The sequence below is a fragment of the Ambystoma mexicanum genome, chromosome 8 (genome assembly GCF_040938575.1).
Source record: "Ambystoma mexicanum isolate Mex_15411 chromosome 8, UKY_AmexF1_1, whole genome shotgun sequence".
Classification (NCBI taxonomy): Eukaryota; Metazoa; Chordata; class Amphibia; order Caudata; family Ambystomatidae; genus Ambystoma; species Ambystoma mexicanum.
The window spans coordinates 233,697,362-233,769,450 of record NC_090929.1 but is presented as its reverse complement, the minus strand read 5'-3'; positions in this window follow the sequence as shown (position 1 = coordinate 233,769,450).

The window sequence follows — 72,089 nt, the reverse complement described above, 5'->3', positions numbered from 1 at the left end:
GTTTACAAAACAAAATCCTTTTTCAAGATGGCCACCATAGAAAGGGTTGGCGGTTGTTCCATACATGTCCCCTCTTCGCTTTCCATGGCAGCCTGCAAAAAGCAAAAGTACGTGCTGTGACGCAGAACCTGTAAATAAACATACAGCGATTACAAAACAAAATCCTTTTTCAAGATGGCCACCATAGAAAGGGAAGGCAGTTGTTCCGTACATGTCCCCTCTTCGCTTTCCATGATAGCCTGCAAAAAGCAAAAGTATGTGCCGTGACACAGAACCTGTAAATAAACATACAGCGATGTACAACGTGGTACCTTACATTTTGAAATGATACACCGGATTTTAAAAGACAACGTTAACATTTTAGAATTTGTAAAGTAGTTTTATTTAACAAACAACTGTCAAAGAACATCGGACTAATCCCATTTTCAATTAAATTGTAACAATGGTTCTAAGGGCGTCATTGAAAATGTTCATGGCGAGGCACACGTAGTTGTTTTCCCATACACAAAGTATGCGTTTCTGTTAAAGCACCTGCTTTGTTTGCACGTGATTTCCAAGACGGAGCCTTGACCTTTGCCCTACAGCACCATAAATGATGTTATATTAATTCTAATGGCTAGTTCAGCATATGGACAAAGGGGGCCTGGCCGGTCATCCCACAACACTGTAATGCACAGGCAGCCGGACACGAGCAGTTGCATCTGGCGTCCAAAGAAGCCGTCACTCGGCATCTGCAAACCATGGCACGCACTGTACGGCAAGATGTAGCTTTCAAAAAAGACTCAAAGATTGTGCAAAGTAGTACACACATCGAAGTGGTCAAACATGACATTTTAAGGAAATATTAGCATTGACCATGGGTAAATATAGTGACAGCATACACATGCCAAGAATCAGCACTCGCCGTAAGGTTTAAAAAAAAAGGCAAATACGCAGTGATATGGTAATTCAGTTATGAAGCCAAAATGAATGGACAAGCAAGAAAAAATTACATCTCTTCATTTTAAACACGACCAAAAGAACGTGCAAAGTGATACACAAAGCTATGTGGGCAAGCATAACATTTCAAAGAAGAAATATTAATGGTCAACAAGGGAGACTCTAGTCATAGCCTGCAAACATGGAGAATCTGCGCTCTCCGTTATTGGCGGAAAATGACAACTGCGCAGAAAGATAATACTTCAGTTATATTGTCACAATTAGTGTTTCGGTAATATAAAATTAAAACGCGGTTCGGTGTAGAGTCGTCAAAATTATTGTCACAATTAGTGTTTCAGTAATATAAAATTAAAACGCGGTTCGGTGTAGAGTCGTCAAAATTAAACTTACATGATGTTTACTGCCTCCATTGTTTTTGGGCAAGTCAGACAGCAATGTGTTCGGACCAAAGAATCTTCGTGAACTGATATTTCATGTTCCTTGCAAACGTTTTTAAAACATAACCTTATCAAATGGTATTTTTTCCAAACTTTCATTCCTTGCATTGCGTTTGTAGTTTCCCTTTCGCTCAATGTCAAAAAACAATTGCCCCTTATGGATTTACTTGGATGCGTGGGCCTACTGAGCTTGCAACCAAAAAAGCAAAGGTACCTGCATTTACTTATTGGCAGAGTTGTGAGGAGAGTTGGAGTCTGCAGGAGTCTCTACAGTCTTTCTACTCTGCCTACTACCAGTGTGGGAGGACTTAAAAACCCACATCCTGAGCGAAGCGGTGAGCGGAGTTGTGAGGAGATTTGGAGTCTGCAGGAGTCTCTACAGTCTTTCTACTCTGCCTACTACCAGTGTGGGAGGACTTAAAAACCCACATCCTGAGCAAAGCGGTGAGCGGAGTTGTGAGGAGAGTTGAAGTCTGAAGGAATCTCTACAGTCTTTCTACTCAGCCTACTACCAGTGTGGGAGGACTTAAAAACCCACATCCTGAGCGAAGCGGTGAGCGGAGTTGTGAGGAGAGTTGGAGTCTGCAGGAGTCCGCTGGATCCGCGAGAATCTAGCGAGGTATGTAGCCTAATGGGAAATCCTTAAAGCATCAAAAGCTCCCAGAAAAGAAAAACGCAAGAGCGGAGCAAGAGCAGCGCGATGACACAGTCACAGCCATTGCCACAGATGTGGACACGGACTCAGAGGCGGAGAGGGACGCAGAGTTGAGTCCTCGCCGACTCAGAAGTACCAAACACACCGAAAACACAATAACAAACTTTAACACAAATTCGACCGCAAAGACAAAGTCGCGAAACGTGAAAGACTGCTTTACCCACAGCCAACCATTCAGGCCATGGGAGGCTTCTAAGATCTCGCCCCAAGGAGAGCAAAAGGCGGATGAGGATAAAATTCAGGACGACATCCGAGAAATTCAAGAACAACAACAAAGAAATCGGAACTTAGCCCCTCAAAATAGAAAAGAAATCAACAAAGCAAGCAGCGGGGCCCCTGCTCACTCACCCTCCCTGTTGCGAGACGCGTCTGACTCTGTGGGCGGCGCACCACTGACCGCCGGCATGGCGAGCGGGTCCCCAGCGGGGGCAGCCGGAGGACGGCTCCTGCTGGGCCCTGAGGGGTGCGGCGCACCGGTCTCGAACGCTGGGGAGGGCGCGGGTTCTGGTGCTGCAGCGTTGGCTGACACCGTGGCGTTCGCACCGCCTGAGACGCCAGCCCTCCTGGCCCCCCAGGAAAGCACGATGGCGCGGATGCCGTCGGCTGCAGACACGCTGCCTGAGGGGGTGGAGTCGGCCCTGTGTGTGAGCAGCGCTGGAGCTGGCGCTCCAGGTACGGCGTCGCAGGGCGCGGGGGGCGGAGGCCGGCCTCTGAATGGGGACAGGCCGGAGATGCAGGCCTGAACAAACAAACAGAGAGAGAGAAGACATGCATCACGGCCACAGTACACAGGGAGCCCAGTCTGGCAGATAAGATTCCCATCCAAACCACTGAGAAGGAAAGCAGAATTCCTAGACAAAAACCTGAAAACCTGATGAAATACAACAACAAAGGATCTCTTAGACCGATAAACTAAGAAAGTGATGACGATATGGAAGCAAATGAGAGCGAATCTACTAACACAGAATCCAACCCAACGAAGAAAAAAATTCAGAGTCGGGTTCAGACTTAGAAGACAAACAACTGCTGGCTACCGCCAAAATAAAAAATGCGGATAAACTAAACACAAAAAGAAAGGCTCAAGCGGGCACGACAAAGCTGAAATCACACAAAAGAAGAAATCAAGAAAAGGAAAAATTAAATCAAGGGAAAGGGGCGGTAAGCAGGCAGAAAAAACTGCGGAAAAAAGTGAGGTGCAACTGAAATGGCTTCCCACACCCCTGATGTCGGGCACCCTAAAAGCTTTTTCTGTAAACATCAGAAAAGGAAATTAGACACAGAAACAGAACTGTCAGACGCAGAAATTTTGGAAGCTGTCCAGGAAATCTCGCCGGTCAGTAAATTGCGTAAAACCAACGCAGTACGATGGCATGCTGCAATCCCACTGACAAAGGATCCCGGCTCACCTCAAATCGCACCAAGCACAGGGAAAAATACAGAAAATAACCAAGCACCTAAAGACACCACCACATCAGATGCCATGGCAGGGAACCAACTCCGTGGGGAGAAACAAGGCGAAGAGAGTAATGCGGTAAAAGCTGCTTCACAACAAATTGTAAAGGACCTGTCGGGAGAGAGAAATAAGACCCCACAAGACGAGGAAAGAAGCCGACAGGACCAGTCATCAAATATAGGAAGGCCGCCAGGTACACAGGTGGACGGCACAAAAGCACTACAGATAAATGATCACTGGCTGGACTGGACCAAAAATCACATCAGCAGGAATCAAGATTCTCTGACCCCAACTAGATCAGGGGCCCAAGACCCAAATGCCCATCTAAGGCACAGGAACAGAAGATCCACGTCAGCAAACAGGTCAGACCAGGACCAATCGGGAAAGCATGTAAGGGAGAACACATTGAGGGAGGGGCCCCGAAACGCCGACAGACAAGCGACACTGACATCATCCCCGAAACCCAGATGGACCAGTGAAACATCTTCATCAACCTTGACAGAATTTCCTAGCAAAAAATCGGATATATAAACGGTCATGTCAGCCATGATGATCGCCCGAGCTCCTTTTTGCAAACTGTACGAGGCGATAAAAGAAGGAGTACAAGATAACACCGTAATACTGGCTAATTTAACAACAAAAATGACCTATATTGAAGGATACATTACCACCCTAGAAGAGAGAAATAACAACCAACAACAATGCTGGGAGAAAAAAGTAGAAGACCTCAAAATAGATCTTAAAAAATTAGTAGACTCGCTCCAAGCTGAGAAGAAAAGGCAAACAGTAACAGACCAAACACAACGGAATCAAAACAACATCAGAGAAGGGCTGAAAGAACTGGACGCTTGGCAAGAGTCAAAAGAACAGGCAAAAGAGAAAAACAGGGTCTCTTCAAGAACCACCGATGCGGCAGCACTGAATTTGGGAGAACCAAGTCTCCTAGCCGCAAGCGACCCAAGGGTCGTCAAAACATCAGTCAAAGACTTGAAGATCATGCCGCCTCGTTCACCCACAGGAGCGAAAGAAGGACCACACAAAGAACCCGATCCAAAAAAAGGAATCCGTAGAAACTGTGGGATCACTGAAACAGAGGCCCCACAACCAAGGCTCCCCAACTGCAACCGAAGAGTTTTTGGAGGACTCAGATTTGATGAATCTCTCGCAACATTGGGAAGAAAACCCTGGGGACATAGACCAGGAGGTATTTATCATCGAAAAGGACGAAGAAATAAAAACTGCAGTCAAGGAACAATCAGCAAGCAGAAAAGAAGTAAAGGAAGCAGACGGAAACAAGGAACGGCCAGGCCTGAAGGATCGTCATGAGCCAAACGCAAAGGAAAATGAAAACAAGAAGCGACTCTGCAGCAAAAGAGACAGCAAAGAGGACAGGGCCAGAAAAAGAAGGCTAGCAACTCCAGAGCCAAGAAGAGAGGACAAAAACGCAAGCAGACAGCAAAGCAAAAATGTAAGAACAGATGATGCAGAACGCACATTCAAAATCGAACAAACTAAAGCAATCAAAGACTACATAGTCTTGAATAGGAGAACTATCCTTCAAATAATAAGCAAAACAACAACGTTAAAAAGCATCAAGTCGGAAGACATCACACTAGTGGAGCCGTACCATAGAGGGAATACAGCAAAGGCATACCTCCATGTCAAGGCGGTGGGAATTCAATACATTAACCATATCGCAGTGAGAGAATTGGAAAAAAGTGGCTTTACATTAACAGAAATAAAAACCATATGTTACAGCGAAGATACAACGAGGAAAGTACAAGACAGGGAGGAACGAACACAGCGATACACATCTAGAACGGAAGAGCGATATAAAGCAAACCGACTGGGCAAAGAATGGCATGAAAAAAGGCGCTTCAGTCCTAACAGATATACCCGCCAGGAGGACCTGGAGCACCGGTATAACCATTGCAACTATACCTCCGAAAACAGGCCCCCCGGTGAAAAGAGAGAAAAAAGAGAGAAAGAAAGATACGAGAGTAATCAGCAAAATTATAACTCACGGTTGAACAGAGAGGACCCTCAAAGGGCAACAATCCTTAGCCCAAGAAGAATAACGCGTAAGAAGTCACCAGAGGTAAATCAAATGAGAAACTTGGAAAAAATAAAGGCAGCTGCAACACCACAAGGTCCTTGGTCTTGGTTAAAAGCAACACTAAACCCGAAATCTCAGAGATAGCAGCGAAATTTGTCTACGGCATAATCGCAGACAGGAACAGTCAACACACAGAGAGAGGCAAGCGTCGAAAGAATAACCCTAGGTTCATGGAACACGCGAGGTCACGCTCACCTGACAGTGGCGAGCGACGTGGACCTAACCAGCATGGATATCGTGTGTCTCTAAGAGACATGGCTTTTAGAGAAACCGTCACTAGATGGATTTGAAGTGGAAATATCACCGGCCACAAAAGGCTTGTTGGGTCGTCCATCGTCGGGCCTGTTGACCGCAATAGAAATGGGCTCCGGTTTGTCTTCGCCAAAGAAAATAATGGAATTGCTGGTGACAACCACAACGTGGAGCAAACAAATGACACCGAGGGAACAGGAAGACACTATTCACCTAGCAATAATAAATACATATTGGAACCCCCAACGGACAAACATAAAGCATATTGTAGAAAGATGGGTGAGACAATAGACTGGATCTACGCGGAGTTCGAAAAGATTGAGATTATCGTGTGTGGCGACTTGAACGCTGATTGTGCAGAACCACAGTGGACCACAAAAGACAAGGCCCTACAAGGTAACACAGTGAAACAGGGAAAGGCCTGGAGGGCGGTCACCAAATTGCGAAATTTACATAACATCGAAACACTATTCCCTTACCAAGTGAACATCCCGACCTGGGAAAACCTGTCCTCCAAAGCCACTTTGGATTACATCTACGCCTCCCAGGGTCTTTTGACGAGTATCCTGGAATTCAAAGTACAAAGAACTACGCACAGTGATCATAACCTTGTGATGTGCGCATGGAATGGGAAGCAGCCGGCCAACCCAACATATCAGTTTCAAGTGGAGGTGAATATCCAGCAAACCCGATTGCGCCTGACGGAAACAGATATTATAAAGATATCCAGAAACTATGGGTGGCCGACTGAAGTAGACGCAACTAATGGCGGCGCAGAGCGTCCAAACTATCTACCGATGTTGCTTCCATTTGGAAGAGTAGTCGCTGGTAAACAAAGACAGGCGACACATCCTAAACATACCTATGACAAACTGGTAGTCGAAAAGAGGAAAATTGCTCACAAAGCGAAGAGAACTGCGAAGAAAACAAACACCAAAGAAGCATGGGAGCAGTGGCAAAAGGAAGCAGAAAAGTACTAACATTGGTTAAAACATCACAAACTCCAACTCTACCAACAAGATGCCAAGAAAATGTTGAGAGCCCTCAACACAAAAAAGTCAAGCAATTTCTGGGCACTAATTAAAACTACGAACTCGAACACGGCCACAGAAATCGCAAACTCAGTGTCAGAGGAGAAATGGGTGTCATATTTAACGGCCCAATTCAACCTACCGCAAGAGAGAGCACTGGAGAGTGACGAAGATGCCACAGCAGAGTGGGTAAACGTGTCGAACGTGGTGGAAATCGAAAACGCCATCCTCAAACTAAAAACCTCAAGAGCTCCCGGTCCGGATGGATTGACCAACGCAGATCTAACATGATCCCTGAAACATGGCTGAAGGCTATAATCGTCCCCATTTACAAAAAAGGTGGCAGAGAAAATCCAGAAAGCTATAGACCCATAACCTTGCTAGATATCGTGGGGAAGATTTTTGCATCACAGTTATTGAACCACTTTAGAACCTGGGCCAAAACGGCTCGATGCAACGATGCCTTTCAAACAGGGTTTCAGAAAAATGGGAGCACCTCTATAAACATCCTATTGATCAACATACTAAAGGCCAAAGTGAGAGAAGGCGCCCCAAAAGTGTATCTTACATTTGTAGACCTGTCGAAAGCCTTCGATAAAATAGATTGGGCAAAACTCTGGGATAAGTTAAATCATTGGAATTGCCCCTTGGCAATCTTGAACCCGATCAAAGCAGTCCATGCCGACACGAAAATCAGGGTGAAACTGAACAAACAAGGTGCCCTGTCAAAGGAGATCCAGGTGAAGAGTGGCGTTAAGCAAGGCTGCCCCTTAGCTCCGGCTTTGTTTATCACGTTTTTGGGGGACTATCAATCGGAGGAGGAACAAATCAGAGCCTTCCCCCCCAGGATAGGTAAAGCACAAATATCACGACTACTCTATGCAGATGACGCCATCATCATCGACCAAACGCAAATTGGACTCCAGCGCAAATTAACAAACTTGGAAAAATATATGGAAACGAACCATTTGGAAATCAATATAGCAAAAACAAAAATGCTAGTTTTCGACAAATCAACATAAAAGTCGGCGCGACCACCAAAATGCTACCTGAACAAAACAAAAATTGAGGTGGTGAATGAGTTTAAATATTTGGGGGTGATCATTGATGGTTCAGCAAGAGACAAAGCAATGCAAGAACACCTATGGAGCAAGGTGAGAATGTTAACAGCACAGACGACAGCGGTGGACAGAAAATTTGGAAAATTCTCTATGCTACCGGCCATCAACTTTTATAAAGGGAAGGTGGTCCCATCGATCATTTACGGCATGGAAGCTTCATTAAACATCCCCAGAAGCGTGTGGCAGAAGCTGGAAGGCCACGTCTGGAAGTCTGTTTTGGGTCTACCGAAGTCAACTTCCATGCCCGCGATCAGGCGGGAACTAGGCCTTGTCTCGCTAGCCTCGCTGGTAGAACAAAGCAAAATGAGATTATGGAGAAAAATCTTGATGTCGGACACCCCACCAATTTACAACATTATCGCAGAAGAACTAAAGAGTGGCTCATGTAAGGCTTTCAAGATGTGGGCTACAAGACTCCAACTCATCTTGACAGAAATAGCAGGTACAGAAGAAGATCTGATATCCAATCCGGACCGGGTGAAACGGAAAATGGAATGGAGGGACTGGATTTCGACAATAGAAAAAGCCAGTACTAACAAACTACTGGCCCACCTCCCGCCAACATTTAACAAAGTCAAAAAACCGCAAAACTATTGCCTGAAATTCCCAAACAAAGGCATGCGATGTATGATCTTGAAGGCTAGACTCAATCTACTAATGACGCACAAAATCTTAGCCATCCGCAGTCCGGCAATGGACAACAGCTGTCACTTATGCAAGAACATGGACAAAGTGGAAACCTTGAAACATCTGACGCTCCAATGCCCGATGACCAAACAAAGCAGAGCCACATACCTTCAACCTTGACTCCAAGGGGTAACAACAGTAGAGGAAGAGGTTTTGTGGAACAGGCTAATCACAGGAGAGACAACACGTTGGTCCTTGACATTGGTGAAACTAATAGAAGCAGCCTTTAGATTGATAAACCAGCTAGGTTCAGCGAGAGAGTCACTGAAATCAGGAGACTAAAGCTCAAAGGCAAAGAGGGAGGCATCTGCATTGCTTAAAAACCAAACAAGAAAAGAGACTGTGAGGAAAGGAATCCGGACTCAGAAGCACTCGTTTTTTGCTTCGGGATTCTCCAAATTGGGAAAACCCTTGTAAAATTAAAAATGTCTTTTTAATTAAAAATTCAAGTAAACAAAAAAAAAAGCAAATCAAGTGACCTTCACTCAGAAGGCAAATACATTCACACTTTGCAACAACATATGAGAATCCAATCATGTGAAACGCTACTCCCATATACCTCCAGAACCGCTGTTTCCATCAGACAGTCCAGGTGGCGGCCTCAGATTTCAAAACGTTGGATGCCAGTATGACTACAATATTAATCCAAATACATTGTACCATAGATGCAGTAAATGGTCGCCGTACATTGTGCACCAACTTCCACTTTACCGTATGAATTTGGTGACAAGAAAACACAACTTTTTGAGTTTCCGCTGCCACATTCCATCCCAGCCTAATTAAAGCTCACCTTCGTAAACAATATTTCATAAGTGTAACAAGTGCATTGGTGTCTTCTTTTGCATGTGTTACCGGCGATGTCCGCGTACACCAAAACATGAACAAAAGATGGCGGTGGCAGAAAAAATCTGACGCACTTCACGCTGTTCCACAACCAATCAGTGAAAGCGCCACATGTCCACGGACATGACGCTACGGCCTACGGATTAGCCAATCAATTTCTTGTCCGCGGAGCAAACAGGGAAGTGTGACCGCGGAGCGGACATAGATATCACACATTTTTTGAGACCTACCTTTTGGTCATTTTAAAGAAAACAACTAGACGGATTGTCACCAAATTTACAAAAGCACGCTTTCTGGACCAAGTCCCTGCCCCTGCCCCAAAATTGGTGAACATCCATCCAGCAGTTTGGCCTGTAGGCATGTGCAAAGTTTTTCCCCCATTCAGTCTATGGGAAAAAAAGACGTTTTGGGACCCCCCCCTATAACCTTTTCCCCCCTGGACCAAACATCACCAAACTTTGGTGTGGATTCGTCCAGGGGAAGCATATAAGCCGCCCAAAAAATGCTCTTCCTATGGAAACAGCAACTTAATCATAACTACCGTGGCTGTGTAATATCACTTTAGAGTGATATCGTAATCATATTTTTGTAGTGTACTTAGAAACAAAACAATGATATGTGATGCCACTTCCTGTTTTGTCAAGGGGTGAAAGGTTGTGTTCCATTGCTTCCCATGTTGTCACTTCGGGGTGGGGTCAAATGACATCACTTCCAGTGATGTCATCAGATGTCACGGGTCATGTGATGTCACTTCCGCTACCCCTGGCATTTTGGTGAAATGACATCCTTCCATACAGGTCTGCAGGGGACGGAAGTCCTAATTCTTAGGACACCACTGTTGTGCTAATTGGTCTAGGTCCCCAGTAATCCAGGCATCACGTTTTTTATTCGCTGGAACAGAGATCATTCTGCTCTGTTTGTTGATGTATGGTTGTGTTGATTCCAGCAGTTCTGTTGAGGAGTCCAGGTCCAGATTATTCCAGTTTACTTTCTCTGTAGAGTGCAGTATTGCATTTCTGGGCAGTATGCGGGTCAGAGGTTTGACAGAGAATGTTATCAGGTGGTATTCACTCCATATCATTGGTACCGCTCGGGCACTGGTAGAGTGTCTGTCTCTGCAGAAGATTGTGTCTAAGGAGTGACCGTTCACTATTTGCTTGAAGTCGAGTGTTTCCAGGAGGTCACAGAGTGAGTTTGCTGTGGCTTAGTTCTCTCTTTCAAACCAGATGTTGAAATCTCCCAGGTCGATTAGGTTCTCATGATAAGTGGAGATGTTGGCAATGGAGTCAGTGAGCCTTGTTGCAAAGTTTGGGTTGTAAGATGGCATTCTGTAGACAAGAAGGGACACTATGTTGGCTTGGTCATTGAGTTTGATCTTGATGCAGAGAGATTTGCAGTTTACTATGTACTTTGAGGGGAGTGGTGTGGCACATATGTGGTCTTTGTTTGCCATAGCGCCTCTTAGTTTTTCTCTGTTGGCATGCATTAGTTTGAAGTTGGCTGTTATGGCTTCATAGGCAATTGTCTTGTAGTTGTCTGATAGCCATCCTTCAGGGATAAAACGGTGTCTTTTCCGCCCTCTCTTAGGAGGTTATATATTTCTGTTTTGTGTTTCACAATGGATCTTATATTGATTAAGCTGAAGTGCCGTGGGACTGCTTTCGCTTATGAGTTGTTGTCTACCCTTTCAGGAGTCTCAGCAAGGTTGGTGTTTGTTGGAATTATGTTTCTTGGGAATGTATGTTCGGTGAGGTTGTTTGCTGAGATTGTTGTTGGTTGCTCTGTCTGATCGTTGTGGAGTGTGATTAGGCTGTGATTAGGCTGGTGGCAGGGTTTGTTTTGTTCGGGTTAGTGGTGGTTGATTGATTGATTGTACATGGGAGCTTTTTCCAGTCTTTGGTTATGTAGGGTGTGTGAATGGTTTGGATTCAAGTTTGCTCCTGATTCTTATTGAGATCTAGCCGAGGATGTTTTCTGAATTGTAGTGTTTTGTTTTTTGGTATGTATGGTCTGGCATCCTGTTGGAATCCAGGTTTGTTTGGGTTCTTTCTTGTGGGTTGTTTGTCGGTTGATTTTTCTTCATCGAGTTGGAGTTGTAAGTGGATAGGTAGCATGAGATGTATTCCGTGTTTGCTATTTTGTTGGTCTGTGTCCTTGGTCCATTTAATAGTGTTCTCACAGGGTTTCTGGGTGTTGTGAATCCTGGTGGGTAGTTTCAGTTCTGTTAGGGTGCATTTTCCTTCCTGTTTCTGTTTTCCTTTCTTGTTTCTTTGTCTTTCTTGTATCAAGGCATGTTGGTGGTATGTGTTTTTTGATTTTGGGTTGTGTTTGTGATGTATGTATGCATTCCAGGGGGGCATGCCCTCCTGGGTTTTTAGTAGTTTGGAGTAAGAGATGGGACCTTCTACTGCAGCATCGGCCTTGCTGTGGTTGTTGATGATGGCTTCAGCTTCGAGTATCCATTGAGAGGTCTTTTAGTGTATTTCAGGGGTGGGTGCCCTCTTGAGTCGGTTGTTTCCTGATCTTCCGTTATGTTTCCATGCCTTACTGGTTTCCTTTTGATTTAGTTTGGTTCTATGTGCAGTGCTGTATAGATTTCTGCTTCAAAGGATTTTGTGCTACTATTAGGTTCTCAATAGTGGAGGTCTCTCTGTGGTCACCCAATACTGCTTTATCATGGCAAGAGACTCACTGTGGTGGTTTGGTTTTGTGCAAGTATTTGGCACACAGAGTTGAAGAATGCTCTGCGGTGGTTCAATACTATGGTTGTAGGGTTGTAAGGTGTAGGCAGAGTTCTATTATGGCTGCCCAGTGAGGAGGCATACTTTGCGGCATAATTGAACATAGCAAAAGACACGCAGGGTGTAACGCTCATCTGATTCCCGTAGAGGCGCCGGTCTTGACTGGGCGTATACCGTATCTTCAAAGGTGATGTGTAACACACGGCTGGCTCTTTGGGCTGGACCTCTGTGCACTGTATGTCTGGCTCGAAGGGTAAGATGTCTGCAGATAGAAAATGTGGGATTAATGAACTGGGTTATTGAATGTCTCTCTCTTCTTCCCTTTCTCTTCTCCTGTAGAACCCCAAAGGTTAACGCTCTCACCTTAGGTAAGTGAACGCCGTGCTCTCCATCTGCCTCGAGGCAGGGTGCTGTAACCAGTTTCTTCACTGGATAAGGGGAGCAGGCCTCTTGACTTCAGAGGACTGCTGTCCGTCGTTTACTGCACGAACGGTAAGTTTCGAGTAATTCTAATGTCTTTAAAGTCTTTAGTAATGATGTCTCTTGTTTTGCAGGGTTCCGGCGATGGCGGATGGCGGGCTGAAGTGAGTTGAAGATGGAGCCCGTGTGATGAATAGAAGCGCCTGGAAGCACGTAAGTAAGCGCTTGTTGCCTGCTTCACGATGCGCTCTAACTGTCTTTTTATTTTGCAGGTACAAGTTTGGGGCGGCTGCAGGGTGCCGAAATACCCACTGGGTTAGATGTGGAAAGGAGTAATGGCACGTGAGTATTAAAGTTCCCCAATGTCTTTAAAAGCACCTTGTTTTGTCTTTCAGATGCCGGAATGCAGTGTGAAGACCTCCGGAGCGCACGAAGAGTAGGTAAGCCTTTGTCTTTCAGATGCCGGAATGCAGCGCGAGGCGTTGGTGACAGCCGATGGACCAGGTAAGTGAAGAGCTGTCACTGAAGACCGTAATGCTAACCTGTTCTTTCTTGTCTTTATAGGTGTTGCTGAAGACTGGATTCAGAATGGTAAGCCTTTTTCCTTAGGCCCAGGATCAGATGCAGAAGACACGATGAGCGTTCTGCTGCTGAGGATGCAGAATAACGCAAAGCAAGATTCATCCATCGGGTGTGGCTTAAATAGCCTCCTGTAGTGCTTAGGTGTCTCCTTCCACAGCCACGCCTAAGAAAAGAGTTCCTGCTTTCCAGAAGAGTTCCAGTGTTCTGAATCTAGGGAGTGGCTCCTGCCCCACCCAACAGGAAAAGTAGTTCCAAACAGAAGAGGATCAGAGACTCAACTGGCAGGCAAGTAAGCAGCAGGGTCTGCTGCAGGTAAGTCCACCCAAGCATTATGAGCCCGGCGCTTCCAGCGCTGGGACTGGGCATATTTATGAGCCTGGTGCCACTGGCGCCAGGACTGGGTCCAAAAGGTCCCAATTGGGACTGGTTGGCACTCGGAACCTGGGTTATGGATCTGCTTCCAAGGGAGTTGGGAAAACCCTGACCTTTTGGAAGCAGAGATCATGACACAGGGTCTGGTCCGATTTCGTGGTTGTTGTAGGCAGGTAGTGAGCTGTGGAAGGAACGCAGTGTTATCAAGACTCTGAGTGTAATCTTACCTGTGAGGCAAGGGAGCCTTACCCATGTGTCACTACAGATGACTTCTGTGCTTTGTGGCAAAGGGTCATCGAAGTAACACATCTCTAAGTGCAGCAGGATTAGACAGTGGAAGGGTTCAACCCTGGCTAGAGCTCTGAGAACAGGGAGAATTAGACAGTGGCATCGATCAACACCATAGCAAGATTGAAATCGTGGTAGGAATCGGCTGTAGCTAAGTCTCTGAACGCAGCACGATTTAAACTTTTCACAATATGTAACTTATGAATGTCAGGAATCGACCACAACTAAAACCTCTGTACGCAGCAAGATCTAAAGGGGTCACAATGTGTAACTTCTGAATGTAACAGGGTTTGCACAGTTGCAGGAATCAACCATAAATTAAGGCTCTGAGCACTGCAAGATTTAAGCAATCACTGTCTATAGCTTCTGAATGTGGCAAGATTTATGTGACAGAAATCAACAGTAATTAATACCTCAGAGCATGGCAAGATTTAAGCAATGACAATGTGTAACTTCTGAATGCAAAAAGGTTCAAACAGTGGCAGGAATCTGCCGTACCTTAATCTTCTGAGCACAGTTAGATTTATTCAATCGTACTGTGTAACTTCTGAATGTGGCAAAATGTAAGTTGCAGAAATCAACAATAACTAATATCTATGATCGTGGTAATATTTAGGCAGTCACAATGTGTAACATCTGGGTGCAACAAGGTTCAAACAGTGGCATGAATCTACTGTAACTTAAACCTCTGACCTCAGTGAGAATTAAATAATCACAGTGTGTAATTTCTGAACGTGACAAGATTTAAGTGGCAGAAATCAACAGTAACTAAAACTCTGAGCGCAGCAAGATTTAAGCAATCATTGGGCCTCATTACGAGTCCGGCGTTAACCGAGGCGGTAAAACCGCCTGGTTAACGCCGGACTCGTATTACCATTCCGCCTCCGTGATTCCCGGAATTACCGGGGCATCACAACCCCGGCTTTCCGGGAATCACGGAGGCGGAATGGTGTAAATCCCCATTCCCATTGAGTCCTATGGGACTCAATGGGAATCGGGATCATGGAAACACCGGCAGCATCTTGTAATGCTGCCGGTGTTTCCTCGTCCGCCTGCAGGCGGGCGGTGTTAAACCCGCCAGGTCAGACCTGGCGGGAACATCGCCTCCCGCCTGCAGGGGTCGGGATCAGGCGGTCCGGAAACAACGGTGGCGGCGGGTTTACCGCCACCGTTATTTCCGGACCGCAAGGGTCGTCATGAGGCCCATTGTCTATAATTTGTGAATGTGACAAGATTTAAGTGGAAGAAATCAACAGTAGCTGATTACTCTGAGCGCGGCAAGATTTAAGCAATCACAATGTGTAACTTCTGAATGCAAAAGGTTCAAAACAGTAGTGGGAGTCCAACGTACCTTAAGCCTCAGAGTGCAGTAAGATTTAATCAGTCAAACTGTGTAACCTCCTAATTTAGCAAGATTTAAGTAGCAGAAATGAACAGTAACTAAAACTGTGAGCGCAGCACGATTCAAGCAATCACTGTCTATAGTTGCTGAATGTGGCAAGATTAAAGTGGCAGAAATCAACTGTAACTAATAACTCTGAGCATGACAACATTTAAGCAATCACAATGTGTAACAAATGCAACAGGTTCAATACATTGTTGGTATCCACTGAGTGCAACAAGATGTACACAATAACACTGTACAACTTCTGAATGTGGCAAGATTTAAGTGGCAGAAATCAACAGTAACTAAAACCTCTGAGCATGGCAACATTTAAGCACTCACAATGGGTAAACTCTGTGTGTAACAAGGCTGAAACAATGTGTAACTTCTGGGTGCAACGAGGGTCAGACAGTGGCAGGAATCAACCATGACTTAAGCCCCTGAGCACAGAGAGATTTAAGCAGTCACAATGTGCAACTAATGAATTTGACAAGGTTGAAATGGTGGCAGGAAACTCTCATACCTTAAACATCTGAGCACAGCAAGGTTTAAGAAATCACAGTGTGCGACTTCTGAATGGGGTAAGATTTAAGTGACAGAAATCAACAGCATCTATAACCTCTGAGTATGGCAACATTTGAAGCAATTACAATGAATAGTTTCTAAGTGTGGCAAGGATCAAACTGTAGCAGGAACCTACAGCTACATAAGCCTCTGAGTGCAGCAAGATTTAGAGCAGTAGTCAACAGTAACTTAAACCACTGAGCTCTGCAAGGTTTAGAGAAGTTACAATGTGTACTTTCTGAGTGTAACAAGGATCAAACAGTAGCAGGAATCAACAGCAACTAAAACCTTTGAGTGTGCAAGAATTTAAAGCAGTCACAAGGAGTGGTTTCTGTGTCTTTTAGGATTCAGATAGTGGGAGGAATCAACTTCGACTTTGGACCTCTGAGCACAGTAAGTTTTAAAGCAGCCACTGTGTTTGACTACTGAACTAGTAGGGTTCAAACAGTGGCAAGAATCAGCAACCACTGGGTATTTGAGTGGAGCAAGTTGGCTACTCTTAAGATTTTGCACAATTTAACACATTTCCTACCCTGAAATTCAGTAAGATTCAGCACATTGCCTATCCTTAAATTCAGCAAGATTCAGCACATTTCCCACCATTAAATTCAGCAGAATTAAACACATTGCCTACTCTTTAGATTCAGCAACATTCAACACATTGCCTACCTCTAAATACTGCAGAATTCAACACATTGCCTACTATTAAGATTCGGCAAAAATCAACACATTGCCTGCCCTTAAATAAATTCAGAAATATTCAGCAGATTGCTTACCCTTAAATACAGCAGGATTCAACACCTCACCGTCCCTTAAATTTAGCCAGATTCATCAAACTGCCCACCCTTAAAATTCAGCAAGATTTAACACATTGCTGCGTCAAGTGCTGCATCAGGTGCATTTGGCGGCATTTCACAGGATTCAACTCTGTTCTGATCTCCCTCCCAGAGAGACCTTCTCCTACATTATTTGTATTCCTCTGCTCCCACCTAGAATAGTTTGCTCTGCCTTCTTATTTCCCTCCGCTTGTACAAACTTATTTCTGATGGATTCTCACTCATATGTGAAGTTAGTTACTCGGGCAAAGACATTTCAGACACAAACTACACATTTTCTGATTTTGGCACCAAAGAGAGCTATCCTGTACTCTACTGTGAACGTTATATCAAACGTTTCATACTCTTTGCGAAACACTGCTAATAGGTCTGGTAAGGTGCATACAAAACCATAATTATTTAACTTTATATCACAGTGGATACACTTTTGTTTTAAAACTGCAAAATGTTTTATTCCTCTTCTAGGAAATCCCCTGTTTATGCAATAAAATGTTGGTGATATTGTTTACATTAACTTTATTGAGGATGACACAACAGACATCTTAGCGGTTCACTTAATTTCTAATTTAATTTACAATACTGTTTTGGCAGAAACTGGTACTTTTTTAATCTCTTGGATATGATGTTCATATGGCTAATCACTATTTAAAAGGTAAATCTCACACCTCATAGATGTGTTTTTCCAAAGAAAGAATCGAGGGGTCCAGGGTGAGGCAACCGATGAAAGTGTAGTTTGGATATGCGCTCAATAACATTTGAGAATGTCATTGCTAAATCTGATTGTACAAATATAAATGATTGGTCTTAGATACCGTCATTCTTATAAATTTAAAAGCTGCAATACAGCAATTAGAAATCTGTATCCAGGGGCTGCAGTATTCTTTCTTGGAATAGATGTGGTTTCAGACATCTGTTTCAGAATTGCAAGGATGCTTTCCTTGTAAAGGTATTTCATATGTCGTTATTGAAAGAGGTTTGGCTGCAAGATCGACCTATGTTGGATGGATCTACTATATATTTGAAGGCTGCCCAAAAGGGGCCCACAGCACATCCTTCTGGAGGCTTAATTATGGATGCCAAAAGAAATGCAGTCTATTATTTTGGCATGAAAAATCACCACACTTTTTAGCAACTAAACTTACTTACAAGAAAACCCTATGGATCCGGCAAAGGAGATTTTTTTGAAATACCACTTAAACCAATCCAGGTACTAGGAGGCTTTGACAGACATTCTCAATAGTTGGTATGAGTCCACTTCACCAGTTCCACCAACATTTTAATAGGGGTGATCTTAATTGTCTTTGTACGGATTATGATGAAAATGACTCTTCACTTAGAGATCATTGCTCACACCATTTGTCCATACATTTAAAAATGAATTCCTGCTACAGAAGAGATTCTATGGAAATATTGAGGACCAACAATGCCAGGAATAGACTCAAATGGGGCCTAAAGAAAATCCTTGTATTTAATGGAAGGCTTGCAAATTTCAGAGGTTAATATCTAACAAACTCAGTAGTACCCTGTCCCCTTTGAATCTCTGGGAAAGTTTGTGGAGGAAGATAATGTAAATTATGACTCTTCATCATTTGTTCCTTCTCAAGTAAGGAAACACATTTTTGATCCTACTAAAAAAAGTCAGTTGAGGAATCGTTGTAGGATGTACAGTGGTAACCCTGTATTCCAGTTCAAGGATTGTAAGTTATTAAAAAATGGTTCATAAACGGGCTCCATCCACAAAAATGAGCTTATACAAAAAGGTGCAGAGCATATGCTCCAAGCTCCCAATTTTAAAATTTTGCAATATTTTGGGGATTTAATCAATAATGCTTATAGCTACAATTGAGTGCCAAATTAACCTGATCTCCGAATCAGTTTGGTGTCACTATTTTAGTGAACTATACACCCATCTTATCTCTTCTAAAGAGCTTGTTTATACTCCTGAATCTTACTTTGGGAAGTTTACAACTGGAGCGGAAGAAATTGCAACTTCAAATAAAAAATATAGTCCTTCGAAAGCACTCTCTAATTTAATTTTAAAAAAGTTCCCCAGTTAATTGGAGCATGTTCTTAAGTCTTCTTTTTGAGTCTATCTTTAAACATTTTACTTTGCCTGCCTTCTGGAAGATGTTGCATCTAATATTATTGTTTAAGAAGGGAGATAGGGAGAACCCGGCCAATATTAGGCCAATCGCTTTGTTAGATGCATTAGTAGTTTTTACAGTATCCGGTCATTGCATAGACAACCGAAGCATCGACAGCCAAACCATCTTAAAAAAGCATCTACAAAAAAGTATCTAATGTATTTTTTTAGATGGTAAAGGGTTTAGTTTAATAAAAATGGGTTTTAAGGTTAAAAGGGGCGTTGGGGGTAGCCCCCATTACATTTTTAGATGCTCAAATACTTTTTTTAGATGGTATGGCATTAGATGCTTTGGCTGTTGATGGAATGACTATAAACCGTCTTTACGGCTCTAGTATTAGAAGAACTTAACTGATGGAGTACTAACAATACCATAATTGATGAATTGCAATCAGGATTTAGAAAAATATTGAGAACTAACTTGAATGGCTTTGTTATCTCCCTGTTGGAAAATCAGTCCATAAGCAAACACCAGTCGGTATACATGGCCTTAATAGATTTATCTCTGGCATTTAACCCAGTTATTCACAATTGTTGGAGAAATGGGTAAAGTGGGAGTTCCCTGTTCATTTAGTTAACATCTTAAGAAATTCACATGCTGGCACAGAGGTTTGGTTGCGTTTGAATGATGAAGACAATTTATCACAGCCTATTCCATCCTTCAGAGGTTTACACCAGGGTTGCATCTTGGCACTTGCTTTTTTTAATGTATACACCAGACTTTGCTTTAGAATTTAAGTATGCTAAACGTTTCGCATCATGCTTATCTACATTTCCCATTCAGTGTTTGGCTTTTACTGATGACCTGATCGTACTTGGCCAAACGCCCAATGGTTTTCAGTGTTGCCTCATAATTCTTGAAGTTTAAATGAAAAGAATGATTTGGATATTAATTCTGACAAGTCCAAAGTTATGATTTTTCAAACTTCGGGTCATTCTATTTCATTCCCTTGGACTTTAATCTTTTGGGAAAATATGTTTGTTAGTTATCTCCCTGGAGGCATAAATGAAAAAGATAAATGGGAAACATAGGAGCTTCTCTCTCGCCCCTAAAGTAACTTATGGAGTTGAAATCAATCCCCAGAAACTAAAGATTGATTGGACAAAATTGGAAGCACTTTATATATTGGAAGAAACTGTTATTATAGAGAAATGTTTTAGATCCCCCTACCAACTCCTTGTTTAGAAATGTTTTCTTTCCCATTAGCAACTCCTTGTTTGTGGGTATTGTGTTATTTAAGAAATGCGTGGGCTTATATGTTTGGATTAGATGTTTGGATTAAATAATGCAATGATCTGCTAGAGAGTTTAGATTTAAAACCTACACATGTATTAGCAAATCACATCAATTTAAAAAATACTTTTTGTATTTGGGTTTGGTCTAAAACTAGGCACCTTCTGGGGAAATATACACTTTTTTCATAGATCATTAATAATTGCTACATTCCATTATGTCATCTTATATGCTGCACTATCAAATATTTTAGCATACCCAGGCTTCTGCTTAAATTCTGAGGATTTTTAATGAGGACAACCTAACGTCAAATATTGTTAGGAATTAAACTTTCTAACATCACATTCTACTCATATAAATTACCTCTGTTAGGAGAGGGATCCACCTTACTTTGAATAAACTCAATTATTGTTCTCTTGCAACTTTTACTGATGTTCCAATTTGAATATTTCCATTACTTAATTATAGCAAAATCAAATAAAATTATCTTGCAATAAATTCCTTCTTGCCAGCAAGCATATATAAAGACAAATATAGTAAACCCGGAGGTATTTTAAACTGTAGAATCCTCTTTTATAGGGAAAGTATAAATGACACTCACAATAGGGAACTTTATCATGATTGAGAACATGAAGAATACTGTATTCTTCAAACAGTATTTTGGAGCAGTATACAGGTATAAAAGTTCTTGTCAAAATCATAAAGCTCTAGTGACCAACTCATAAGTAACAAACAATATAGTATGTTGGGATAATCCAGAAGAAACATATAATGTATGCATTAAATATTATAAATGTGAAGAATGTCAATAATTACAGGGGTACATTTAGAAAAAAGTTCAACAGAAAACACTGTTACATTTTATAAATGATTATATTCCATGTAAACAAACCATTAGTTTAAATGGATACAATATGTTATAATAGGTTGTATATGAATGCATACTGTTATCTTGTAACCATAAAATAGAATATGACAATAATGACTATTGTTGAAAATTTGGAATAAACAAGGAAAGAAAAGTGTACATTTTGGACAACAACATAATACGGTCAAATATATTGATCAAATATAATTCTCTCATAGGAATTGAAAGTATACAAAGCGAAAAATTGTTATCAAATAAACAGCAACAGAGATTAGAGAAATAGTATTGCAAAAGGAAAAGGCTGCTGTGGGTTTAATTTGTATTTAATTAATATGAGTAAATGAAAACTTAAATCCTCTTAAACTTTTAAGATCTTATGTGCTGTTTTTGAGTGTCTTCACGGTTTGGCCCCAACATATCTGGTTTCTGAAATCACCCACTATCACCCAGGATGACCTCTCTACTCGCCTGCCCAAAACCTGCTGGTACTACCTACATCTCATTTAGTACACAGAGGTGAAAAATGTTTTTCTGTGTTTGGCCGTAGTGCTTAGAATACACTCCCTTCTGAACTTCAGAAGCTTGACTCCGTTCTCTTATTTCGGCAGAAACTTAAAACCCACCTTTTCCTTTAACCATCATCATGCAGCTTTTGGTTTTGGGTCCTCTTAATTTAACACATGTGCCCAGATACAGTCTCTGATCGGATTTCCTCCTTGGAGGAGTAAGTGCAGTATAAATAATCAAATCAAAACAAATCAAACCAAATACTTGATACGGCCATCATGTGATGGCATATAATTATATTATCATTTTTAACTCATGTGCATGAAGGATGCTATTTTCAAAAAAAGGTGTCTAAAACAGGTTTTGGGGCATGGTGACAAAGTCACGTTACATATGATGTCAGAAATTCTTGCCCAGGTACTGCAGAAGTTGGGGTCCGGTGGGAGCCTCTTTAGTAGTAAGGAGGGACGTTTCATGAGTTGGAACACGCAGGGCCCCAATTCCATTCAGACTACGGCTCTGAAAAAGGCTATTTTTGGAAGCAATTACCTAGTTTTTCTCCAGGAAACATGGTTGCCTAATCCATTTTAGATGGACAGATTTCCCATACTGCACCAACTAGCATCACATCAGAATGAGGGGAGACCTTCCGCTGGCCTTATCATCGCCGCTAGAAATTCCACAATAGAGGAGATGGAATTAATCCCCTCCACAATAAACGGAATATTGGCTGCCAAATAGGGGCTACAAGTACCAAATCAGGTGCAATCATTGATAACCATCAAAATATATTGGAACCAAGCCTGTTCTGTACTCACAAACTTCCTGGATTTCCTAGCAGAATTCTTGACTAGGGTGCATCTAGACCATCCGGGTGTAGAAATCATCTTGGCAGGAGATTTTAATTCCCAATGTATTGACACATCATTTTGTCAAGATAGATTGACCCCAAAAAGAGCCAAGGCTTTGGGGAGTAGATGGGTATCATTACTAGCTGAGTGGAATCTGATCATAGTGAATGGGGCGATAGAGAGAGATGTGCCCCCTGTGGTTCTAGTTGAACTACACAGTTTTTACACCACAGTTTTTTTTAGATCTGTAGTAATTTCCAGGTTATGACGGGGGAGTAGTGACCATGGTCGCTTAGCGGCGTCCACGACTTGGGATCTTTGTGGGCAAGGTTTGCGCTATTGCCAAACGGAAACTGTTAATAACAGTAATAATGAGCTTGAAAGGCACTGTGAGGCAAAGTCTGAGTCCTCCCTGAGGAGCGACTGTAGTCCAGAAAACTTCCAAGAATTTTTGTGTGTGGTCGACCGCCCCGCCAGAATGGATATTAAAGAGCACCCTGTTTACAACCATGTCTTTGATGAAGAATCCTGGATCAGAAAGAGGGATTTGCATCGAGCAGTAAAGGATCTGGGGGGCAGAGATCTGGAGCCATAGGACCACAGAAAAAGATTGGGGAACATCAGAAGGGACTGCAGGAATTGGTCCAGGGGACACAGATCTCTTCGTCCTTCAAAAAGACAGAGTCAATGTTGGGATGTTCAATAATAAAAACTTACACACATTTTGGACCATTCTAAATCAAATGGAGACTCCCCAAATTAGCCTCCAGAGTAATTTGGTGATGGAAGAAAGGTGGTGTACCCATTTTGGTAGTCTCTATTAAAAGGCTCCCATAAAGTCCTATTTTAGGATTCTTAATGTATCCTGTGACCTGGACCACTTAGAGAATCTTATCACAGAATTGTTTGGCAAGTTATCTTCCTCTAGGGCAGCAGGACCGAATGGCTTGATGTACCAAATCCTCAAGGGGAACATTGACCTATGGTCTTGGTTATTGGCTTTTCATTTCCGGGATATTCTGAAAGGAAGGTTGTTTCCCCTGTCATGGAAGACTTCAATAGTTATTCCCATTTTGAAGAGGGGTGACTGCACTGATCCAGCAAACTATTGTCGGATCACACTCCCTGATGTGGAAAGCAAAATATTTGTGGGGTTAGTGCTGAGAGAGTTGTATCAGTGTGCCAGGCAACATAATATCTTGTCAAGATTCCAGACTGGGTTTCACAAGGATCTGTTGATGGCCTGAATGGGAAGGTGTTGGGATAATCAGTGGAAAGTCTTGGGTAAGGATGGGTCCTGTGCTCTATGGGGCCTGGATAGATCTCTGCAGAACATTTAACACAGTCAATAGAGATCAGCTTTGGGGAAAACTGGAGAGTTGGGGGGAACCAAAAGAATTTGTGGCTATGTTGGCAACCTCACTGTAAGACATTACTCTGATGGTTTGGTTAGATGCCATGTGCCATTTGTCTGAGTTGGGTGAGGTAGACAGGGGAGTTAGTCAGGGGTGCCTGGTGGCCTCGCTCCTCTTCAATCTCTACTTAGCGTATATTGTATTGTATTGTTTATTTATTTGTAGAGCGCACCTGGCCGTTAAGCAACTGGGCGCTTGCAGAAAATAAATGGGCAATATTCCTATTGCCCCTTATATGGGTAGCATTGGATTCATCCACGTTGGCCAGCACCAAGATTGGTTCTCAACCCGTCAAGTCTTGATATCATCCTTCTGGACCACACTACAGTTGGTCTGCAACGCCTTTTGAATTCTCTGGGGAAATATGCAAAAGAAAATGATCTGATGATTAACCCAGGGAAGTCAAAAATAATGGTCCTTAGAAGACCGGGAAGGCATGTGGCAAACTTGAAGTGGGCATTGGGAGAACACACAATTCTGGTTGTGACCGAGGCGGTATATCAGGGTTTGTATTATATGTCTTTCCAAGAATAAGTCAAAAGGTGTTGGACTTCATTGGGAAGACTTCCCAATTAACAGCCCAAATGAGAAAACTTTGGCTACATTCTGTAAATTATTCCTATTGCCCCTTATCAATTTCTATACTTCTAAAGTGATTCCATTCCAGTTATTCTGTATGGGTTTCAGGTAAAACCCCTGGCATGGGAATCAAACTGGTTGAGACTGGAGCGTTGAATATGGAAGGAGGTCTTGGGCCTTCCTCAGAGCTTACCAATGGCAAGCTTAAGATATGAGCTGGGCTTTAGGTCCATACGGTTTCATGCTGAATCGAGGCTCATCTCCCTTTACAGATTGACTATGACTGCACAGTTCAACTTACTCTATGAGTATATTGGTATCCATCAACCTTTCTGTTCAAATTAAAGTCTGTGGTGTCTGGGGCTTTGCTAGACAGTGAGAGTGACATGGAGACTTTAATGGTTAACCTGATGAAGATAGAGGGAGCCTTGACACGTGCAGACTGGATTCCCACAATTGACAGCATGTGAAAGCTCACTCTGGTCAAGTCACTATCACCCCACGATAAAAGGATTGGTTTCCTTCCCAGATACCTGATAAATTCCCCTAGTCGCAAGGAAAGTCTGACTTACCAGCTCCACACAGGGGAGGTGTTGTTTCATCGACAACAGACCTCAGACACCAAAGCCTTGCTCGTATTGTTAGGTTGCTGCCTTCAGTCACTTAGACACATCCTGACGGAATGTAGGGGAACCTAGAACCTGAGGGTGAAGTTCCTACTGGAATTTGTGGAAAGGGATGATTGGTTATGAACAGAAATGTTTTGGGATAGATTAATAGCAGGGCATGAGACTTTGTTAACCATTCATGTTGTACAATTTCTTCAGGCAGGTGGGCTTTTATAGAGCTAATGTTATATGGTGAAACCCTTTGTACCTTGTGTCCTTCTGTTCTCCTTCTCTCTCCATTTCTCTTTCTTCCTCTCATGTAGGTGGGAATGGTAAAACCCTGAGTAGAGTGTATATTTTAGAAATGTGTGTTTTATCTCTTGGTAAATTATGTATGGAATTTGTAATTTTTGTAATTGTGAAAGTCGTTGATCTGCTATGGCAAAATAAATAATATATATTTTTTAAATACGATGTCATCACGCATTCTGCACGCACACGAGAAGAACGCCATGTTGGACAACAGCCATTTATGTTGGTTGGGTAGGATATTTAAATTGAAAAGTGAGAGCAGCATGCCTTTTTAAAGAGCCATCTGAACAGAAAGGACCTATCGCCTGAACCGTTGACGCACACTTCCCCATGTGCTGAAATCATTTCCAGATACTTCATATCGAAAGGGTTAGATGATCGAATTAGCTTCAAGAACAAATAACCTACTGTCCTGATGAAGGTCCCATAATATTAAAATAGATGATCGCCTGGATGTGCGAATCACCGTAAGAAGGACTGAAACACGTTGTGTCGACAATACTCTATAGATAACATCCTAAAGCGGGAAACAGAGCCATTTGTTTGCAACTCGCAGTGTAATGCTTTGGAAGAACCACTTGTAAACAAAAACTTTATCCAGCTATACCAAGTGAATGGGAACACAAGAGTACCTACCTTGGACATTCCTATAACCATGCCCATTCAGATCAACTATTTACAATCCACCTAAACATGTTGTCCATATGATAAGAACACGTCCTTACTAATCTCACACTGTTTTAAGTGTTCCTATGTATTCATGTATTTTGTATATGTTTTTTTTTGTTGCACCCATGAGAAATTATCTACTAAATTATTATTTTTTTTAACCAAGAAGGGTGAGCGTTGCACAGTGCAGTATTTATTCTAACATCTGCATTGTATTGAGAGATACCACAGGGCCTGCACACAAGAGGGAGGGGTAGCTGTATACTCTTTTTTGTCTATAAGGATGAGACCAGTCCCAAAAAATCAGCACAGTGGCAAAGATACTACATGACCTAAATGAATCAATATCAATTTTACAGTGTGGATCTCTTGCTTGTGTACTCACTGTGACAGATCATATAACTGATTCAAATTATTATAATGTAGCACAAATATTAATAATGTCATTAACAGATTAATGTGACTATCTGAGGTGCTGTAGAGTGGATTTTATTAAGTAAAATATTTAAAAATGTATAGAAATGTATGTCTTTTCATATTTATTTTCTTCATACATCTTTCTTCTGGGAAAATCCATAAAACATGTTATTGAAATATTTCATTAACTTTCACAATAGGAAATGGATGTTGGCTTTTATGGAATTAAGCTTACATTTGTATCCAAACATGGATATTGTGGGTGTGCAACAAAAGATTCAAAGAGATTTTAGATTCTGTAGATCGTGTCCTTTCCCACAAAGTTTTGAAACATTAGAGCACTTGTTTACAGAATGCAAGGAACTTCATATTTTAAGAACACATTATTTTAAAAGTTTTGTTCATGATGTAAGGATTTATTTACATCTGATTTTTGGAAAATAATTTTTAGTGACAATCAAAAAGCTTTTTCAGTAGCTGCAATCAATTATAATCATATGATTTTGGGTATAGATTTTTAACACTGTATTTAAAATTCATTTTTTGTGTTTGATGAATTGACTTCTTGTTGTTTAATCATTAATAATGTATTGTTTGTACCATTCACTTTAATTGCATTGTGTTTACAATAAACCATAGAACAATAATATATATTGAAAATGGCAGCATTTTGAACATTACTACACGCCGGAACGTGTCGGCGCGAAGCGAAGCACCAGTGTCTATATTGGAGGAGGAGCATGCGGAAAACACGGATAACGCTGACTTTGTGTCCCGCAGTTGCTCGGATTGCTGCATGAAAACACGACGACGAACGTGAGTACGGGGTAGCTTCCAGAAACCTCTTCAGCAAAACGAATCCACACGTTGGAGAACGGGTGGCAAAGTGGAGCGGGGGTAGTACGGTGGCTGCGCTGGGAAGCGGGACAGTGTGTTAAAAAGAAAAAATACCATGCAACCCTTATTCCTCGTAAAAGCAGACGACTGTGAATGACTATTAAGACTTTCAAACTGAGTTCCATAGTCGGGCATTTTTTGTCTGTTAATTCACAGTAATTTTTCAACAAATTATTAAGCCGATATTTCCAAACCTTGACCACCTCCCTCTCAGGGATATAACGAACATGGCTAACTCCCAAGTGCACAAAGAAGCAACATGACGGGCACAAGCCCTGACACTTTTTAATAAAACTCTAAAACCTACTAAGAAAAACACATCGCCTGCAGCAACGCCTAAAAATGACAGCGAGATCAGCCTGCTTAAAGAACTAGAAAAATTGCAACGCAAAGAAGTAAGCAAGTGGTGGGAAGAACATTCTTTGAAAAATTATATAGAAGTGGGCAGAGTACCTTATGAGTTGAGAATTCTTACTATTCCATCATTTGAAGAACAGGTCCCACTCATGTTACAAGAATGGAGTGATGCCACAAATGGTTGCTCAAAGACTTTTCTATTGTTGCTATTAAATATGCAGGAAGCGACCGCACTGCATTGCTGGGCAAAATAACTGAAGTAGAAGATAAATTGAAACTAATTACAGAAACGGAGGAGGGGAGAAAACTAAAGAGTACTATGGAGAAGAACTTAACAGAATACGAGGAAGAAATCAAATTAAGAAAACAAAGAAAGTTTCTACGGGACAAGGAAGACTACGAGACAGGGAGAGTAGATACCTTCGCAAAAAGGTTTGACCTATTGAGACAAGCATCCATGAAAAAACCAGCACCAGTCACCGAAGCAAGCATAGCGAGCACCAGTGAAATTTCATCACTATCAGAATCAGATCTGACGGGGGGTGATTCAGAGGAGCCACAGATACGTATACATTTTTTAGACGAAATGCGCTTATTGCGCCAAGACGGAAAACAAAACAAACAAAAAAGAGGTGGAATTTCAAATCAGGGCAAGGGAAGAGGCGGCCAAAACAAACGAGGAGGGGACAAAGGAAGAGGAGGATCCCTGAACAATATCCCGGCCAGATCTCTGTGCTCTGGCAAATGAGTGGTGACGCTGATCTAAATGAGGGGATGTTCAAAATAATACATTTGTCAAACCATACTCTCACTGATACCCAACACAAAGTACTTGGTTTGGGTCTTAATTTCTGCACCAGTGTGAAAAATGACTATGTAGAAACTAGAATCGATTTAGATCATTTCATTAGTAAAGTGCGTCTCAAGAAATTCTTTGCAACAAATATCTGGCATCAAAGCAAAAAGGAGACACGAACAGGAAGAACGGAAATTGAAATTAGAGAATTAGACATTTTGTCTGATCTCATGGAATTAGAAAGTGGCACAGACATGGGACAAGAGGCTAGACCCATAGATCTCACCGATGTGGGCATCAATACAGATTGGATGGCGAAAAGCACTTTAAAATCAAAATCAAGATTCAATCCTACTTCAAATGTTAGCAGCAACATCGATGTGTTTCAGAGCCTAGTAATTGAGAACTTAAAAGGTTTACGCAGAAGAACCAAAAATTCGAAACTGAAAGACAATCTAACCCTGAATGAGAGACGGGCTCTGCAAGAACTTCAGGAGCTGAAAAATTGTATAATCAAACCCTCTGATAAGGGGCGTAACATAGTCCTACTCAACAGAGATGAAGACATCAAAGAGGCGTACAAACAACTGAATGACACAAACTGCTATACCAGATTAAAGTCCAATCCCATGGCAGAGTTGGAACAGACGGTTAAAACATTTTTGGACAGATGGGAACAAAGAGGCATAATATCCGAAGATACAGCAAAATTCCTGTGGATTAGCCATGCCATAACACCCACCATATACTTTTTACCGAAAGTTCACGAAAATCTGAAACAACCTCCTGGGAGACCCATAGTTTGCCTCATAGGGTCCGCCTTAGAAAATGTGTCAAAGTGCACAGATGAAGTACTGTTTCCATTCGTTTCTGCTCTACCGTCATATATCAAAGATACTACAGACTTCTTATGTGAAATCGAAGATTTCCCTTGGGAAGCGGACTATCTAATGGTAACGATGGATGTGGTTTTTTTATACACATCCATCGCACATGACGATGGAAAAAGAGCATGCCTGTATTACTTGAAAACAAAATCATTTAATTACTTGGAACACACTCAAATGGTGATGGAAATTATCAATCTTTGTTTAACAAATAATGTCTTTCTTTTTAACGATTAATATTTTAGACAGGCTCAAGGAACCGCTATGGGCACAACATTCGCGCCATCATACGCCAACCTCATGATGGGAGCATGGGAGGAACAGGAGGTCTGGGCAGAGAAGAATTCGGAATTTACACAAAATATTGTCTTGTCGCTCAGATACATCGATGATCTGTTTATCATCTGGAAGGGTAATGTGAAGGACTGGTTAGACTATGTTGGAAAATTGAACCAAAATGACAAAAATCTTAGGTTTACCGAAACCCATAGCAGAACCCTAATCACCTTTTTATATGTAAATGTTAGAATAGTGAATAACATAATCACATGTGAACTACACAGGAAAGAGGTGGGGTCAAACACACCATTACATGCACAGAGTGGACGCCAAAAAAGTCTTATTTGGAGTGTCCCCTGTGGTGAGTTTGTAAGACTTAGACGGAATAACACCACCTTGAAAGCATATGATGAAGAGAGCAAGATCACGGCTGCTGGTTTTCAACGACAGATGTATCCAAAGAGAGTAATCGAAAGGGCTTTCTTGAAAGCTAGACAGCTAGAAAGACAAACCTTGCTGACTAGCTGTCATAACAAAAAAGAGGCAACAGAGGAAGAAAAGAATAACACCAGGGTCATCCTCACCTTTGATAAAGAAGCCAAAACTGTTCGACATATTTTTGCAAAAACACTGGAACATTCTTCTGGCAGACCCAGACCTCGCGAAAAGTCTTAAAAATCACCCACAGATCAATTACAGAAGGAAAAGATCTTTTAAAGACATCCTGGTCCAGAGTTTTATGTCCAAAGAAGACTCTAATACACAAACTAATTGGCTGACAATGAAAAAGAAGGGGTTTTATAAGTGTACAAGGTGTAACATTTGTAAATATTCGATAAACTGTGAAGCTTTTACACATCCGGTGACTGGTTTAAAAATCCGGATCCCACAATGGATCACATGTGAATCTGACCATGTGGTGTATGTCCTTACTTGTCCCTGCCAGAAATGGTACATTGGCAGCACAAAGTGTAAACTTAAAATCCGGATCCAACAACATGTGCGTGCAATCCTTCACAATGATGCGAATTACCCCATGGCAAAACATTTTTCGGAATGTCATCAAAGTAAAATTGAGAATTTTAGCTTCTTTGGACTACACAAAATAGAAATGGGCCTGAGGGGTGGAAACAAGGAGAAACTGTTAAGACAAAAAGAAACGAGGTGTATCTTGGACTTTGAAAGCAAACAACCCGATAGACATAATATGGATGAAGAGTTGTATACTTTTTTGGGTTGCTAAACTAACTCCGTTGCTGCCCAGTCAAAACACATGGGTGAATAATGTAGAGGGTAAATAAGCGTAGAGATATCAGAGTTCCTTAGCTGGTCCTGAAAGAGGTATTTCTCCATAGTAGCCTGTTAGTATCTCAGCACCCGTATTAATGGGTGCGTAAGTAATAATGATGTGTAATGTGAATCGTAATAGTACCAACATTAACAATATTTTTATAATTCAGGTTTTAGAAACAAGGTTTTATAGTTTTAAATTTTGTAATATCTTTTAGGTGATTGTTTCTGTTTTACACTTATGTTTCAGTCACATTTTTGAATTGAGGAATTGAAGAGGTCGAATAGGTGTTACAAACAAGCACTACAAACCCCATGGATTACAATTTGGTGAATATGATGACCATAACCAGTCTAAATGAGAGTACAATATTTGAATCATTAGGGCATTCAAAGAAAAGTAAGGCATAACAAGTAACCAGAATTTGTATTATTGCACCTCATATTAATAATGATGAATTTGCACAAAGAATGGGACTGAATCATAGCGTTAAAGAGAGGTTAGATGGACTGTTAGTCAAATCTTTGCGATACTTGTATCGCTGTAAAAGCATGTTGCTAATGCACTAAGCACTTTATTGTGAGAAGAACATGCTGCTATTGCACGTAGCACTTTATATATTTGTGTATAAATAGATCCCCCATGTACACGTGGTAACCTGGATATACTCAGTAAATGGGAGTAAATCAAAGCGTGAATGAGAAGCTAGATGGACTGTACAGTCAAATCTCTGTGGCACTTTGCACTTTATCGCTCAAAGAGTATGCTGCTAATGCACTAAGCACTTTATTTTAAGAAGATCATGCTGCTATTGCACTTCCACTTTATTTGGTTATAAACAGATCCCCCACACATAGGGGGGTATGTTTTGCAGAACATGAAATACATTATATGTTTTAAGGGCACTTGCTCTGGAATCATTCCCCTAACACACATATGAAATATGCCATACTAGCGATTTATACAAACAGAAATGTCTGTATTACTTATGTACTGAAATGTGGCACGATATGTAGTATTATACTATAATTGAAAACATACTGCTGTGCACACATTAGAATGTAACTCGTACTCAGTAAAATGTTGTTGGTCAAAACACTAGTCCAATATGGCCGACGTGGAACACGGGTGCTGTTGTACCTTAGGAAAACTAGTCCTTTTATTGTGTTTGCACCTAATCCTCTTGGGCTGCCTCGATTTCATGTCTTTTAAAATGGTGTTTGACAATGAGGCAAATCGTTGTGAACAAGCAGCGAGTTGGCCGCGGAACGCGTGAACGTCTCTGCAAACTAATTGTTGCACTTGGGAGGAACCTGTGTACTTTGGTCATTTTTTGATTTTAAAAGGATTTCCATGTTTTGTACTACACGATTTTCCCTGTAAGAAAAATAAAGGAAGGTTACTCTGGTTAACAAGGTGTGGATCCGGCAGTTGATATTTTTTCCAATTGGGATTGATTGGCCTGAAAATAACTATGGAGAGTGCAGCTTGAATCATCTGCATGGAAATGGCAGCATTTTGAACATATATATATGTTTTTTGAACATATATTTTGAACATATATAATATATATATATATATATATATATTTTTTTTTAATTGATGCTTTTGACCCTTTTCTATATTGCATAAATGGGTGAGTGAAATGTTTCTACTTTCCAAAAAAGGCATGCAATAGGCATATGTAATTACAAGACGGCTTTACATTCTAGCCACTTTTAATAAATGATTGACTTTACTGCGGTGTAAGACTAATGGTATGAATTTGCATCAGCTACCGTTTTTAAACCATCCTTATTTCATGCATTACTCTCGCAAAATAAACTGCTTTCAGCAGAAATTAGGGAGTTTTTGTGAATGCGTTCCTCCTGCATCTCCTCCCATCCACTACTTTTTCATTTTTTGTGCCCATTGCAGCGTCTGTAAATGTCTTCAACTGGAAATTATAAACCAGTCTCTCTCTCTCTCTCTCTCTCTCTCTCTCTCTCTCTCTCTCTCTCTCTCTCTCTCTCTCTCTCTCTCTCTCTCTCTCTCTCTCTCTCTCTCTCTCTCTCTCTCTCTCTCTCTCTCTCTCTCTCTCTCTCTCTCTCTCTCTCTCTCTCTCTCTCTCTCTCTCTCTCTCTCTCTCTCTCTCTCTCTGTTCGGTGCTCTCTCTCTCTGTTCGGTGTTCATGTTGGGAGATGTGGTGAGCGAGAAAATTCTTCCAATAATTAATCTTCTCCAATCCTTTCCTTTGTCTAACATTTTCTATAGTCATTTGTGAATCCACTAATAGTAGCTTCATCTTCCCTATGTGTATCTTCGATTTTGAAACTCACAAGTGTATTGCCATTCGGTTCTCCCTCAATACCTTCACTTTCAATGCCGTATGTTTGATAGCCATGCTTCTATTCTCAGTGAATGCAATTGTATTTTGCAACTAGCTCAATGTGACTCACTTTCTAAATCCCACTTCCCATAATTGTCATGCATGGATTTCTTCATGTTATTGTGGTGTGTCAGTGTAAATATACTTTAACTGTGAATTCCATTTGGCATCGTGTGTCATCCTAAAAATACTTTATTTATTGTTTAAGTCATCGTAACCTGCAACAATAAGAACACAAGCTGCTTCACAGCGTCAATCGTAAAGACATGTGTGTTGGGGGGGGGGGGGGGGTAGTAGGAGAAGGTGGGGTAAGAGAGGTAGGGTAGTACATGAGGGTGGGGTTCAGGCAAGGGAGAAAGTGAGTGATCATGTAAACTACTTATTTCCATTAACATTCTGGTAAATCCAATGGGGATGTGCGTTTGGAATCCGTCTACGTCTACACCTTGGGCACCTCATGCACATAAAAGAAACCATCCATATCCCCATAAACATCTCATGCCCGGAAGCACACACATCCGACGTTATGAACGGTTTTCCCAGGACTGACGGAGAGTACTGTTCCTTGTGCGTGGGAGGTTGCCTTGTTCTGATGATAGCAATACCAAATTGTACTGACCAGGCCTGCAGGGAAAGCTAAATCCAGGGCTAATCGGTTTCTAAGAGGTATTCCCCTTTTGCACTCTAAATGATTTTAATACCCTTGATAAATCCTAATAGGGCCAAAACTTCCCTTATATTTTGTACATTTAAACAGCGTTTGCACACTGTGTCCATGGAATAACAGCGATAGAAATCCTTCAGTGTTCCTAAAAAAATATTTCTTAATTCTTTCAGCTGAACACATTCTAGGATAAGATGTTTAGCAGATTCCGGTTCTGAGTGACAAAACCTACAGTCACTTTCCTTAACAGTTAATTGCTTTCTTCTCAAAAGAGTGTAATTAGTCGGAAGGATATTCCAAAGTAGCCTCAGCAGCAAACCACGATGATACTGATTTGGAAAAAGAAGTAGGATTTTTTAGATGGATCCTCGTCTCTTGTGTTCGTGTACCAAATGACTAACTTAGCTATATCAGTGGAACATTTCTGTTGTTGAGATCCAATCTTGGTCTAACAACCTTTTTTTGTTAGCATTAGATTACCAATCAGAGTTTCCAAATTAGAATCTGTATTGTCTAATATAATCTCATAGTCATTGTTAAATTTCAATAGGAACGCAGAGCATCTTGTATTGTTGCCTACCAACTCATATAGCGTTTTTGCGGCAGGCGCCATGATTTTAGCATATAGAATAAGCATCCTCCACTGTACACGCTCTAAGAGAGAAGTATATCCCAACTCATATTGTATGGCAGTTAAGGGTACTGCATCAGGGATACAGAGGATCTGTCTCCAGATACTACCTTCCATTTCATTCAGCTTTTTCAGTATGTTATCAGAGCACAGTTCCAGACCATATGCAAGCTTAGGAACTATCTTCCCTTCATAGAACATAAGAACAGGTTTTATTGAAAATCTACCGTATTTACAATCGATGTTCAAGATCTGGCTTTCCAAGAGCTTAGCTTTATGCAACAGGATCTCCAACTGAGTTTTAATGCCCCTTTGTGCACCAACATGGTAGCCCAGATAAGTAGCACTAGTGTAAAGACCCACTGTACTATCTTCTAATAACCAAGTTGGGTGCAAATTCTTACGTTGGGCCTTTGTGAACAAAAGGATTTCTGTTTTACTTGGGTTAACAATGAGACAATTTTCTTTAGCATATTTAGCAAATATGCCAAGGAGGCGCTGAAAACCTACACTAGTGCAGTCAAAAAGCTAAAAATCGTCGGCATAGGCCAAGCATACGATTTTACATGTGCCTAGTCTTGGGGCTAGCAACCCTTCTTTCATCAGACGCTCTGCTACATCTGACAAGTATTGGTTGAAGATCCAGGGCGTTAGGACACAACCCTGTCTGACCCCACAGAATGATTGAACCCTTTCTGACATTTCACCTTTCTGACTTACTCACTCCCGGATACCAGCGTTCTTATAAACACCCTCAACCAGTCTTAGTAGGCCCATTGGCAGACCAAATGTGGCGGAGATGTCGACTGATGCCATAAATGTGCAACCCTTCTCCTTCCTCCATGCTGCCTCTTGTATGCTTGTCACAGTAATCCCATTAATATTTGTAGAATGGCCCTTACGAAAGCCTGTTTGAAATATGCTAAGCGGATGGAATTGCTTTTCCCAGTTCTCCACATTAACAGACCCTTTTTGCTTCCTGGACTTCAGCTCTGCTTTACAGCCAACTTTTCCTGGGACTTCCACATTGCTACTTAAACCTCATTGCGCATGGACTAGAGGCATTCCCTGGAGGTGCACTGACTTGGATGTTTCAGGCGCCCTCGTGCCATCGGGTTAGGTTTCTTCCACGCTTCTGCTCCTGGACTTCACAGACCCTCCAAATACTATGTGGCATACATTCCCAAACCTGGTAAGAAACTTTCCTTTGTCCCTTATTATGTACAATAGCTCCTCATTACTTATCAGGCATTTTCTGTTCCAGGCATATACACCCACTGGGAAGTACAAGGAACCCTTCTGATTCATACCATCTTCTACCAGAGTAGCTCCACCCACTCAAAGGATTATTGGGGATTGCACTTCTTGTGTGAAGGTTAGCCTGACCTGCTCTTTGTATTTTATCTGAAATTCCATTTACTGTAATCTAATCACAGTGTTCTTGTTTTTGACCCTTGGGTGTCCTGTGATCTGTCTCCTCATCTTCCAATTAATAGACACCTATGGTTGTTAGTATCAAATGACAGAGGGGTACATTGGTAGGAAGAACTCATCCTCTACTATACAAGTTCTGCAGCCTTCTCCTACCGCGCTGAGAGGCAGCACAGGTGGTGAGTCCTAACAGTGCAAAGATGCACAGATAGAAAACCACTTCAAAACAGAAAGATGGAAACAGTTAATGCAACAGAAAGCAGTGTTGGAGTAAAACCATAGAGAGTAATCCAGAGTTCATAGGGCAAATTAGTTCCTATTTTGGAAGACTCCAGCTGATGATTTTCACCAAATAAGGGTACTCACAAAACCAAATTATTTTCCTCATAATCAGCAATACGTGTACTTGTTCACTGCTTCCTACTTAATACGGGATCCTTCAACAATTTCCAACGTAAGGTGTACCTCTTGCTCATCACCTATTTTTTTCTGTGCCCTTCTTACCATTCTATTATCAGATAACAATGTGGGATCTAAGTTGTGCACAGTCCTACAGAACATTTTTGTGGAAACGTACAGCAAAACAGATATTAACAAACTCTTATGTATCGTCCTTCCATTAATCCTATAACCTAAAGTGGTTTATCTTTGATTTTAGTTCTGTCTTGCCTCCGTTCATTGGAGATGACCCAAATGTGGCACAGAGATAGCTACTATAAAGACGATCGATGTTGCCCTTAGAATCCTAAGTGATGGCCATCATTTCCTTCTGGTTCTGCTTCACCTCTCAGCGGAATTCGACACAGTACACCACCATACCCTCCCGGATGATCGAAAAGATTGCATGGTATCAGTGAGATTATCCTCAGCTTTTTTAAATCCTACCTTCCTACATCCACGAATACGAAGATGGCATGCAGCTCTACCTCAAGATATCCTACATCAAAGACATCCGCATGTTCAAAGCCTGCCTCACATCGTGCCATTTCTGGATGTCAAGTACTTACTTGAAGCAGATCCCCCGAAGACTGAATTCCTACTGATGACCAACAACAATGAACACCCAGACATCCAGACCTGGCTCTCTGCTATGAACCTCAAGGGCTTCACATGCCAACTGGAAACCTGTGCTAAGTCTCTTGGGTTCAACTTAGACAGACACCTCTCTTTTAAACAGCACATAGCAAGGAAGAGACAAACAGCTTGGTATCAAATTTCTCTCCTGCGGAAAATCAAGAACTTCTTCCCTGAAAACAACTTCAGATCTGCTCTCCAAGCCTTGGTCCTCTCCCACCTGAATTGTGCAATTAACTTTTGGAAGGCTTTCCAGCAACTATCTGACACCCCTGAGATATGTCAGCAGCATGACTCACTTAAGGACTATGCAAATTTGACCATATTAACCCTACCCTTATAGAACTGCACTTGCTCCTGCTGCAAGTCTGTATCATCTTCAAATCCTGGTGCATCATCTACAAGGATGTTACCCTGAAGTTCCCAAACTACTTCACTGAAAGACTCAGCATCTCCGGAGGACTATGATCTACCAGAAGTGTAGACTTGAACTCCGCTGGTGCAGGAAGGAAAGAAGATGTGGTTCTGTGTGTGTTTTCCAATTCTCTTCTTAATATTCAGAAGTTCATCCAACTTGCTTACTCTTTTAGATTTATCCTTTCTTTCTGAACTACTGCTTGTTTCTGTAGGGAAATACAGTAGGATTTCTGCATTTCCTGATCAAAACAGCCCTACTAGACAGTAAATGCTTTTCTTAGTTATTTATCTATGTATCTCTAAGAGCAACCCTCTCCTCTTCTTTTTTTAAATCAGCAATCCTCAGGTTAGATGTCCTACTTCTGTTTTCCAGATATTCTACTATAAACCATAGATTCCCCCATCAGTGTATCCCATGGCATGTCTTCCTCTTACCTATTCAACCTCTACTACTCTCCATCATCATGAAATTGACTGATTGTATCCACTTTTGAGATTGCATTTCTCTTCTCCAGTATTACTTTTTTCACTCCTTCATGATAATTCCATCTCTCGTCTTTCATATAAGTATGTGCCAAAGGTACACATGATGTTAAATCTCCAGCATCAAAGGTCACGACATGACCCTTTTAATTTTGTAAGGGTGTTGATTCAGTTTCTGGGTGTAGCTTTGTCTCAGGTTTTTTCCCTGTATTTTTGATGGTTATGATGTGATCTCATTTGGTCAAATATTTTGTTACAGAATTTGATCTTAATTTCACTCAAAAGGCATCTCTGTTTTTTCCAAACCATAGATCTCTTATGATCAACTACTCAAAAATGAGGCATCACCCAAAATATGGTCTATGTTGCTAGTTGGAACAGACCCTAGAACCTTCATCTTAGACTTTTCTTGCCTAGGTGGGTACCAATTTCACTAAGTATCTATAGGTTGAACATCTTTCCCTCTCTTACGCTCTGTGTACTTCTCTCTGTATGCTTCAGCCCTCTTCTCTCATCCTTACTTATGGGTCGCCCCCCTCTTTGCATCATGTTTTATCCTGCTCTTTCACTTCTTTGGCTAACGAAGCTGCATCACCTGGGAATACTAGCAATGGCGCTTTTGGGAGGCCGGTTATCATTGTTTTGCATCTGGGACGCATGGGGCACAAGGGCACACTGACAGAGCACATCTCTAAGGATACACTCTGACCCGTGGCAGGTATTTAATAGCTGATTAGCCCCTGCAATTATTCATTGATTTGAGATCCTGTCTGTTATCTGTACATAGTGGAACTATGATGCCTGAACCAACCACAGGAAAGCCGACAAATGCACTTGTGTGCTTACTGATTAACACCAGGTTACTCATAAAACATGCGACTAATATTTCAGATTACATATTGCTAAACACATGATATTTGCTCCATCACAGAGACTTGGCTACATGAAACAGCAGGCCTGGCACTATCGTTAGCTGTGCCCAATGGATATGCTGTTCTCAGGGTTGACTGAGTCTTTGGGTGCATGGGGTTGGGGGGTGCAATTGTCTATCCAGGTACATTCAGTAAGCCTATTAGACCAAAAGGGATGTGAAATTATGTATGCAAAGGCTCTGGTTGATCACAACATGACTATCAACTTCATCCTCATCTACCGCCCACCCATCCCCATGCCCGATTTTCCTCTACAATTGGGGGATATATTGTCACCCCACCTTAAACCCTCATCAAAGGTTAAAATACTTTTTGGGGATTTTAACCTTGGACTTCGGTATGACAGTGACACTGTGACATCCACCACTCATGGTACCCTGACTTATCTAGGCTTCCAGCGCAATGTCCTCACCACAACTCATATCAAAGGAAGGACTTTTGATTGGGTTTCTAGTCTCTATGTCAGCATTGATAAGGTAGACGTGACACCATGTCCATGGTCAGATCACATGTTAATACACTTTCATGTGGAATTCTCATGTCAGTTTAAGAAACTGAGACTGGAAAAAATAACCACTACCTTTAGGAACAAATGACAGCTCTCGGCCACAATGCTGGCGCACGTTTTTGAAAACACCCTTAATGGCCTACCCAATCTTGACACCGAAAACAAAATCTCAGGAGCATACCAAAAACATGCTTGAAAAGGCAGTTAATACCAGGCCACCCGAAAAGACAGGCTACATGTTAAAAAGTGAGACAAAAAGTTGGTATTTTGATTAAATCCAAAAGCTCAAAGTCATTAAGAAATCTTTGACTGCTGGAAAACCTCTAATTTGGAAATAAACAGAGCACATTATGCAAGGGCAGCTAAAGAGCATAGAGATGCTATTACCAAGGCTAAGAAATGTGCTTATGAAAAGAGGATCAAGGGTGCCAACTCGAACCCTAAAGACCCTGTTCAAGATCCTAAAAGAACTGGAGGAACCTTGTCCCAATACTCCATTGATCATCAAAGACAAACAAGTATGCAACTCAATCAGAATATCATGAATAACAAAGTAAAAATTACCCAGGACGATAATCACACAAAAAGGGACACTTATGGGAGAACTATCCACTCAGACGCTCCCCGGGAGGCAAATAAGAATATCCCGTCCTTTGAGTTTGCTCTGGTCTCGGGGCACGAGAGGCTTAATCTGCTGAGCTGGCTCAAACCCGCATTTGTTAGGGAGACATATGTCTTTTGAGGAATGCTCTGTGCCATCCTGCCTGAAGCAACCATGGATCTCACCTCTACTAAAAATCCCTTGATCCCAGTGTTCCCTCTAACTATAGGCGATCTTGAATGCACCATTTCTTCTGCATACCTACAATTGCAAGATTTTGTTGAGAAACATCAGTTCTTGGGACTGAGGCAGTCAGGTTTTCACAGAGCACACAGCACAGAATTTTCCCTGATCGACCTTAAGGCAAACATGATGGAGATTGTGGAAAAAAGGAGGCATGGCTCTCCTTATGTTGATTGATCTTTCAGCAGCGATTGATCTAGTGGATCATGGCATGCTGATCGGCAGAAGCATGCACTCTGCCAGTTTCTCACCAGCAGCAGTGAAATGGGTAGAATCCTTCTTCACCGAGCGCACTGCCAGGGTTTTTGCAGACAACCACAGGGCTAATTAATTTAGGGTGCCCTGCAGAGTACTTTAGGGCTCGTGCTTGTCCCATGCTCTGTTCAACCTGTTTACCCTGCCGGTATTTGAACTACTGGACGCCAAAGGGGTGTTATATACCAACTATGCTGATGAACAACATGATTTGTTCCCTAATGTAATCATGGATGATGGAAAATGATCTGGCACTTAATGCTAAAACCAAGATAATGATTGTGGGCACAGCCGCACGACTATGACCACCCTCTCGAAAGTCAAGATTCTTGGTATGGTGATTGACCAAGGGCTTAACATGAAGTCTCATGTAAGCTACTTGTTCTCGTCCACTTCTTGTCATCTAAAATTGCTTGCACAGTTGAGGCCTTTTTTGACACAAGAAAACTGTGCTACTATGGAGAGGGAAATTATCGGTGCAAAGCTAGATTATGGTGCCAGCCTGCTGCAGGACGCAAGCAAGAAAATAAATAATGCGCCTCCAGGTAATCCAAAATAATGCTGTGAAGGTTATAAAGGGCCTGAGGAGGAATGAGCATATCTCAGAAGCCAGAAGGGCATTGCACTTTCTCCCAATAGCCAGTATAGTCATATTCCGTCTCCTATATATCACGCACAAATGCCTATATGGAATGAGCCCAGCGTATCTCTCTAATCGCCTCTCCTGGCTACCAGTACGAAGGATGCTCAGGCCCAACTATCTGCAACTTCTACAGGACCCGTGGACCAATTTGATGTGGTCACTTAGGGATTTTTTATTTATGCTGCCACTAAGAGCTGGAACACTCTGCCACCCGATCCGACACAATGCCAGTCCCTCTCAAAGTTTAAACATAAACTAAGAGCACTGATGGTCTGTTGACCTTCGGTCCAGCTTACTTTCTGAGGTGACACCTTGGATTATCCATTCAATGTGCCAGCTGCTTTTGAATTTTCTTCAGGGACTAAATACCTTGGCGCGCCGTAGACCTGGGGTTTAGCTCAGGTTTCTGATGTGGCACCTTTGAATTTAGGTTTTATGTCACGTTTGTGATATACTATTTTATGTTCTTGTCCGCGCTATACAAATACATATAAATAAATTCTGCAGTTCCTTTCAGAGTGCCTGAAAACCATTTTGCTGTTCCATAACCTATGTTATTCAGCCTTTGGTCTGTTGCCACTGAGGTTCTCAGTTCATGTACCTCACCTGCCAAATCCTTCCCGAGATCCACATCAACAGCCGTTTCCATTATCCTTGAGAGGCAAACGCCTTTCTTCTCCACCACTGTGGCCAGAGGCGCAAGCAGGCAATCTTCAATATGTTACTGTCTTGTCATTTTGCCTCCTCCTAACCCTCTTGACGGTGTGACGTCAAAATAACACTGCCAAGGCATTGGTATGACTTGGCATCAATGTAAAAGCGTTGGTTCTGGATTATTGTTTTTCAGGGTTCAAGATATGTCATTGGAACAAAAGATATAGGAAACACCAGAGGGGGGTATAGGAAACACCACAGGGGGCTTTAGGATTTACTCACAATTTGCTCCATGAGAAAATTGAAAGACAGTGGAGAGGAAACCTTACCTAGAGTTACCCGAGTTTTCATCAGAAATTAATGCTTATTTTGAATTAAACATGTATGACTCAAAATGGGGACATCTGCTCGAAATTGGAGAATTGATCAACTTGGGAAAATCACATGCACCAATATATAATTCCTTTTTTAATAGTTGCAGATGTGAAGTATATTTAATTAATAATTAATGCCTATTCGACTTTTGGGTAATGGGCGAGGAGAGGATATGATTCTGCATTTTATTGGGTACTAAATACTGAAGAGAGAACCGCATAGGAGTTAATCTTGGAATAGGTAAAGAATTTGCTAGGAATATATTTGAACAGAAAACAAGGAACTGGAGAGCAGGGCAGGATAACATTAAACCCAGCTACCTTAATGAAAATGCAATATAATGTCCAGATTGATTGTGCTAGACCCCCAATGAGATGAGGACATTTCAAGTAAGACAGAGGGGAAAGGCTCTAGGTTTGAAGAGAAGGGTAATCTTGCCCACATACATTCTTTGATGGGCTGTACTTGACAGACCATGTGATATATGGGTCGGCATGAATTTTTAGTTTTGGGTTCATTTCGAGCAAGAGTAGGGACAAAACAATTGCAGAGAAATGCTGCATAGGTACAGTAGTTGCAAGACTGGGTCCAATTGTAAATTATGATGACATTAAGTTAAAGAGCGGGGCTAGTTTTATGAAATGGTGTGAGGATTTAACAGCATTGTCAATCATTGAGAAAATGTTTTGTTGATGAAGGAATTATTGCCAACACTTGACCAAATGTGGTGGTGTAATAACTCATGGGGAAGGTAAGGGTCGTTGAGACATGACACACTAGGGTGACCAGACGTCCAGGTTTTCCCGGGACAGTCTGGGGAAATCACCCTCCCTCCCGGGAGTCCAGGGTTTGCATGTTTGGGGTGCTAGGGTAATTAAATCTGTAATTATTTTTCACAACACTTTCAGAATTTTGAAGTTGGAGGTTTGGCTCGAACCCCCAACCTCTCAGGTACAAGTCAGAACACTTACTGACTGTGCCACAGAGACTGGCTTGGAAGTTATTGTACAGCAAGCCATGTAATATCAATTAGAGCTAACGCTCGTTTTGAATTAACATGCCACGATTCACAGACAAAACTGCACAAATGAGATTATATACAGTTTATAGAAAGGAGAAGTGCTAGAAATATGATTGGGTGGTGGTTGTGGGGGCGTGTTGAGGGAGGGGCGGTAATTGGTGGGCTGCAATGGGGTAGTCCCTCTTTTATGTTGTTGGCCGTCCTGTTTTTTTGTTTTGAAAATCTGGTCACCCTATGACACACACATCCCAAACACAACAAATGTAAGTTGCCTGCATATGGGGCCAGCAGTTATTAGAAAAATATCATGGGGCGGTTGGTCTTAATGTGACCTTTTCATGTTTTTCTAAGATAAACAAAGGAGAGATTTCGGGTTGGTGGAGGCAAGGGTGTGGGGCGGCAGGTATCTTTCTCAAAAGATTCTTAACCTTTTCAACTGTTCTTATCTATTCCAATTTGGGTTTCTTTATGAAACTTGGAAATTGTGAGAATGGCAAATGGCTTGACTAAAACATTGGCCCTCATTAGGACTGTGGCGGAAAACCATGGTGCTATTAGCACCATGGTCGATGCCGGAGTCCGCCATGGCGGAATGGGGAATTACCACCCCATTCCAAGGTTGGCGGGGCGGTAATTCCCCATGCCACCATGGCCCTTCCCCATTCCCATTTTTGCCCCATAGGGTATAATGGGAATGGGGAAGGCGATAAGTACGGAACCGAAAATTGCAGTACTGTGAAAACAGAAAAAGAATATCGAGGCTGAGTACCCCAAAAGGAAATACACCGAACACGGGTTACAAAGGAACATACAAAGTACTTTATTTTATACTGAATCCAGTTACAAAAACAGAGCAAAATCAGATAGCTATCGGCCCTCAGTACAACACAACGAACTCCAGCGTGGTTCAGTGTGTTCAGTGAGAGACGCTGTACATTAGAATGCATTCGCTTTTTATACATTTTGTGGGCGTGATGTCCAGCCCCACTTCGGGTTAATATTCCTTTTAAGTCTCAAATAACCGCATATAACTGGTTTGCCTTTAATACATGTATCAACAAGCGTATGCAATAGCTGTGTATTCTAAAGTTTTCCATGCAGGCGTTCTTAAACATTAATACAATGTAGTTAAACAGATGTTATTTGTTCAGTATTTGAATACATTGTCTCAACATATGCTTGTGGAGTAGTTTTTCATTGCATGAGTAATCCTTCTACACATAGGTCAGTGAAGGACAAGGTCTCAGTTCATGACCTCAACAAGTGGCCTGGAGGCAGATTACACATTAGCTATGTACAGAGGTCAAGACGGCCATGTTGTATTCTGCAATGACATCGTCCACCATTTTAGCTCACAGTGTGACTTTTACACAACGAATCCTAAAATGGCGGTTTGACCTAAAATGGCAGCCTACATGGATTTAATGTCAGGACCTTGCAACACAGATTTCTTTTGCAAGCGACTTTTCGAGCAGCTTGGCATAGGCCAATATTAAATATATGTATTACAATAGGAGGCACGATATACTTTCTATTTCAACAGTACCGTACTTACCTCAAGAGTCCCTTTGTGGGCCCCTACTTTAACGGCTGGTCTAGACCAGCCGTTAAGGTCGGGTCCCACAAAGGGAACTCGTAGTAAGGCGTTAAGGGTTTAACGGCGCCAACACCTTTTACGGCGCCGTTAACCCCTTAATGCCAGGGTCCTAATGAGGGCCAATGACATTTAAAAAGGGCATTGTTGACTGGCGTCATCTTAATGCCGATACAATTTCTATCACTAATGTTTGTGGTGTGGGCCCATTGGCTGCATCACATAGGGCCCGATTGCTGGCTCTATCTGATCTGCTGGGTTGCCTTTGCTATACCAGTTCCCAGTGTGGGAAGGAAGCTTGCACTATATTTGCCCTGTTCAATCAGCCCTTTATATGAGTAAAGCATGCATTGCCATTGCACGTATTGCACGTGCTGCTTGTGTGAGGGATGGTTGCTCTGCCTCTGTTCTTGTTGTCTCTGTTCTGTTGGCAAGTAAACGTTGCATTTCTGCTCCTCAGGCTGCAATCTTAAGTGTTCCACTGATTCTGGCCACATTGTATGTGTTGTCTGCGTCTTTGGGATGTTTTCACTTCTGCTGCCTATGTTATACCTATCTACAGTAAGAAACTAATAAGGGTCTGAATCATGGAACTTTTAGTGGGGTCCAAACTGACTTTGCACTGCCAACAAGCACCCTGGTTCACAGAGCGTTGCAAAGTGTATTTTTGCAGTGCAAAGTGACTTTGCACCACTTTTTCACCAGTGCAAAGTGCCAGTTGCGCACCTTCTCCCTTTCAATGGGTCAGAATTTGATATTTTTGGTCTAAAATTGAACGCTTTGCTGCCCATCTGCTGGGGGCTCCCTGATCAGCTTCTTGTGATTGCCTTATTGCAATACCGACCGGTTTTGCTGTGCTTGTGTGGGTGAAAGTTGCACTGTACTTGGTATGTCAAAAATAGGCACACAATGTTTTATGCAGAAAAGCTTCTCCCTGTAAAACGTTTTGTCGGTGCTTGTTTTTATAGCAGAATACTTTGCCATTGATAGAAGTAGAAGTTTCAATTCTGTTTTTGTAAGTAAAAGGAGGCAATGCTGCTTACAAAGAGTGAGGTGCTCTATCGAATGTGTGACTGATTCTGTGCAAGCTTGGGCAGCCTCTCATTAAATCAGAAAATATTCCCATTGGCCCGCCAATTGTAATTAGAGTGATATGGGCTTCAATCTGAGTTTTTCAGCCTTTCATGTTCTTTTACCATTTGCAGTCATTACCATTATTGAATGTAATATTCGCACCCATGAAAGGGTGCTCCGCAATCACATGCTCTGAAACACCCACATTCCACCAGCCACCCATGTCCCTACCTCGGGTGCTGCCATCTTGCTTCAGTGCCATGGCCCCTAGTATAACCCCCAACCAGAGCTTGCCCGGGTCCGGTTGCTGCGCTCCTTTCAATTTCCGCCTAGCCACCTTAAAAGAAATGGAAAAGGGATTTCATCCTTTTTCTATTTGCTAATGCAGCGGCCATCTTGTTTTTCTTTTTTCGACTGGAGATTAGGCACAAGCAAGACTCCTCCCTTAAAAAAAGTTTAATCTGTTTGCACCCCAGACCTAGGCTCTGGCTTGCGGACCGTTACTAGCCCTGTACTCCCCCCATGCACACGGGGTGATTGCTATAATCGGAGGTTCTTCACAATATTGTGATATTACAGCTTTTCAGATATACTGTGCACAGTATTTCAAAAAAGCTCCATGGGATCCTTTTATTATGTAAAGAAATTCCATCCCTGGTTGGTGAATGGTTATGGTACAGAAGAAGAGCTACAGTATGATGCAAAACAATGCAAATTATGTTTTATGGCCCTTGTGTGCAATAGACAGGTACGGCAGCAGTGTGGCATCTGACATGCTCACATTTTCACTCTCTTTAGACCCAACTGCATCATTCTTCCTAGAAGGTGAAAGGCTGCCCTGGCCCATCAATTGACCTGAGGGGGAAAAGGTTTCATCTGTTGGTGGGGATAATCGTTTTACCAACTCCTTTTTAGTGATGGCGCTGTTAAGAATTGGAGGAATTCTCATGGGGAATTCAGTTCATGCTAATTCAGTTTTTACCACATGCGGTTATCCTGGAATACCACACGAAGTAAACACTGTTTGCATCCACATTTATGCAGTCGGTAAAAACAGACAGCATTTGAAATACAATCTGCGTTTTCCCTTAACCATCCAATTCCTTATGTTGGTCTATGAATTTAGACAAAACAGAGTGACTTAGAAAATGTACTCAAAGAAAGGCTGCAGCATATTTGTCCAATGCCAGCCCAGTGAATTTTGAGGACTGAGAGCCTAATTCCCAAAATGGACGCATCTAAATATAGCGATACCAATGCACTTTTTGTAAGTGCCCAATTTGTGCAAATGCGCAGGACACCTTAACCAGAAACAGGTACAAGACTATGCTCTTGTATTCAGCTCATATCAGGACACTTTTTTTTTTAATTTGGGATGCACTTTGAATTGCACAGAAACTCCACCTTCACAACATGCTTTGCGCCACTGCACCCAGGATGGGGGAAGGGCGTCTGAATGTGCATTCTGCACATCTTTGAACACCTTTGGGAATTGGTCCACATCATGTTTGAGCATCAGGCCTAGGTGTTACCCACAATACATTCACTGCGCCCCGAGCAGTGGGTTTATGAAATGCATTTGAAACGCTGGCAGGAAATATCAGATGTGAAACGATGCTGAGGCTCACAGGGAATTTCCGTTCAAAACAACCAAGGGTACAAGCAGTGCCAAGGAAAAGAAAGCGAAGGCGCATCAGTAGATTTATAGCGAAGGAAAGACTTTCTCCAGAGATGGCGAGTCGCGCCGCGGACAATGGAGGATGCACAGCTTGAACTGTCTTTCGAACAAAGGCAAGGTTTTCTGTTATCAATGCCTTCCCTTCTGGTGACTCCCTTCCTGGAGGGGGCGATATGACTTCCCTCCAAGTGCGCTGCCGTGTAATCAGCAGGAATAGGAGTATCCTGGCTGGGGCTGGAGTTGTAAAAGGGTGTCACCGCCCCAGATTTACGAGCCCTGGCCGCCAGAGGGATCGCGGTGGGTAGTCAGTGTGTTGGACCCGTGTCAACATTCCTGAGTGCTTGTAATGTCGACTTATTCTTTCTCTTTCTTGTCGGCTCCTCGGGGATTGGAGGAAAAGGAAACTGATGTATTATGCAAACACTCGAGGTGAGTTGCATTGTGCTTTTTACAGCGAATCCGACACAGTGCACTTGGCGGACAATAAAACATATTTTTCATGGCTTCCCCTGGTGCAAGGTTTTCCTTTTAACACACATACAACATGCTGACGTCTGTAGCAGGTACAATAACTAGACTACTGTGTGGCTTATTAAAATACAAATATATTTAAATGAATCATTTGCTTTACAGTTAACTTTAGGAACGTGCTTATAGATAGTTGTGTTTACTCAACTATACTTTCTTGGCAGGAATGTGAACAGGCAGAAAACTCAATTTGAAGCCATGTGATGGTTCTTAAACTTCAGTCAGGGGGTTGAGGGGGATACAGGTGGGCGCGTGCATTGACCTTGAACCGGACCTGCTTCTGAAAACGGATAATGAAAGTCTCAGACCAAAGAGAGGACAGTGTCTTCTCAAAGTATAGGTAGTAATAGCCAGAACCAAGGCGCTGAAAAAGACATACATAAATAACAAAGAACATTAAATATCAATACAATAACACAACAGTAACACAATCTTGCATTTTGGCAGCACACCAAGCACAATGACCACGAGAAGAGCTGGGGTTATTTTATAACCAAAAAGTGATATGGATGGAAGGTTATGAATTAATCTTAACCACTGGCATTGCTCAGGAGCGCCTTCCACACCATCGTTTCTTTAGCTCATCTGCGCCACTGCTGAAGCCGACTAGCCATGTGCAAATCTCTTTGGGTTCCATTGGTGGAAGTACCAGACAGATGTGCCTATGGCTGGTTCCCTTCTGAAGTGGCACAGACAGGATTTAAAAAAAAAAAAAAAGAGCGTGGAAGGTTATCAAGAGCATTTGCAGTGCTTAAGATTAATTTGAAACATTCCACCCATCACACGTTTTGGTTAGGGGTTGCTATGTTAAACAGCACAAGTCATTTGGGGGAAATCAAGTTTAAGCCATTAATCTTTAAATCCATGCAAGGTCTAAATACAGAACGCAGTGTATATAATAAACTATCGCAATAATAAAAAAAGTGGTACAAAATGCTAAGGACATATTGATTGGGGTGCAGGTGAGATTTATAACTATTTAAAAATAATATAAAAACCTCATTCTGAGTTCATTGAGAAGAGCAAGGGAAAGATGGACTGAAATAAGTCCAACATACGGACATGGAATATAAAGTCACCAGTAGCCAGGCATTTTATAGAGAGAAGTCTCAATATTTCTCAGATCAGATTAATTGTCCTGGAGGTTGTACGGACAACCACAAGAGGAAATGACAAGCAGAAAAGATTACTCTAGGGGGAAATGTTCCACATTGACTATGTGGATACTGTGTTCCCAAAGCGCATGAATGAGGTCTTCAGTTTACATTGTTATGTCTGAATCAATATTTGGAGAGATCTTATGGTCTTGTAATCTTCAGATCTGCATAATTGCTTGTCAAAACAATTGTACAATTGTACAGTCTAGACCTTAATGACATTATACCCAATAGAGGATTTGTTTTCAAATAATTTGGACTGAAGTTACTTTTTTGTAGTTTTGTGTATGCTGTTTGATCTAAAAGCCTCATTCTGAGTTCATCGAGAACAGCAAGGGAAAGATGGACGGAACGTAAATCCTACATACAGACATGGAACACAAAGTCACCAGTAGTCAGGCATTTTCTAGAGAGAAGTCACAATATTTCTCAAATCACATTCATTGTCATGGAGGCTGTACAGACATCCACACGAGGGGGTGACAAACAGAAAACATTACTACAGGGGGAAGTATTCTGCATCTACTATTTGTATACTGTGTTACCCAATGGCCTGAATGAGGACTTAAGTTTACATTGTTATGTCCGAATCAATCATTGGAGAGCTCTTTTGGTCTTGTAATCTTTAGTTCTGCATATTTTCTTGTCAGAAACCTTTGGGCCTTGTACAGTCCAGAGTTTAATAACACTATACCCAATAGGGGTTTTGTTTTCAAATAATTTGGACTAAAGTTACTTTTTTGTTCTTTTTTTAATGCTTTTTGATCTCATATGATGATTACTATACTTTAGCATCCTTTGTTGTGTTTTAATAAGAACATAGAATGTACAATGCTTACATAAGTTCTCTTAGATAATTGTGTTCTCTTTAGTCTTTAGGCACCACTGTGAAGTAAAGGTTCATCTTGTTCTTTCTGGATTTTTGTTTTGTATTAATTCTATAATTTATTTATCAATGTTTGAGATTTCTTTTTTTTAAAAGTCTAACAATCATTAGCATCGATTATGTTTGACTTAATGCATTAATGGGGATGACCGTGTCTATAAAGTTTTTGAGGCCTTTATATTCTCCAGATTTCTCTCTATAATATCCCACACTTATCCGCGACTATTGTTATAACTCTACTGGTTGGTTGATGCAGTATTTAGACTTTTTCCACTTTTTTGTTAGGTCTTTTTTTAGTTCCTTTATTTTTATGTTGATATTTTGTTACCTGATTATTATAATACTTGTGTTTTTAAAATCTTTTTAACATTGTTATTTTTTTACCAGCTTCCACTTGGGTGCTATAGGAAATGTTATCATGTTCATGTTTACGTGGTGATGTCATCATGCAGCAGTGGTGATGTCATGATACCCCAGAACAGGCTAGGTGGCTGTTTTAGCATTTGAGTTACAGCGTTCGGCATGGAGAGACATCAAGTTGGTGCTCTCTATGTGGAACACAGCTTTGTAAAACTGTGGTGATGTAAGTGACTTAAATCCAGCAATCCAGCTAAGTCAATGCTTAGGATGGGATGCCCAATGGAAGCCCTTATTTATATATTTTTATATGAAAGTTTGTTAAATCTGGATGATGAACCCTTATATAACGCCCCTCTCTTTTAATCCCTCTGACCTCACTTAGCCAAGAAGTAGGTTTGTTTTGCAAATTAAAAGATTTATTTGAAGAATTAAACAATATATATATCACACTTTATGAACCAAATAATATCTGAGTAGCACACTTATGAATATGGACAGTAATCAACAATAGGGAATATTACAAAATTGACACTCTCTTTAATCACTTAGAAGTATGAATATGGAAGATACTGTAGCAGAGAATACTTTATGTAATTCAAGGAAATGCAATAATGGGAATGAATGCAACACAGAAATAAACTTGATATGATTTCAACAAAAGATAATATGATCACCTTTTCCCCTGTGACTACTTACTCCCCCCTATGCAATATGAAGAGATGGAAATGAGGGCACACCGGTTTCAGGAATACAATCAAGAATGCAGTTCAATTCCAGTTTCCCCAGCAAGCTTAGAGAGACACAGGAATTATTTTAAAACATAGGTCAAAACGCTTTGGAATATGATTGCAATGAATGGAAAAATATGCTAAATTGATTTTAATTCACTAAAGAGATTCAGGATGAGTGATAGTTACTTTAGATTGGTTCAGGTCAACACTAGCAATGATTCATGAATGGTTATCAAATTGGAAACGAAATTCAGCAGTTGCAAACAAGAAACAGCTATTTTTACAAGTGGTGAAATGGAGCTAAATTGCAATTCGCGGCAATTTTTCTGCGTGCGTAAATCGCGAAAACTTAGAAAATCAATTTTTCATAGAAAACATATTTCCCAGATACACAAGTTGTTGAGAATACATGTACACATCACAGATTACTTAAGGTACATTCTTGTCCAACCCTGATCTTCCTAAGAGCTTTAGTTCAGAAATGACAACCTATTTGCGATTTTGGTGGGTTTGCCAAGATTGGTTCTGCACCCAATTTTACACAGACATACACACTCTCTCTGAGCATATTACTGTAGGTTTTTATGTTTCTAGCATAAACACTGTATCTACAATATTAATGAATCCGGGGGTTTGGTCTCAGAACATCACCCAGCGTCCAGCTTAGGCTTGAATTGTGAGTGAATTTTTCATTTTAAGAATCTCAAAGTTTGACATTTCTGTCAGCTTGGTAAAATTTGTTATAAGCAATTTCATAAAACATACATTTGCTTTCAATTCAATACACACAACGGTTTGTCTCCGCCCCAGAATCGTGGCTCCTGCCAGGAGTTGTTGAGCAGGCACACCTGGTTTCAGGGTACTGTGTGGGTAGCCCAATGGTGGTTTTTGGCAGTGGTCTCCTGTGCTCACTAATATAGGCAAAAGTGGATGGCAGCCTACCTTTCAGATTTTTACTGCGCATTTTTTTGGATGGTTTTGAGCGAGCAGCATGCTTTCCAGTGGCCATTCTGATGTTTCTGCTGCCAGCAATGCCTAGTGATGTTGCAGGGCTTGGATGAGTGGGTTAATACATCCCACAGCGAATGGGCCTTCATTCTTCTCCATTTTAATGTTAATGTTAAAGGATATTTATAACGTGCACTATCAATGGTCCCCTGCACTCTGGGGGATCTGAAAGGAAAGAGAGTAGGTGTAACGCTCACCTGATTCTCGCAGAGGCGCCGGTCTTGACTGGGCGACTACCGTATCTTCAAAGGTGATGTGTAGCACCCGGTTGGCTCTTTGGGCTGGACCTCTGTGCACTGTATGCCTGGCGTGTAGAGTAAGATGTCTTAGGTAAGTGAATGCCGAGCTCTCCATCTGCCTCGGGGCAGGGTGCTGTAACCAGTTTCTTCACTGGATAGGTAGCGCAGGCCTCTTGACTTCAGAGGACTGCTGTCCATCGTTTACTGCATGAACGGTAAGTTTCGAGTCATTCAAATGTCTTTAAAGTCTTTAGTAATGATGTCTCTTGTTTTGCAGGGTTCCGGCGATGGCGGATGACGGGCTGAAGTGAGTTGAAGATGGAGCCCGTGTGATGAATAGAAGCGCCTGGAAGCACGTAAGTAAGCGCTTGTTGCCTGCTTCACTATGCGCTCTAACTGTCTTTTTATTTTGCAGGTACGAGTTCGGAGCGGCTGCAGGGTGCCGGAATACCCACTGGATTAGATGTGGAAAGGAGTAATGGCACGTGAGTATTAAAGTTCCCCAATGTCTTTAAACGCACCTTGTTTTGTCTTTCAGATGCGGGATGCAGCGCCGAAGGCCTCCGGAGCGTGCGAAGAGTTGGTAAACTTTTGTCTTTCAGATGCCGGAATGCAGTGTGAAGACCTCCGGAGCGCACGAAGAGTAGGTAAGCCTTTGCCTTTCAGATGCCGGAATGCTAACCTGTTCTTTCTTGTCTTTATAGGTGTTGCTGAAGACTGGATTCAGGATGGTAAGCCTTTGCCTTTCAGATGCCGGAATGCTAACCTGTTCTTTCTTGTCTTTATAGGTGTTGCTGAAGACTGGATTCAGGATGGTAAGCCTTTTTCCTTAGGCCCAGGACCGGATGCAGAAGACACGATGAGCGTTCTGCTGCAGAGGTTGCAGAATAACGCAAAGCAAGATTCATCCACCGGGTGTGGTTTAAATAGCCTCCTGTAGTGCTTAGATGTCTCCTTCCACAGCCACGCCTAAGTAAGAAAAGAGTTCCTGGTAAGAAAAGAGTTCCTGCCTTCCAGAAGAGTTCCAGTGTTCTGAATCTAGGGAGTGGCTCCAGCCCCACCCAACAGGAAAAGTAGTTCCAAACAGAAGAGGATCAGAGGCTCAACTGGCAGGCAAGTAAGCAGCATGGTCTGCTGAAGGTAAGTCCACCCAAGCATTATGGGCCTCATTACGACCCTGGCGGTAAGGGGTTAGCGCCAGCGTTAGCTGCGCCGACCCCTTACCGCCAATTACGAGTTCCCTTTCCGCCATGGCGGTTTTTACACCTGCTTTTAGCGGGTGTAAAAAACCATGGCGGTAAGGGAACTTGGTGTTAATTACGCCACCGTAATTTACGGTGGCGTAATTAACGCCTTCCCCACTCCCATTATGCCCTATGGGGCAAAAATGGGAATGGGGAAGGGTAAATGGGGATTGGGGATTTACCGCCCCGCCAAGGTCGGAATGGGGCGGTAAATCCCCTTACCGCCATGGCGTTAACGTAGTTAGCACCATGGCGGTAAAGTCACGGCCCTGGCGGTAACTTACCGCCAGGGTCGTAATGAGGCCCAATGAGCCCGGCGCTTCCAGCGCTGGGACTGGGCATATTTATGAGCCTGGTGCCACTGGCACCAGGACTGGGTCCAAAAGGTCCCAATTGGGACTGGTTGGCACTCGGAACCTGGGTTATGGATCTGCTTCCAAGGGAGTTGGGAAAACCCTGACCTTTTGGAAGCAGAGATCATGACAGTACCCCCCCTCAAGGCCCCTACCAAACCGGGCTTCTCCGGGGGTTTTGGCTTGTCAGGAAATGTTCGGTGAAATCTTTTGATTAGGCGAGGAGCGTGGACATATTCAGCAGGTTCCCAGGATCTCTCTTGGGGGCCGTAGCCTTTCCAGTCAATTAGGTAGAATAGTTTAGATTTGGAGATCTTGGAGTCCAGAATGCTTTTGACTTCAAACTCGAGTTCTCCATCCACTAGGATAGGTTTTGGAGATTTGGTTAGTCGGGTTTGAGGTTGCACGGGTTTTAATAGAGAGACGTGGAAGACCGGATGTATCTTCATGTGCGGGGGCAAGTCCAACTTGACCGCTACTGGGTTTACTATGGTAGTGATGGAATAGGGACCAAGGTATCTTGGGTTGAATGTGCGTGGCCCTTTTAGAGATAGATATTTGGTGGATAACCAGACTTGATCCCCTACTTGATAGTGTGGGGCTTCCTTCCGATGTTCATCTGCTCCTTTCTTGTATTGTTCTTTAGCCCTTTGAAGGTGAGAAACAGCTTCCTTAAAGGCTTGGGTGATTGTAGAATGCAGGTAGTCTACTGCTGGTGTTTCAAGATCTTGGAGGGGATCCAACTCCGAGGTTCGAGGGTGACTGCCGTACAAAAGAAAAAACGGGGTTTTCCCAGTTCCCGAATGGACAGAGTTATTGTAGGCATACTCGGCTATCCAAAGGATATCTTTCCAAGTTTTTTCAGTTTGTTGCAGCATGCAGCGTAAATACTGTTCCAGAGTTTGATTGGTCCTCTCGGTTTGTCCGTCGGTCTGAGGGTGGTGACTGGTCGATAGTCTCACATCAATTTGAGCCGACCGACAGCAACTTCGCCAAAAATGAGAAATAAATTGACTACCTCGATCCGAAATTAGAACCGAAGGAAAACCGTGCAGTCGGACGATGTTTTCGAGAAATTCTCGGGCCAGAGTTGCTGCTGTTGGCAAGCCTTTGAGCGGAATGAAATGCGCCATCTTGGAGAATAAGTCCGCGATTACTAGAATCGTATTGTATCCGGAGCATGGAGGTAGATCGGTGATGAAGTCCATAGAAAGCGTATGCCAAGGGCGAGGTGGGATGTCAATAGGGCGTAAGAGGCCTGCTGGTCTTTCCTTTTGACTCTTGTTTTGGGCGCATACTCCACAGGACATTATAAAGTCTCTGATATCTTTTTTCCAAGACGGCCACCAGAAGTAGCGCTTGATCTTTTCTGAGGTCTTGGCTATACCGGGATGACCTTCCATTAAAGAGTCGTGATAACAAGAGATTACTTTTTTCTGTAAATCTGTGCTGGGTAGGTATAATCGTTCTCGGAAATACAATAAGTTGTCCTTTACTGCAAAGTCCTTTCCCTGCAGATGCCAATTCTGTATGTCTGCTGGAGTTACAAGTTGCCTGGCTTTATCCTTAACTTCCTCTATGGATTCTGTGGCGATTACACCCAGAATTCTTTGTTCGGGAATGATTGGTACAGGTTTAGGGTTGACCAAGTGTTCTTCCACTCCCATCCGAGAAAGGGCATCGGCTTTACCGTTCTTTGTACCAGGTCGATAGGTAATTATGAAGTCAAACTCGGCAAAGAATAATGCCCAACGGAGTTTTCTAGAGGATTGGGCTTTTGCGGTCTTCAAATATTGCAGGTTTCGGTGATCCGTAATCACAATAACGGTGTGTCGGGCCCCCAGCAGATAATGCCGCCAAGCCTTAAAGGCAGACTTGATAGCCAGAAGTTCCTTGTCAGTAATCGTGTAATTGATTTCAGGAGGCGAGAATTTGCGGGACCAAAATGCCACGGGATGCAACTGATTGGTTACCGGGTCCTTTTGTGATAGAACTGCCCCCATGGCAAGGCTTGAAGCATCAGTTTCCACGATGTAGGGGAGTTCGGGGCGAGGGTGTTTTAAGATTGGTGCAGAGATAAATTTAGTCTTCAAATCCTGGAAAGCTTGTTCCGCCTCGGTAGACCATTCAAAACGTTTGTTTTTCTTTAACAAGGCAGTGATGGGCTGGACTATTCGAGAGAATTCGGGGATAAACCTGCGGTAAAAGTTAGCGAAGCCTAACATGCTTTGCACACCTTTTACGGAGGATGGTGATGGCCATTTGAGAACTGCATCGACCTTCTTTGAATCCATACGCACTCCGCCAGGTGATAATATGAATCCCAAGAATTCAACTTCAGTCACGTTGAAAACACATTTTTCCAACTTAGCGAAAAGTTTGTGTTGACGCAATCTTTCGAGGACCATTTTCACCTGTTTCCGATGTTCAGATTCCGATGAAGAATAAACGAGGATGTCGTCAATGTAAACAACAACACATACATCTATGAGCTCTCTGAGGACATCGTTCATAAAATATTGAAAGGCGGCCGGGGCATTGCAAAGTCCGAAGGGCATGACCTTATATTCAAATAGCCCATACTTGGTGCGGAAGGCCGTCTTCCATTCATCGCCCTCTTTTACTCGTACCAAGTGGTAAGCTCCTCTAAGATCCAACTTTGTATATATGCATGCTTTTCTGACTTGGTCCAGGAGTTCAGGGATCAAAGGTAACGGATATCTATTCTTAACGGTGATCTGGTTCAGGGAGCGATAATCGATACAAGTTCTAAGGTCTCCTTCCTTTTTTGGAACGAAGAACAAAGCTGAAGAAGCAGGGGACTTGGAAGGACGAATAAACCCATTTGCCAGGTATTGATCCAGGTATTGTCGAAGGTGAAGGTTCTCAGGCTCGGTGAGGGCATAAATTCTACTACAAGGAGGAGTAGATCCAGGTATCAGGTCTATCTGGCAGTCATAAGACCTATGAGGAGGTAGAGAGTTAGCCTGATCCTTCCGGAAAACATCTTGGTATTCTAGGTATTCGGGAGGTAACTGGGGAGTCTCTGAAGAAATTGCGGCCAGTGCAACACCAGGTGGAGGGTGACAAGTAGAGACACATTCTGGAAACTGGACCGTTCTTGCTCGCCAATCGATCAGAGGATTGTGTTTCTCTAACCAAGGTATTCCTAGAATAATCTGAAACTGAGGGGCCTTGATCACATCGAACACGATCTTCTCATGGTGTCCATCTTGACTTACTAGCGTCACCTCTTGAGTGGTATGCGTTACTGGCCCGGAGGCTATCTCCGTACCATCCACCGTAGTAATGACGTCCTTTACAGCCTTGGGACAAAGAGTTAGATTCATCCTCAAAACCATTTCATGATCCACATAATTGCCGATGGCACCGCTGTCGACGTAAGCTTCAATTGCATGTAATCGATCCGGATTATCAGGGCTAATGAGGACCATAGGTATCACGAAATGCGAGGTCACGGAACTGGTTTTCACGCTCGGCAAGAGGACCTCTATTCTTGTCGGGCGAGGTCGTTTCCCTGCTCAGAGTTTGTAACTTTGGTAACTGCAGCTCCTACTGCCTTCTTGGCAGGTTTCACCGGACAGTCTCAAAGAAAGTGCCCTGAGTTTCCGCAATATAGGCATAATTGCAACTGTTTCCTCCTTTCCCGCTCCCTTTGTGTTAGAGGACCTTTCAGACCCCCTATTTGCATGGGTTCCCCGGAGTCTACTCCTTTGGAAGGAGTTGGCGGTTTGGAAAATACTCGAGCATCAAACTTGGAACGATCGGCCTTCCTGTTCTGCAGCCTGTGATCTATTTGAACGACCAAGTCTATATAATCCGAACAGTCTTGTGGGGGATTCACTACTTGGGCTAAAACGTCTTTGAGCTCTCCACGTAGACCTCTATAAAACAGCGTAATCCTTTTGTCCTCAGGCCATTGAGTTTCCACTATTAGTCTATTGAAAGATGCAATATAAGCCAAAAGGTCTTGATTACCCTGTCGCAACGAAAGAAGCTCATTGTCCAAGGCCTGCCCCTGTGAATGTCTTGCGAACAGTTTTTCCATACTAAGCTGAAAGGCTTGAAAATCATGGAGAACCGGATCATCTTGATTAACTAGAGGGATCGACCAGTCTGCCGCATTGCCACTAAGGTACGAAAGTACAAAAGCTACTTTTGCTTGATCAGTTGGAAAGGCTGCTGGCCGGCATAAGAAGTGCAACCGGCACTGATTGATAAATACTGCAAACCTCTTTGGGTCACCAGAAAATCGTTCGGGCGGAGCCAGAGGTACATTCCGAGGTAGGTTGATCTGCACTGGATTCATAGAGGATGTTGAAGGAAGATTTGCCCCTGATGCGGGTAACGGGGTCTGTCCGGCTTGTGACTGTAGCACTTGTCTAGCAAGATTGTCTGTTCTCTCCTTGGAAATAATTAGTTCCCTTCTTAGAGCATTCGTTTCCTGACGAGCTGCATGCACTTCTGCCCTTAGTTCCCCAAGTAACCGGGCTAGGGGGTCAGTATCCGAGGTTTCCATAGCGCCTGGGCGAGAGTTTTGCGGTAGGCTTTGCGTTCTGTAACGCTCACCTGATTCTCGCAGAGGCGCCGGTCTTGACTGGGCGACTACCGTATCTTCAAAGGTGATGTGTAGCACCCGGTTGGCTCTTTGGGCTGGACCTCTGTGCACTGTATGCCTGACGTGTAGAGTAAGATGTCTTAGGTAAGTGAATGCCGAGCTCTCCATCTGCCTCGGGGCAGGGTGCTGTAACCAGTTTCTTCACTGGATAGGTAGCGCAGGCCTCTTGACTTCAGAGGACTGCTGTCCGTCGTTTACTGCACGAACGGTAAGTTTCGAGTCATTCAAATGTCTTTAAAGTCTTTAGTAATGATGTCTCTTGTTTTGCAGGGTTCCGGCGATGGCGGATGACGGGCTGAAGTGAGTTGAAGATGGAGCCCGTGTGATGAATAGAAGCGCCTGGAAGCACGTAAGTAAGCGCTTGTTGCCTGCTTCACTATGCGCTCTAACTGTCTTTTTATTTTGCAGGTACGAGTTCGGAGCGGCTGCAGGGTGCCGGAATACCCACTGGATTAGATGTGGAAAGGAGTAATGGCACGTGAGTATTAAAGTTCCCCAATGTCTTTAAACGCACCTTGTTTTGTCTTTCAGATGCGGGATGCAGCGCCGAAGGCCTCCGGAGCGTGCGAAGAGTTGGTAAACTTTTGTCTTTCAGATGCCGGAATGCAGTGTGAAGACCTCCGGAGCACACGAAGAGTAGGTAAGCCTTTGCCTTTCAGATGCCGGAATGCTAACCTGTTCTTTCTTGTCTTTATAGGTGTTGCTGAAGACTGGATTCAGGATGGTAAGCCTTTGCCTTTCAGATGCCGGAATGCTAACCTGTTCTTTCTTGTCTTTATAGGTGTTGCTGAAGACTGGATTCAGGATGGTAAGCCTTTTTCCTTAGGCCCAGGACCGGATGCAGAAGACACGATGAGCGTTCTGCTGCAGAGGTTGCAGAATAACGCAAAGCAAGATTCATCCACCGGGTGTGGTTTAAATAGCCTCCTGTAGTGCCTAGGTGTCTCCTTCCACAGCCACGCCTAAGTAAGAAAAGAGTTCCTGGTAAGAAAAGAGTTCCTGCCTTCCAGAAGAGTTCCAGTGTTCTGAATCTAGGGAGTGGCTCCAGCCCCACCCAACAGGAAAAGTAGTTCCAAACAGAAGAGGATCAGAGGCTCAACTGGCAGGCAAGTAAGCAGCATGGTCTGCTGAAGGTAAGTCCACCCAAGCATTATGAGCCCGGCGCTTCCAGCGCTGGGACTGGGCATATTTATGAGCCTGGTGCCACTGGCGCCAGGACTGGGTCCAAAAGGTCCCAATTGGGACTGGTTGGCACTCGGAACCTGGGTTATGGATCTGCTTCCAAGGGAGTTGGGAAAACCCTGACCTTTTGGAAGCAGAGATCATGACAGTAGGATGGGCTAGTAGGGCTGAGAGGGAAAGGAGCAAGAGAGCTGTGATGTGCTGTTGGCATCCTCAGCTCAGTTAACACCGTTTGCTGAGTTTAGGCGTGCTTTTCGCTTGGTAGCCATCATGTTCTGTTGTGCAGGGCTATGTGTGGTTTGTTTTGTTGTTGTGATGTAGTGAAGTGCATGCAGTTTGTTGTGCTTTAGAGGTATGGTGCGTTTAGTTAGAGTTTGAGAGCTGTATGCAGAGGGGTGAGATTATTTAGTAGGGTGGGTTAGTGACATCACTATCTACATGTGATGCATGCCAATCTTCACAATTCTATCTAGATGTGACGCAAGCCAATCTTTACAATTCTGTCCAGATGTGATGCAAGCTAATCTTTACAATTCTGTCTAGATGTGAAGCAAGCTAATTTTCACAATTCAGTCTAGATGTGATGCAGGCTAATCTTCACCGTTCTGTCTGGGTGTGACGCAGGCTAATATTCACAGTTCTGTCTAGATGTGATGCCAGCTAATCTTCACAATTTTGTCTCGATGTGATGCAAGCTAGTATTCACAATTCTGTCTAGATATGACACAGGCTAATATTCAAAATTCTTTCTAGATGTGACGTAGGCTACTATTCCCAATTCTGTCTAGATGTGACACAAGCTACTCTTTACAATTCTGTCTAGATGTGACGCAAGTTAATATTCACAAATCTGTCTGGGTGTGACGCAGGCTAATATTCATAAATCTGTCTAAATGTGACACCAGCTAATCCTCACAATGCTGTCTCGATGTGATGCAAGCTAATAATTACAATTCTGTCTAGATGCAATGCAAGCTAATCTTTGACAATTCTGTCTAGATGTGACGCAAGCCAAGATTGACAATTCTGTCTCAATGTGACACAAGATAATCTTCACAATTCTGTCTAGATGTGACGCAAGCCAAGATTGACAATTCTGTCTCAATGTGACACAAGATAATCTTCACAATTCTGTCTAGATGTGACGCAAGCTAGCATTCACAATTCTGTCTAGATATAACAGTGTGATCTGGGTGGTCTTGTGGCTTGATATGTGGGATGGTAATCGGATAGAGGTGGGAAGGCTGCTGGAGGAAGAGTGACTGCAGAGTCCTTACCATACAGCTAGCTTGTCTTGGGGACGAAGTAAGGGGAAAGTCCCAGGCTTGATAGGATCCTAGGGCTATTGTTGGGGTGTCTGGCTATCTCGATAGAGGGGTGTCTGATGTGTTTCCCATCTAGCGAGACAGTATCCTAGTGTTCCCCTTTCCTGTGTAAGGTGGACTGAATGTGGAGAGGGGTCTGAGTTTCTAGGCTCAGCAGTAAGAGCAACTCACTCAGAGGTTGGCTGGTTTGGAGGGCAGGGAAAAGTACCTGACCGGCGCTTCAAGTTTGGTTGAGACTGAGATCCCCCTATGATTGTCTTCTTTAGTTAGAGAGTAGTGGGCCTGATATGCGAATACAGAAGTTAGGGAGAGACACCTAAATATGAATTTCCCAGATAGTGGGAGAAGGTTTCAAAATATAGCAGTAAACAAAAACACACCTAGATTTGAGTTTCCTGGTTAGTGGGAAAAAGGCCTGAGTTTAAAAATATAGCAGTCAACGAAAACATACCAAGATATGAGTTTCCTAGTTAGTGGGGAAAAAGGCCTGAGTTTCAAAATATACCAGCCAATGAAAACACACCTAGATTTGCATTTACTGGATGGTGGGAAAAAGGCCTACGTTTCGAAATATAGCAGTCAACAAAAAAACACCTAGATATGAGTTTGCTGGTTAGCGGGGAAAAGGCCTATGTTTCAGAATATAGCTGTGAATGAAAACACACCCAGATTTGATTTTCCTGGACAGTGTGAAAAAAAATACTAAATTTAAAAACAAAGCAGTCAACGAAAACTCATGTAGATTTGACTTTCATGGATAGTGGGGAAAAAGGCAGCAGGGTTTAAGGTTTCCTTCATGGCTTTCTGTAAAATAGGGTCCTAATCTTGGACTGGGCTCTCGCTTTCTTCAGTAGGTTTCTTATTGTTTGAATATTGGTTCTACTATTATCCGTATCTGCCTATGATTTCAGGCACTTCACTTTTGGTGGAGGTTTTGTTGGAATTTGGGTATCTCTTACTTCTTTTCTTTGGTGGTTGGGGTCACCCAGTATTTATTTCACTGTTTATATTTTTTAGATTGACTTTCACAGTGCTTTCTTCGATCAGGTATTTTTATTAAAGTCGTTCAAAATATATTTGTATTCTAGTTTAATTTCTACATATTGCATTGACTGGGGCTGTTATTGGTCATTAATTATTCTCTTCATATGTTATGTGATTGAAAGTGTTCTATTACATCTTTGAATATTGAATATACGTTTTCTTATTGTTGACTAAAGCAGTCTCCTTTATGTATGAAATACACTAATTGTTCTTGTTGTATACATGACTTAAAAGTTGTTGGAATTTACCCGTAATGAAGGGACTTTGACCACGAAACGCATTGGGCCAACGCTACATGAATACAGAAGTGTTTACTACAAACAACAAAGTTGTACTCTAAATAATTGGTTTTAACTTGTACTTGGATCATTACATTTGTTTAATGGTATTATATATATTTTGACTGGTTCTTACCAGTGCAAAGATGTGCAGGGGACAGGGGTATCCCACTCTGTTGGATAACATTTCTGTTTCAGTGTTTACAGAGCCACCAACAGTTGAAATGTGAAATGTCCACCTTTCAGACTAAAAGTACCACATGCTTCAAATCTGCACATGCACAAACTCAAACCCTGATCATGGAACTGTGCAAAGTGTATTTTTGCAGTGTAAAGTCTGTGCAAAGTCACTTTGTATTGCAAAAATGACTATGCACTGACTTTGCACTGTAAAAATACACTTTGCACAGTTCCATGAATCAAGGTTTGTGTCAGCAGTGCAAAGTTCCTTTTGAGCAGTGCAAAGTCACTTTGAACCGTGCAACAAATTCCATGAATCAGGCCCTAGATGTAGCCACAGTGTTTCTGGCGCTGGCTTGGTGGGTGGCTTAAGCCCATTCCTTAAGCCCTAGGCAAGGGAGGGAACTGCAACTGGAGCCCCCGTAACCAGGTCGACCGAAAGGGGCGCTGAACAACCTGCAAAAACAAGATGTTAAAATCAACAGGGGATGGGCCACAAACCTGAGTTCCTGAATGAAAACAAGGTGGAGTAAACAGGGGGCAGATTCCCTATAGCCAACAGCAAACACCTGTGTACGAGCGCAATATAAATAAAAATATATATATATCATAACAGTGCAGTTGGCCATGATTGCCAGCAACCCTATTTCTAGCAAACTGCCTTCACATGCCAGAAACTTTTTTTTTCCAGCAGACAGAACCTCACTTGTGAAAAATACAAAAAGAACATTGCTAGCATGAGGCCTACAGCGCTTTAAAAAGAAACAATACATAGCTGAGCACGGACGGGTCTTATGCTAGAAATGGAAACATATACTATTTCTAGTGCTATGCCCAGCAACCCTGAAAATCAAAATGTGCATCTATAAAGTGGGCAACCTCACAGTATATATGGATAAAGTGACCCTGATTCAGAAGTTTTGCATTGGAACAGATTTGCACCTGCAACCTTATAACTGATACACACAGTTTAACACTGGGACAAATCCATAGATTAGCATAAATGCGCATTTAGAACTCTGAAATGCCCACAATTTAGTCATTCAACTTAATGCATGATCTTGTGCAGATCACGGTTATGCGTACACACAAATGAATACATTACAATGTCACGCCAATTAGTACATGAATGGTTGTGCATTTGGCCATATGCCAGTGCTTATTTCTTCACTAAGGAATATGCTGCTATTGCAAGAGAGTTATGCAAGAACGAAGTCAATCTAGATAATTCTATTGGCAAGACATTTTTAAGAATGTTTAAGAGAGTGCCATTCAAAGGGTGTCCTCATAATAATCTGCTCAACACAAAAGACAAGTAAGACATCTTTCTTCAACTGACCAAAGCCTTCTCCACATGGTGCCGGGCAGCATTGAAACAGTTCCCCACAAAGAAAATGCTACAACGTAAATTACAACAAAGTAATTCACTTCAATGAAAGACATATACTACTGTACATACAAAAATAATCACGATAACACGAACAAACACAATAGGAAAACAAATAAAAGAACTGCTCCCATATGTGTACAAACCTGCCCTACATACACATGTTCTTGTCCCATTGAACAATTTAATTGTATTGGATATTCATCAGGGACTACAAAAATGCAATGATGACATGATTTCGTACACTTATTTGGACATCAGATAGAGTATCTAGTCACCTTAGTAACATTTAATATTCTTTTTAGTGAGCATAATATCTCCTAAGGTTTTGATTTCCAAACTCCCATCTTTAGTTTTAAGACTCCAATTCGAAAAATGCCTTACAAGGTAAAACTGACACAAGACATCATTTCGAAAGATGAAACGAGGTATTCGAATAAAAGATGTCCCAATGTATCACATGGCTGCTGTTTTCTTTAGCTCAACAATCAGCCGGCATATATCCACTGTTTAGCCTTAGATATCCAAATGATCGTCTGGTCAGTGACCCACTGTTCATGCTGGGATGAACAAACAAAGAATTTATAGGAGCTAAATCAGACAACCAATGAATATGCAGGAAAGTGGCATGGAAACAACCAATGAATATAGACCGGTAGGCTGGGGCAATCAGTGAATATGTCCGATGTGAGAAGGACAGGCAAAGAAAAGGCAGGGCTGAGCGCGGCACCAAGTCCAATTTGCAGGAGCATGGCAAGACAACCATTGAGTTTGCAGAAAGTTGGCAGAACAAAAGAATATGCATGATCTGCACTAGATAACCAATGAATAGCAAGAAGATGGAAGAACAACAAAATAATATACATTATCCACACTGGAAAGCCAATGAATATGACAAACAATGGGCCTCATTACGAGCTGGGCGGTATACAGGCAGCACATCTGACAGAATACCGCCCAAACGAATTACCGTTACCGCCACTTGGTCTGGGGGAATTTCCACCAGATTACAAGTGGTGGTGGCGGTGTAATTCCCCATTTAAGCCATTTGACTCAATTGGGCTTTTTCGTCAGAGTTCCCGCAGTGGAATTTCTGCAGTGGTAATTCCACCGATTCTGAGGATTTTTTGGCGGTGAGTTGGAGGATTTACCTCCAGCGTTTTCCTGAAGGCAATCCTCCACTCCATGCCCAAACGTGTAATTTGGCATAGTGGCAAAGTTGGCGATAACATAGTTACTGGCAACTTTACCACTTACTGCCAAACTCGTAACAAGGCCGAATAACTATGCAAAAGCCAGCCGGGCCAATCAGTGAATATTCCATAGGTGCACTGAGCAACCAATGAATGTGCAGTAAAAATTGCAGGATGACCGATAATGAATAGGGTTCCTTACATGTTTGTTATTTGTAATTTGCTGAACATATCTTTAACATCGAGTATGAGCTCCATTTGGGGCAGCAAAATGTAGCAATGCAACCTATACCCTCTTACTCGCAAACACATTAACTGCTTTGTAGCCCATGTGATCTAATTAACATGAGTACTTATCTAACATGAGTACTTATCTTTAAACACTACTCAGGATTTGGTACTTTTGGTAGCTGGTTGTCTGCACCCATTATCGAGCACTGATCATTAAAATCAAAAAATGTTATAAAAATGACAACTGCCTGTCAATGGGGTTAAAGCTCAGCTAATGTCAGTGCCTGTATTTTCATCAGGGGGTTAAAGGGCAAAAGTACTCAACTGCATCAACTTAAATTTGAGCAAACCTGTTGCAAGTTCGGTAAAAATAAAAATAAAATAAAATAAAATAAAAAACAAACTAAATTCTAAATCTAAGGCACTTTTCACATCGAAATTATACACGTCGGCAATATTCGAAGGAGAGAAGGAATACGAATAAAGGGTAAAATCTTAAATGCGAGTGGGAGGGAGCATAAAGCTAACATATGTCTGTTATTAGACACTATGGGCCTCATTACACGGATGGCGGTAAGGATTTACCGGTACCGGTAAATCCTTACCGCCTTACTACGAGGTCCCTTTGCGGGTTGGGGGATTTAACGCCTGCTTTTTGCAGGCGTTAAAAACCAACCCGCAAAGGGACCCAGGGAGCTAATTACGGTACCGCAATTTGCGGTACCGTAATTAGCGCCTTCCCCATTCCCATTATGCCCTACGAGGCAAAAATGGGAATGGGGAAGGGCAATGGTGGAAGGGGGAATTACCGCCCCGCCAACCTTGGAATGGGGCGGTAATTCCCCTTTCCGCCAAGGCGGTGCCAGTATTTTACCGGCATGAACCATGGCGCTAGTAGCGCCATGGCTCTCCGCCATCCGTGTAATAAGGCCCTATGTCTGATGTTTGCTGGACACCTAGGCATCCATTAGAACTTGTGTGCAATCAGAACAGCAATTGCTCTATTATTTTTAGCATTTATATATCACTGCGGCAACTTCCCACCAGATTCTTCCCACAAAGCTAAATCGGGAGCCGGGAGATTGATAGAACCATAATGCAAGAAAAATAAATGATTCTTTTTTGGTTGGCCTGGAAAAAGCATCCATTGCAAATAAATGAGTTCTTACAGCCCTCTAACCTTTCAAGTGCAGTTAGAAGATTGACAGGTATGAGGGTGGTGTGATCTCACAAACCTGGCTCTTTGAACAAAAATCACTCTTCGGGCTCTTCATGGTAGCGCCAGGAGGCCAACTCGGTACTCAACGCTGCGCTAGACAAATTCGAATAAGAAGTAAGGACATAAACTGCAAGCCAATCAACACGAGGTTGGCATATTGTACATGGCTCCACCTGTGTAATAAGAGATGTGAGTCTGGAGGCTAAATTGTTCGCCTTGGCAGGTGAGACCTGAGCTATGACCCCAGTTTTTGGTACTTTTCCCCAAAAAGTGTGATTCTTTGCAAAGAAAGATACTTCTTGACACCAAATTGAAAATAACTGTGTCATCAATTCTTCACACAACAGACGATAGTCGTGAACAGGACTCTCACTGTCCTCTCCAACGTCCAACAAAGCAACCCCCAAAGTATACAAAACACAGTTATGCATTAGTGTCTAATGGGTGTTCTTAAGTGTTGAGTAATGTTGCTAATGTAAAAAGGGATGCAGTGCAATGTATCCATACACAATCAACACGCACAGAATGTGCTATTGTCAGGTTACATGTTTTCATCCCTGTTTTGCCATCACATCCTGGTTTCTTTGACCAGGTCTCAACTGGACTCCACACTCTGGTATATGTGAAGTGTCTCCTGTTTAAAATGCTTTGGCTTCAATAAAAGTGGTGTGTTGAGTTTGGCACTGCTCCTTGTACCAAGGTCCAGCCATAGGGGCCTCCCTTTGGAACAGAATCCCGGCCACCTTGAAACTTGAGAACCATCTCCGGTTCCGGGAGCACCTCAAGACCTTCCTCTTCACTTCTGCCTTTGCCTCTCTCCTCCCCTGCTGATCTGTTTTTCTCTCTCGGCAACGTGCACCTGGCCACCCTCTGTCCTTTCGGGCCCAGGTACCTGCTTACCATGCCGCCCCCCTGCACCTAAGACTCCCCTTGCACCAGTATCTGTATCTGTACCCATACAGTCCCCCGTTTGTCTTTGCACTTATCAGTTATCTGACTAATCATGCACTTGCCACTCATGGTTGCACTACCTTTTTTACTGCCTTTTTTATTTATCGCACTTATTATTTATTCTGTTTCTCACCTCTGTTCCGCACTTTCGACTTCTCCCCCTCCCTCTCACTTTCCCCTTTTCCCTTACGCGTTCAAATGTCAATGGGTCTAGTAAGATCGTTTGCTTTTGTTTCTCCCTTGTTCTCCTCCCTTTGCTTGGTCGCGCTCGCTCTGAAACACTTGTGTATGAGCGCAATATAAATAAAATATCGTACCATATCATATCAAAAACCTCAACACCATGGCGGGTAATGAAAATCATAGGAGACACAAGATAATGCGAGCCTGAGAATTATATAATAACAGCTTGTTTTATGTAAACAGAGTTTCCTGCATTGCAGAGATGTAAATACAAGTTCAACTATACTTCGACCTCAGAAACATAAAAGGTTCTGTGGGCAATCCGGAATTTAAATCTCTGCATCAAGGGATTAACTTTAAGCCATATGGGGCTAGATTACAGAAACTTTGCACTGGTGCAAGTGCAATGTTGCATGGTAATAGCACTAGAGCAAAGTTTGCCCTATTTTTAAAAAGACTGGGACATATTGGAAAGCCAATGCATCAGTTTGGCATGGTAAAAGCACCAGGGGAAAATGTCCTAGTGCAAAAAAGATACATTTTGAATGCCTTTTTTGCACTGCTAGTACCATTCCGTTTTAGCACTGGGGCAAACTTTGCACTGGTGCATAAATGCAGCGAAAATTTATCTTTTTAGCACTAAAATGTTTTGCCCTGGTGCTTATACCATGCCAAGCTGCACTTGTCACGGTTGAATGGTTTTCTTATGGCGCCCAGCATTTTCAGAACTAGGGCAAGCTTTGTCCTAGCACTAATACTGTGCAACTTTGCACTTCCACCGGTGCAAAGTTTCTGTAATCTGGCCCCATGGCCAAACTACAAGTAGTTTACAGGCAGAAATAAGGTGGCGAGGAAACTAGACAAGGGCCAATCAGTGATTCAGAAATGAGGTATATGTGCAAACAATCTTTTTTCTCAAAGCTGGAATGACTGGATCATGAAACTTACAGGAAGCAAAGGGAAGGATCATCCTGTAAAATTGCAAAAAGCTGCAACTGTTTAAAGTGTGTTAACATTTTACAGCAACAATATATTGGGCCTCGTTCTGAGTTTGGTGGTATTTTGGCAGTAAATCTGTGCACCGGATAGCCCCAGCCAACCCCACTAACACTTTCGCCCGCCTCTTAGTAACCGCCAGGTACCACAGTGTTGTGGAATTGTCGAGATATTGCCAATCACTGCACTATCTGAGATGTTGACATTGGCAGGTGCACTGGCCTCAGGAGTATGAAGGGAGGACATGGAGTGGGGGGGTATGAGAGAGCATGATAGAGGTGGGGCCAGAGGAGTAAGGAACCTTGTATGCCAGACGGACCCAGATCAAGACAGAGGCGCATCAGGGGAGACTATGCAAGCCGAGCGCCTCAATCCAGGACAGAGATGCAAACTAACCAACCCCACTAACTATTTCCCCTTCTGCATACACCTCTCAAACTCCAAACCAAACACAACCAAAACCTACAGCACAACAAACCGCACAAACTTCACTACATTGCAAAAACAAAATAAAAACACACATAGACTCGCACAACAGCACACGACGACTACCGGCCGCAAAACCCCCCGGCGCAACCAACGGACCCACCGGGCTGAGGCTGCCGACAGCACATCACTGCTCTCTTGCACTTTTCCTGCTTCCTCCCACTAACTCAACCTCCCCTCCTCTTTCAGAGCCGCCAGAGCGCCAGGGGACCACTCCGGTGGTGATAGTGCGCGGTACAAATGTACAATGTACAATGTACAAATGCTACCGCCACTTGGTTCTGTGGGTTTACCACAGCATCACAAGTGGTGGCAGGGCGGTGTTAATCCTTAGTTATGGCAGGACTCTATTGGGGATTTTGGCAGAACTGCGACCAGTGGAATGACAGAGTGGTAATTCCACCGTTTTTTGGATGGAAAGGTGGTGGCTTTACCTGATGATGCTGGGGGTAAATCATCAACTTTTGCTGAAGTCTGTGGTATTTCTGTCTGCTAATCTGCACAGGTTTCCAATCAAAATCTCCTGTTTATCTAATTTTGAAGTTCTTACTTGTTGTGTACCGCCTTCAACTCCTAAAACCGGAAGTAACAGCAGAGGAAAGCAGGAAGAGTGACCCACAGATTAATTACTGTGGTAACATTGCAAAGCAACAGGTTTCATTGTCTTTGCTGTCTGCTAACAATTTTATGTACCTGGAAATTCTGCCTGGTAATACCTGCGAATCAGCTTCCCAGGTCACTAGACGTATACTTGGTGACCCTGCCATATGGACGTACACAGCCTGTGGATTAACCTTTTCCCTACCCTCATCATCACCAGTATTATTAGTGCTACCAATTCTAATTACATCTCCATTACTGGTCCTTCAGGTACTTCTAACACTACTACTAATGCAGCTGCTATTACTACTAATAAAAAATGGATCTGGGCTTTTATTTTGCACTTCATGCCGGGCTCCAGCCTTGAACGGTCGACCAGATATCAAACCGATGCTGCTCAGTGTTGCTTCCAAGATAAGCTCCTCCTCCTCTTCGCCACTCTTTGAACTCTATTACTAAGTGAAACATGTGTAAGTGAAACATGTGTAACAGTACTTTTTGCATATCAGAACAAACATGTCCAAAAAGTAAATCAATCCATTTCGTAGTTCCTAGTCCAGCAGTCATAGCTCCCAGTTCAGCATTATTCTCATTGCAGCCTATCCACACACCCAGCCACCCTCCCCTTCTTCCTGCCAGTTCTGCACTCATTCTGCATCATCATGAGTTTGGCAGTAACCCTTAAATGGGGCAGTAAGGCTCTAAGCTGGGGGCAAATCCACAGTGATTTTGCTGATTTTCGGTGCTATTACTGCTGCGCTAATACTGCTGGCGGTAGTAGCGCTGAAAATTCCCTATTGTGCTCAATGGGGAATGGGGAATTCCCGAATGGGCCCAGTGGGGAATGGGGACTTAATGTTATGACAAACCTGTGATTCAGTGCTAATAGCGCAGGGGGGTTGGCGGTAACGCTAATAGCCCCAGTGGTAATACCGCTGGGGATACCGCCCAACTTGTGATGAGGCCCAATGTCTCAAAGCTTGGGAGTTCTGTTCCTCCTTATGAGTAACATGGTTCCTTCTGACAGTGTGCATCTAGAGTTTGATCAGCATACCGCCCCTTGCTTTTCCACGTGGTGCATTCTGGATCTGGCTGATGGTGGTTCATGTAGCTCCTCTAGTTGGCCACTGGTGCATTCTGATGGAATCCACCTTCTGTGACTAGTTTGTGTTCAGTGGTTGGCTCATATTCTGGCACTTTGCTTTCTGTGTGGTGCTGCCCTAAATCAAACTGATGTTACTGAGATGGTAGTTTGACATTGACCGTTTTCTCCTGTGCTGATCATTTATCCCCCATCCTGTGTGTCTGATTGCTTTCTGATGAGTTTCGCTGATAGTGATTTTTTGCTTAAGAAGATGGCAGTTTCCTGGGTCGGGATTTCTTGCTGCAAAGCCTAATGCTCACACTGGGTACGATGCATTCGCATTTAGTCAGACCGTGGGGCTGGCAGCATGCTGGAGCACTACTATCATTTGGTCTTCCGCCACTGTATGGTTTGGCCATCACATCACTAGAGGGCATTGCTGCATCCTCTTTCCAAAATGGTCCATCTATGCTTGTACAGCATGTCTCTGAGTACCAGTTGGGAATGTTTCTCTCATCCTCTACTTAATCCCTGCTATGTTCAAATTTGATGGCTTTAATGGACCCATGCACCCTGACTCCTTGACAAATTGTATCTCATGGCCGGAACATAGGTCCTGAACAGTCCCTGCCTCATAGCTAAGCATCCCCCATACCGGATACGTGATATGGGTCACTGGCAGAGTAGGGAAACTGAGTGCGGATTGGAAAACTAGTTTAGTAGATCTGTAATGAGCCCAGTAACTGACACTGCCACTATTACCAGTTCCGAGATGTCTCCTCACATCGAATCACACTTGTTAGACAACAAGCCAGCTTTCCTCAAAGACCAGCCCTGTTTTATCTCTCCATTTCCCTCACATCTACAGTGGTCATTCTCCACTTGAAAGACTTGGCCCCAGCATTCCTGACCACACACCTTTTAGAGGTCAGTCACGTTTTGCTACTCCACCCCCTGCCACCTGTCTCTGGGTGTTGTTCAGTTTTATCCCACCACCACCAATATCCCCAACATGGCTGGACATACAAACTGGTCATGGTCTGCAGTTCAACAGCACATTTTGCCCTT